At 37.2% G+C, this 66978-nt stretch overlaps 11 protein-coding genes, 1 non-coding gene and 4 pseudogenes across 21 annotated transcripts in view; 7 read left to right on the forward strand and 9 right to left on the reverse strand.

Moving 5' to 3' along the window:
- The first annotated feature begins 589 nt into the window (after nt 1–589).
- On the forward strand, nt 590–4063 carry LOC125203568 (nifU-like protein 2, chloroplastic). The gene is made up of 4 exons (XM_048101949.2): nt 590–816; nt 918–1026; nt 1440–1750; nt 3650–4063. The coding sequence occupies exons 1-4, from the start codon at nt 664–666 to the stop codon at nt 3839–3841; spliced, it is 765 nt and encodes a 254-aa protein (XP_047957906.1). The 5' UTR covers nt 590–663; the 3' UTR covers nt 3842–4063.
- A 2156-nt stretch (nt 4064–6219) lies between these two features.
- LOC125207277 (putative magnesium transporter NIPA4) lies at nt 6220–12061 on the forward strand. Its single transcript, XM_048106550.2, has 9 exons — nt 6220–6791; nt 7841–7897; nt 10141–10231; nt 10308–10468; nt 10560–10687; nt 10828–10965; nt 11100–11192; nt 11601–11706; nt 11815–12061. Exons 1-9 carry the CDS (start codon nt 6620–6622, stop codon nt 11910–11912), a joined length of 1044 nt encoding a protein of 347 aa, XP_047962507.1. The 5' UTR covers nt 6220–6619; the 3' UTR covers nt 11913–12061.
- A 4593-nt stretch (nt 12062–16654) lies between these two features.
- Nucleotides 16655–18717, forward strand: LOC125205805 (small ribosomal subunit protein eS12-like). 3 transcript variants are annotated; one of them, XM_048104941.2, is made up of 5 exons: nt 16655–16756; nt 17015–17059; nt 17279–17576; nt 18203–18268; nt 18384–18717. In XM_048104941.2, the coding sequence occupies exons 2-5, from the start codon at nt 17052–17054 to the stop codon at nt 18441–18443; spliced, it is 432 nt and encodes a 143-aa protein (XP_047960898.1). In that variant the 5' UTR covers nt 16655–16756; nt 17015–17051; the 3' UTR covers nt 18444–18717. The 3 variants fall into 3 exon arrangements, with proteins under 3 accessions (XP_047960898.1, XP_047960899.1, XP_047960897.1); XM_048104942.2 differs by having other exon boundaries at nt 16661–16753; XM_048104940.2 differs by having other exon boundaries at nt 16732–16756; nt 17018–17059.
- LOC125208688 (small nucleolar RNA Z161/Z228) lies at nt 17894–17988 on the forward strand. The gene has a single exon (XR_007174171.1). It is a non-coding gene; the product is annotated as a small nucleolar RNA Z161/Z228 (small nucleolar RNA).
- Nucleotides 18718–18850: 133 nt separating the features above from the next.
- LOC125205804 (zinc finger transcription factor YY1-like) lies at nt 18851–22082 on the reverse strand. Of its 4 annotated transcripts, none has more exons than XM_089061212.1 (7): nt 21900–22082; nt 21711–21761; nt 21513–21571; nt 21106–21325; nt 20111–20200; nt 19758–19904; nt 18851–19517 (listed from the first exon to the last, which is right to left on the reverse strand). In XM_089061212.1, the coding sequence occupies exons 4-7, from the start codon at nt 21295–21297 to the stop codon at nt 18984–18986; spliced, it is 963 nt and encodes a 320-aa protein (XP_088917338.1). In that variant the 5' UTR covers nt 21298–21325; nt 21513–21571; nt 21711–21761; nt 21900–22082; the 3' UTR covers nt 18851–18983. The 4 variants fall into 4 exon arrangements, with proteins under 4 accessions (XP_088917338.1, XP_047960896.1, XP_088917337.1 ...); XM_048104939.2 differs by having other exon boundaries at nt 21106–21305; nt 21711–21836; XM_089061211.1 differs by having other exon boundaries at nt 21106–21305; nt 21900–22081.
- A 727-nt stretch (nt 22083–22809) lies between these two features.
- LOC125207596 (uncharacterized protein At4g06598-like) lies at nt 22810–29040 on the reverse strand (annotated as a pseudogene). The gene is made up of 5 exons (XR_016132669.1): nt 28501–29040; nt 25745–26478; nt 24386–24464; nt 24173–24305; nt 22810–23611 (listed from the first exon to the last, which is right to left on the reverse strand). The product of XR_016132669.1 is annotated as an uncharacterized protein At4g06598-like (transcript).
- A 1358-nt stretch (nt 29041–30398) lies between these two features.
- Nucleotides 30399–34488, reverse strand: LOC125207672 (magnesium transporter MRS2-4-like). The gene is made up of 4 exons (XM_089060763.1): nt 33993–34488; nt 33243–33658; nt 31833–32105; nt 30399–31163 (listed from the first exon to the last, which is right to left on the reverse strand). Exons 1-4 carry the CDS (start codon nt 34258–34260, stop codon nt 30885–30887), a joined length of 1236 nt encoding a protein of 411 aa, XP_088916889.1. The 5' UTR covers nt 34261–34488; the 3' UTR covers nt 30399–30884.
- Nucleotides 34489–37787: 3299 nt separating this feature from the next.
- Nucleotides 37788–40567, reverse strand: LOC125203150 (uncharacterized). Of its 3 annotated transcripts, none has more exons than XM_048101447.2 (3): nt 40227–40567; nt 38372–39522; nt 37788–38243 (listed from the first exon to the last, which is right to left on the reverse strand). In XM_048101447.2, the coding sequence occupies exon 2, from the start codon at nt 39518–39520 to the stop codon at nt 38393–38395; it is 1128 nt and encodes a 375-aa protein (XP_047957404.1). In that variant the 5' UTR covers nt 39521–39522; nt 40227–40567; the 3' UTR covers nt 37788–38243; nt 38372–38392. The 3 variants fall into 3 exon arrangements, with proteins under 3 accessions (XP_047957404.1, XP_047957405.1, XP_047957403.1); XM_048101448.2 differs by having other exon boundaries at nt 38376–39522; nt 40209–40567; XM_048101446.2 differs by having other exon boundaries at nt 40209–40566.
- Nucleotides 40568–41057: 490 nt separating this feature from the next.
- Nucleotides 41058–44057, forward strand: LOC125207877 (MLO-like protein 4). The gene is made up of 14 exons (XM_048107379.2): nt 41058–41300; nt 41380–41437; nt 41519–41724; nt 41795–41911; nt 41997–42057; nt 42135–42223; nt 42300–42374; nt 42449–42534; nt 42610–42700; nt 42773–42934; nt 43005–43040; nt 43133–43200; nt 43306–43366; nt 43452–44057. Exons 1-14 carry the CDS (start codon nt 41172–41174, stop codon nt 43839–43841), a joined length of 1629 nt encoding a protein of 542 aa, XP_047963336.1. The 5' UTR covers nt 41058–41171; the 3' UTR covers nt 43842–44057.
- Nucleotides 44058–44252: 195 nt separating this feature from the next.
- LOC125207880 (ferredoxin-A pseudogene) lies at nt 44253–44828 on the forward strand (annotated as a pseudogene).
- Nucleotides 44829–45364: 536 nt separating this feature from the next.
- On the forward strand, nt 45365–45980 carry LOC125207879 (ferredoxin-A pseudogene; annotated as a pseudogene).
- A 404-nt stretch (nt 45981–46384) lies between these two features.
- Nucleotides 46385–49044, reverse strand: LOC125207878 (uncharacterized protein At2g38710-like). The gene is made up of 5 exons (XM_048107380.2): nt 48773–49044; nt 47920–48039; nt 47321–47435; nt 46919–47012; nt 46385–46802 (listed from the first exon to the last, which is right to left on the reverse strand). Exons 1-5 carry the CDS (start codon nt 48874–48876, stop codon nt 46606–46608), a joined length of 630 nt encoding a protein of 209 aa, XP_047963337.1. The 5' UTR covers nt 48877–49044; the 3' UTR covers nt 46385–46605.
- A 1582-nt stretch (nt 49045–50626) lies between these two features.
- LOC125204457 (Cytochrome c oxidase biogenesis protein Cmc1-like protein) lies at nt 50627–52672 on the reverse strand. Of its 2 annotated transcripts, none has more exons than XM_048103120.2 (4): nt 52464–52672; nt 51867–51955; nt 51277–51381; nt 50627–51203 (listed from the first exon to the last, which is right to left on the reverse strand). In XM_048103120.2, the coding sequence occupies exons 2-4, from the start codon at nt 51909–51911 to the stop codon at nt 51108–51110; spliced, it is 246 nt and encodes an 81-aa protein (XP_047959077.1). In that variant the 5' UTR covers nt 51912–51955; nt 52464–52672; the 3' UTR covers nt 50627–51107. The 2 variants fall into 2 exon arrangements, with proteins under 2 accessions (XP_047959077.1, XP_047959076.1); XM_048103119.2 differs by having other exon boundaries at nt 52498–52671.
- A 496-nt stretch (nt 52673–53168) lies between these two features.
- LOC125206245 (uncharacterized) lies at nt 53169–54349 on the reverse strand. The gene is made up of 2 exons (XM_048105528.2): nt 53633–54349; nt 53169–53267 (listed from the first exon to the last, which is right to left on the reverse strand). Exons 1-2 carry the CDS (start codon nt 54347–54349, stop codon nt 53169–53171), a joined length of 816 nt encoding a protein of 271 aa, XP_047961485.2.
- Nucleotides 54350–56267: 1918 nt separating this feature from the next.
- Nucleotides 56268–57665, reverse strand: LOC125206246 (uncharacterized; annotated as a pseudogene).
- Nucleotides 57666–65298: 7633 nt separating this feature from the next.
- Nucleotides 65299–66978, reverse strand: part of LOC125207874 (leukocyte immunoglobulin-like receptor family A protein) — a 2985-nt gene continuing 1305 nt past the window's right edge. Inside the window, exons 2-4 of the mRNA XM_048107375.2 lie at nt 66849–66938; nt 66128–66395; nt 65299–65847 (exon numbers count right to left, since the gene is read on the reverse strand). Coding sequence (XP_047963332.1) covers nt 65562–65847; nt 66128–66395; nt 66849–66938 — 644 coding nt within the window. The 3' untranslated portion in view covers nt 65299–65561. The remainder of the gene's footprint in view (nt 65848–66127; nt 66396–66848; nt 66939–66978) is intronic.

A 66978-nucleotide genomic window follows, 5' to 3' on the forward strand; every position in this document is an offset into this window, starting at 1 on the left:
CAAGGATGGGTAATTAAAAGAGGTATATCATTACCTCTTCAAAAAGTGAAATATACCCTTCCAAAAAAAAAACATACTCTAAAGAAAAAAGGTATATAGAAATTTTGTAAACATAAAATAATCTTACAAGATACATTAAAAACATAAAGTGTGATACCTTTTCAAATACGTTTTCTCTTTTTTTCATGAAAATAAGACAAATATAATAGTTATAAAATTTTACCTCTCCATTGATGGAGAGGTAAAGATACCTCTTCAAAATGGAAAAAAAGAATAATACCTCTCCATTTACCTCTTTCTTTGGAGAATGAATTTTCATGAAAGAAAGTTAAATATGATAGTTATATAACTTTACATTTTCTTCTTGGAGATGCTCTTAGAGGAAAAGTAGATAAAGTACGAGAGAGTTTTTTTATTTATAAAAATATGGTTACTTTTTGATGAGACTATTTTTTCATGGAGTGAGTATTATAAATTGATCATATAGAATTGTTTAATGCACCCTATCCCTTATATAGTCAAATTAAATAATCAAACTAAATTTTTACTCTGCAGTCAGTCAATAAAAGGACAAACGCAAGTGGAGAAAAGGAAATAAAAGTAACCAGAAATTATTCTGTTGGCTTTACCAACTCTCAGAAGTCAGAAGTTCAATTAATTCCGATGCATGCGGCCATGGCGGTTACATCTCCCTCCGCTCCCTATGCTTACAACTGTAGGCTCCACCAAACCCTAGAGGCCTCCTGCTCTTCTTCCGCCTCCGCCTCCGCCTCCGCCCCCACCCTCTCCCTCTCCCGATGCACTCTTTCACCTAAGGTTCAGTTATTCTTTCGATCCCTAGACTGTATTTATTATTGCGTTGCATATTTTGATTTTTTTGGGGGGGGGATTGTGGTTTTATCGTGGCTTTTCTGCAGGTCTCGAGCTTCTTCGGCGCTCGGATTTCGGTTTCCGGTGGACTCGATCAGGCGCTTCCATCCTCATCACATCAGCTGCGGCGTAGCTCGCACTCAAATCCTCGGCCAGGTGAGCCTAGGGTTCGTATTTGTTGTCTAATTTGTATGGAAGCGTTTGGTAAATTATTGTGAATTTGTACAATAGGATGAACTGATTGAGGCATTGAGCTGGTGTCCTCTAGTGCATTGCAGGATGTGTTAAAATGAAACTAATCGAGTCCTAAATAGTTACTCCTACTATTTATTTAATTATCAAGATGATAAAATTACTAATGATTGGCTTCAATTTGGCCTTTATCGTGAACATATATGTATTGGCAAATAAGTTTTGTTAACTATTATTGCATCATAATGTAGATAAAATTTTGCTTGGTAGATTGTTGGCCATGTTTGAATAAAACTCTTCATTTCCAAACTGCATACTTATTAGATTAACATAACGTTGCTGGTACTCGTGTCTAAATCTGGGCAATGTCTATGAAGGAATAAAGGCTGTTGCAACTCCTGATTCAGCTGTGGAATTGCCGCTCACAGCAGAAAATGTTGAGAGCGTGTTGGATGAGATCCGACCCTATCTTATTGCTGATGGGGGCAATGTTGCATTGCATGAAATTGATGGAAATGTCGTCAAACTAAAATTACAAGGAGCATGTGGATCGTGTCCTAGTTCCGTAGTGACAATGAAAATGGGCATTGAGCGTCGTCTTATGGAAAAGATCCCTGAAGTTATTGCAGTGGAATCAATACCAGATGAAGAAACAGGGCTAGAGCTGAATGAAGAGAACATAGAGAAGGTAAATATTGTTTTTAACGTTTATTATACTTATATCTTTTTATATTGCTAAATTATTATAAACTCTGTTTTAGTTCATTGAAAGTGATTATATTTATGGCTTATGTAAGGAAGAGTTAGTACAAGCTAATATTTATATTTTGAAATATGTATCAAGTCTCCCTAGCCTTATTTTTCATTTTCTAACTTTATATTGTAGTGACTCTTGTAGCCTATAAGTACACATGCAGTGATTGATCCTTCATTAAGATCATGTCATTTTAGTATTCCCTTGTATGATTAGAAGTTAAAACTTCAGAGGAATTCATATTGAATTTGAATTCCCTATTAGTCAGGGGAGTGGCTCCTTGACTTGTCATCTGTCCATAGCCAGATTTTTACACTTCATGTTTCCATATCCCCAATGGCCAGTTGCTTAATATATAGTACAACGCAACCTTATTAACCATATGTTACTTTTTAAAAGGAACTAAGCAATGTATTTACAACTTACATTATTTTTTAGAAAGCTCCTTCCCCAGTGCCTCTATTATTCTATTTCTATAAATTATCAGAATGAGTTTACTGCCTCCAACCTTAAATTTGTACTCAATATCCGATGGTTGTTCATCATTAGGAAAATGCTAGGTAAATTTCTGCTCAATCCCTCACTCTTACTGCATTTAATTCATCCTGCTTTATCTGCCACATAGTCTTGAGCAGTAAGATTTTTTATCTATTCATTCTCATTTTTGCGTTTCATGAAAAATACCAATTGAAGGGGAGAGTTTCTTCAAACAACAAGGGCTGAATGTGTGCGTTACGTGAAATTACATTTATAGTTCCTACTTAACTATTCCACCCCTGCTACCTCTATACTACTAAGAATGCTTCCTCTTTGTTCTCAACCAATAACTTTCACTCATCGAATTAGCATCTGGACTAACGTGAGCTTCAAATTATTTAGATTGACCATATCAAGTGAAGTTGCAAAATTGGCCTAAAATCAATCACCCTTTTTCATATACTGTATGAAAGAACCCTTATTTTTCCACCTACGCATCACTTTCCCTGCGAGAAAGGTTTGTCTGGGTTGGACATTAAACCAAGGGAAAATATAATGCTGGAGAGCTTGAGCCTTCTGTCAGAGAAGAGAAAAACACTTTGAAAGACCAATATATATCATTAAACAATGAAAAGGATGGGGAAGATGCAGGATATATTGGTCTTGATGTTTCATGGACTATGTCGAGGATCTCAACGAACAATATATCACTTGATAACAATGCCTCGTTAAGGGTTCTGCCTGAAAAGGTCCAACACAATCCCCAGCTACAAACGTAAGATGCAAGGTTTCAGCTGAAAACCATTTAAATATTGTGTCAGTTGGTTTCGGCCTGTAAGCCCTGTACTATCCAGGTCAACTAACTCAGGTCTCACATAGGTGAACATTTCAAATAATTATATTGGTGCTTAATGAAATTAAGAAGTCATTCTATATATTGCAATCTGATCTCTGAAGATGTTCTAGTCTTTGTTGGGCTTAACTGGTGATTTATATATTTTTCTGCAGCATAGGTAGATTGTTCGATTGTTATGTGCTAGAATTTTGGAAGGTAGATGCCATCCTGTATCCCTGGCGGTGGAATACCAATTTATAAAATTTTGAAATATGGATGATTTTCTCTAGGATTTGCTGTAGTGCTTGTTCCAATGAGTTAAGGAAGGGTGTTATTCTTTGACTACAAGATTCATTACTTGGTTTACTTTTAATAGCATTAAAATATGAAGCATATCAATGTTCTGCTGGCTTCGCACCAAGAGTTTTGGATTTATGTAATCAAGGATAGCATGACTGTACATTTGATGTATTTTAAACTTTGTTATTCAAAATGACTAATTTAGGTAACTTCTCCTTTAGGTGCTTGAAGAAATAAGACCTTATCTCATTGGAGCTGCTGGTGGGGATTTGGAACTAGTAGAAATTGAGGAGCCAATAGTTAAGGTGCGAATATCGGGTCCTGCAGCTGGTGTAATGACTGTTCGAGTTGCTGTGACCCAGAAACTTAGAGAAAAGATTCCATCCATTGCAGCGGTTCAGCTTCTGTCATAGATGCATCTCAAATATCAATCTTGCAATGAGTGATACTTAATTATGCAAAATGATTCTAGGGCAGATTACGAAGCTGCAGGAGGTGCGTGTGTCAACAGATATGCTGATTACATGTACATTGTAGCATTAAGAAACATGTGCTCTATTATATTATGCGCGGCAATCTTATCACTTGTTCCTCTAACACAGTATGTTATAAATAAAATAGAATTCTTTTTGTCATCGACTTCCTCCATATGGAGTGTATGTATATTGAAACGACCCTGACTCAATATTCTTGTAGTTGGAAAAGAGCTCTAGTGTTTTACAAAGGTCAAATACAAGTCATAACAAATTATGGAAGTAACAAAGACAATGTCAGTAGAATCTAAATCACCTCTGTTCTCAGTATAGATATACCAAGCAATCATTAAGATTTTACAAGTCATAAATAAGAATGGGCTGTTGATGGCGATCTCAGCCAGATTAAAGACTGTAGAGTTATCGACAGGAACCAACAGCAAAGCCAACAACTACCAAATGCATGAGTATAAGATAGTGTAGATTGTTGCTCACCATCCTCAGCTGCTGAACGGATTTGTAAAGGGCCTTCTTTGGCACGCAAATAACTATAGCAAAATAGTAGGTCCCTGCATAGAGAAGAGACATGAAACCAAGTAAGAAGCTTCCATATGGATAAAAAAGTGTGCTATAGCATTAAGTGCACAGGACAAGCAAGTCGGACCTCCAACCCAGATAACGATGGTTGGCTTAAAACTCGCTCCTCAGCACTGCTTCCACGCATGATGGTTGTTACCTGTAATGGTACCAGTTAATAACAAGAATATCATGCAACAAGTATGTGAACATCAAGAAATAAATGGCTTGTACTGTGAACTGACCAACAGCCTTTAAATGTGCTTCCAGTCTTTCCAGCATTTCGCGAGTAATATCTACAATGACTTTCTGCTGGCGACAAGGACGGCCTGAAATGATAAACCTATGTCAAGGGCATTACTGGTCCCAAAATAGTGCATATAGAGTTTTGCAGGCCTTACAGATTATCACAAACAATATAAAGCAGTTACCTGACTTTCCAAGATGACAATTTCTTTGGGGCGTTGAAACCAAACTTGTAAATTTGAAATCTGTCATACTATGAAATAGACAAACTTAGTTACATTATAAAATAATGATCAATCATGGATTACACAACACTAGTATTTATGCCTTGAGAAGGTCGAGAGTGTGAGTAGCCATTCGGCAGTCCGAGGCGCACTTACTTCACTTCTGAGTGAGCAGCATGAGACGGAGAATTTCATTGGTGCAAGAGGATGAATTTCCAGCAAATATTCAAGCTATAATAAAAACTGTCACAAATGTGGATTTAATATCAGTATAGTAGCTATTTAGTAGTCTCTCCTTTCCTTTTTAAATTTTCCCACTCACATTTTTATTATTAGAAAAATTTATATCTTAGTATGTGTAAGTTGGCCAAGCGGTATGGTTAATGCATGAAAGTCTCGGATTAGAGACTTCCAAGGCACGATCTTTAAAATTTATGTCCATTTACCCCCCCAAAAAAAAGATAAATTTCTATCTCAAAATTATTCTCCTTTTCTCATTCCAAATTAGTATAGCATCTTTTTATGAACAAAGAAGGAGTACAAAATTAGAGAGATATAGATGACGAAATGTCTGCATAAAGAATGAAATATTGTAAACAAAAAAGAGAATTAAATTTTTTATATGGATCTTTTCTGCACTTTTAACATTTAGTTTTTGTGTATGTGTGAAATTGAAGATAGAGATGAAATTTTTAGTCATTGTGTACGTTGAAATTGCTTAAATTGAATATAGAGATGAACTATGCAAAATGGGAATGCAATTTTACCAACTTTACATTCCAAAACTAGCGGCATTACGAAAAAATCCCAAAATCTAAAAAAGTACTACCACATTCAATGATTTAAGCATCCACCACCACCTCTTCCAAATAAATAAATTGGCCTATGCTACATGTACACTCATACAAGCATTATTAAAATAAACTAATCTATATGTCCTTAGCCATAGACATATGAACACACTCTACAAACATTACAACTTGTGCAATTCATCCTCGAAGAACGCATTATTGAAGCTAGCAAAACACAATTTCTCCAAATTAAGGGTAACTTACAAAATATTGGAAGGCAAAAAATATGGTTATCATCTTTGGTGATAGTCGAAAATGTGGCTAAGATCTAATTGCCTAATAAATGGAGTACATTAGTATGTAATTATAAACTTATAGTAGTAATAATTATGGTGATATGCTACTCTATTTCTAATAAACAGAAGGTTATAGTTATCGCATTGTTGAGATGGAGTACTATTTATATATGGAGTACTATTTTGATTTCCTCAAAAATCCCCAAACACAGATACTGCTCTGTTTTCCCTTTTCTGTTTCACTGTTGTTTTCCTTTCTATTTTTGCTTCATTTTAAAAATCATCACATCAAAACCTCAGTCGAGGAGAAGTCTTAACACCGATCTGAAATATCCCACAAATATTCCCTATTTATCATCACTCCCGTCGAAGCTTCACCAATCATTAGCTACCGCCGGCAATTGCAGATCGGAACCCTACAAAATTCCATTTCATTCACTTTAATAAGAAAACATTATGGGCAGCTTGAAGCTGAAATTGATTGCGCGGATTTAGGGCGAAATTAGGAAACCCCTCCCACCTGGGCTACCTTTTTGTCGGTGTTGTTTGATATAAGGTAGTTGGGATTTCTGGGGTTTGGATAGGATGGCGTCCGAGCAGGCGGCTACGGATGCCATGTCGGATTCGTACCGGGGGATGTCGTCCGACAACATAAAGGGCTTGGTTTTAGCACTCTCTTCGAGTTTCTTCATCGGCGCCAGCTTCATTGTCAAGAAGAAGGGGCTCAAGAAAGCCGGGGCATCTGGCGTCAGAGCTGGTAATTTAATTAACGCTTCATTTCAATTTTCTTCTTCATAATTTGTGATTCTGTAGCTGCTTAACGTATTTTATCTTCCATACGATTTCTAATGAATGAGCTTCTTGCTCGAAGCTCAAATTGCTATATTTGTTAGTAATTACTAAGATCTTCAGTTTTTGGCTAAAGTACATCTAGCCTCAATGAGGAATACTGAAGCTGATCTGCACACAAGCTACGAATCTGCATTTGATGCCAAATTAAGAATTGTGGGCCTGGGGAAATTATCTGGTCAATTTATGGGTGGTTTCCTGGATCAAAAATGTACTGAAACATAATGTCCCATCACTTGTACACATGATAATCCTGCACTCAACTTTGGAGCTGATTCTGCTACTCTAATTCAAAGTACAATTAAATTATTGGAGTCCTCTATTCTTGGAGATAATTAAGTTGTTGTCAGAACCCCCTTGTGTTTGCATTTCCAATTTCACACTGTCTTTGGATCCATACTCTACGAATCAAATTGTTACACGAGAACAATCTAGCGGGAATGTATTTTTAACTGCTTCCTAATTCGTCGTGGATGGTGATTTCTTTTTCAAAAACTTGTGTGGTGAGAATTGCTGTCATGAAAATCTTTTACTTATAAAAATTGGTAATACAGATTTTTTCTTTCTTCAAGAGATGATGATAGGTCATTTTTTCTACAAATGAGACATAATAGCTTCTGCTATTCAATGCTTGCAATGTTTTTAGCTGATTTTATTAAATTTGATATTCAACAATGGCTGCTGCTTTGGTTGATAGAAGGGGCACAGTAAGAACATACTCCCCTTGAAGGCTTGCAGTATAACTGAAAATTGAATACATGATTATAATGCCAGGCCATTAAATACATTTAAATTATTTGCTTGTACTTTGCCATTGACGAGATGGTTTCTGTCACTGTACATTTGTTTTTTTATTGTGGTTTCTATCACTCTGCTAATTATAGTTGCATGTTGTTTCCATAACATGTCAGATTTATCCTTATATCCGTGGTTTTCTCTTTCTAAATTTGTCTATAGGTGTTGGAGGATATTCATATTTATATGAGCCGTTATGGTGGACTGGCATGATAACGAGTAAGTTCTATGCATATTTATATTTTTAATAAAGAACTTATGTATTTTGAGTTATACAGATATCTGTGCCACAATTTAGGAGAATACGAATGTAACTTGTTTTCTAATATATCCGGTCCGCTTCAAGTGACTTAGTATTAAATAACTCCTTGAGTGCATGGTGGTCATTACTTGTTATTCCTAATTAAAATATGAATATGCAGAGTTTGTTGATCTGTGCACCAGCTCTCTGGGTTATGAATATTCTTGCACATATGCCATGCTGAAATATTTTAAAAAGCAATAAAAGTACCACTAGCTTGCGTATCAACATTTGAAGTTGGTTAGGATATCTTGTTAATATAATGGATCATTATGAGTTTGCCAATCTAAAACTATTGACTTTATGGAAGCCGTGTAACAAAGGTTACTCTCAAAGATGAGAAGTCGAACATAAATTGTGTTCACTATATAATATGGGGATAAGTAGCAAAGTACACCCTAACCTTACTGCAGAAACACAATGGCTCCTGATTGCTCTCACCAATGTTCGCAAAAATAGGGAAAATTGCCCCCTCTCACCAAAGAAACTTAAACTCTGTTAACAAAAAATCAGTTTCTTTTCTTTTTTTTAATGGGGGGGGGGATCTAATCTCAATGGCTGCTGGCTGCTGTCGTTGTCGATGTTTTGAGTTGAGTGGTGAGGTGGAAGTTTTGTGGAGGAGCTGCGACTTCTGCGTCTAGGCTGGAGGAAGGAGAGTCGATGATGATGAATCTTTGCTATTGCTGTCCTGGTGAATTGGGAAGACGGGTGGAGTGGTTGTGTTGGGCCACATAAGATGGTGGGAGGAAAAACGGTAGAGACGGTCTCGACGGTGGTGACCTGTGGTGTTTTCGCAAGGAGGGAAGAAGTCAGGAAAGGGAAAAGGGAGAGAAGGTTGGGGCGTGAAAGGGAAATCTGGCGAAGCTAGAGGCTGAGGCATGAAACAGGGGGAGAGGGTCAAGGGAAATCAGGCTAGGCGAGATTGTCAGATGGTGCTGGAGGAGATGACGGCGCTGCTTCTGTCACAACGGCTGCGTTGGCCAGAAATTGTGAGGAATGAGAGAGGAGAGATGGATCGATATTTGGAAAGAAGAGGAGGTGGGGTGTTTCTAGCGTGAGGCGGCATGCTCGACTGCGAGAGGGAGAGAGGTGATCAGAGAGAGAAGGAGGTTGGAGTCGGTTCACGGTGAAGGAGTGACGGTGTTATAGCAGTGACAGTGGTATCTCGAACCACATCTGGCCTGAAAAAGATAGATGTTTTTATAACAGAGTTATAGGGCCTGCTAGTTTGAGGAGGCGATCTTCCCTATTTTTGGGAATTGAACAATGATAGGGAGTTTTGGTTTTAGCTGCAAATTTTTGGGGTGTATTTGCTACTTAACCCCATATATTACCTTTGACTTGCATATTTCCTCATTAGAACAACTGTTTTCCTATGCTACCAAGTTAATTCCAGGTTCTTCAAGCATGATATGAATACATTTAAACCGTTATTGGTTCAGTTAATGGCTACAAAAAAAACATGGACTATTATGAGAAAGACGCACACCGAAAGGATGTATAGTTCATACTTCTTAGTGAAGTTAATATATGAAATGCAATTGTCCAACATATATATAGGTATTTTTCCCATAACGTTTTTGAAATAATGTAGTAGAGAAACTTCTTTTGCAGTTGACAAGTGCATTGACTGAAGGTTGATCCTGATCATATCATTTTTTTGGTTATTGAGAAATTATGTTTGCATAATTAATGTTAGGAGTCCATGTTTGGTGTTTCAAATGTATTGTGTTTTACATTGTGTCTTCAAAAATCTCGTTGTAGGTGCAAACTGCGGGGACAAAATTATACTAACCAAATTTTTTCTAATTTCTATGCTGTCTATGCTATTATGCCTATTCTGCCTGGAATGTTGAAGGCCAGGATTGTTAGTTGGTGTCATATGATTTTGATATTTCCAGTATATTGTTGTCTGTTTCTTGTTGTTCTCCTCAAGAACCTTCATTAAAAAGTATTTTCGACCTACATTATTTTCATTGATTATCTTAAGCAGCAGTCAGAATACATCTAAGAGTTGACGGTTTCAGCTAGTTACTACTTTAATTTTGTCAAAATTTGGAATCATATCGTAGAGGTTACATTTCTGTTGTTACTTAGACTCTGAGATGTTACACGTCCCCAAACTGAGTATTCTCTATTGGTTTGTTTGCTGTTTCTACAGTGATTGTTGGAGAAATTGCAAATTTCGCAGCTTATGCATTTGCACCAGCCATTCTGGTTACCCCCCTTGGTGCACTCAGCATTATTATCAGGCATGACATTATCAGCCGCCTAGAGTCAGCAATTGGCACCTTATTCTGACTGCTGATTATTGCCTGTTTACTGCAGCGCTGTACTTGCACATGTTATTTTGAGGGAGAGACTACACATTTTTGGTATTCTTGGTTGCGCTTTATGTGTTGTGGGCTCCATCACAATTGTCCTACATGCTCCACAAGAACGAGAGATTGAATCTGTGAAAGAAGTGTGGGACCTTGCTACTGAGCCAGGTCACTTTAAGTGCAACTTCCTTACTGATTGGTTTGTTTTCTGCAGAATTGTTGTATAGACTGAGCTAAAGACCATGCATCTTTCCTGCAGCTTTTGTCTTCTATGCAGCTCTGGTGATAGCAGTTGTCGTCGTTCTAATATACCATTATGTACCTCAATATGGCCAAACACATATATGGTTCTATATTGGTGTTTGTTCATTAGTTGGTTCATTGTCGGTAGGTGATGCTTTTCTTATATAGTTCTCCTCTGTCAAGTGTCAACTTCTCTTAGATCCTACTTACATGAGACAGTAGAAAGGAGATTGTTTTTCTGTGCTAAATGAATGTTGAAAAACTATGTAAAATTGCCTTGGCAGGTAATGAGTGTCAAAGCACTGGGAATCGCTTTGAAGTTGACCTTATCAGGAACAAATCAGCTCATATATCCACAGACATGGGTTTTTGTGATGATCGTCCTATCCTGTGTTCTCACTCAGATGAATTACCTAAATAAGGTATTTTCCTCTATTAGTTTTGGTGATATATTTACATTCGATGGCATTAATCTTACTATTGGATGATATTATTTTATTTGGCCTTGTCTATTATGTTTCTCTGTTTACATATATCCCGGCAATCTTGAATGCAGGCTCTGGACACATTCAATACTGCTGTTGTTTCGCCAATTTACTATGTCATGTTCACATCCTTAACTATCGTGGCCAGCGTGATCATGTTCAAGGTAACCATACTGCTGCTAAAATAACTAACATGTTATTTGTAGCAGAATGCCCCTCCCTGACAATTTTGGATAAATGGATAAAGTCAATTGATGAATCTAGTTGTAGTAAGACCACCTAATAAAATAATGGAATTAAGATTCAGAATATAGGCTATTTTGTGATTTTTATGATTTGCCTCGATTTTTTGCTGTATGCTGGTTTTGTTACTTGTGATTCTTTCCTTGTTCCACCTGATCTTCACTCCACTTTACCTTTAAGCTTCGGGAATGTGTATATGTACGGATAAAATGAATGCACCATTATGTTTACCCTCCAAAATTTCATTAGTCTTGCCATTTTCATATTTACTTACGTAGCTCCTAGCCCAATGAAGGAAGAAAGTAATAAAGGGTTTTTATGTGGAGCAGGATTGGGACAGACAGAATCTGACTCAGATTGTCACGGAATTGTGTGGGTTCGTGACTATTCTCTCCGGTACCTTTCTTCTCCACAAGACAAAAGACATGGCTGATGGTATGTGAGCTTTTTACTGGCTTTGTATTACTAGTTGATATCAGATGATTTTGTTAAGCTTGCTCTTCCATTACCTGCATACATACTAAGTAACTGTTCTGTATTTAGGTTGTTCGGTGTCAAGACTTCCAAAGCACGACAATGAGGATAGTTTTGGCGAAGAAGGTATCCCTCTAAAGCGGCAGGATACATTGAGAGCAACATGATGTATGCTCTCTCTTTTTTCCTCATCTTTTTTATTCGATTTTGTAACTGCCTGTCAAGAGCGGAGAAGATATGATCTTGTATTTTTATAGTAGACACTGGATGGACCTGTCTCATTGATCTCAATATGCATGCATTGTTCTTCAACCCATCCCAGATTGCACTTTTAACTTAGATTTTCTCATTTTGTGGCGATAACAATTTTGTGTGAATAACAGGGGAAGTGGATGAGATTCATTAGTTGTTTAGTATACTACTGTGTGATTTCTTTGTTATTTGCCTAATGAGAGCTAATCTTTAAACCGGAACCATAAAATTGCCTTGGAACCGTAAATCATTGGCCCGAACCGGTAGCTCCTGTGTAAAATTATGTAAAATTGCCTTGGAACTGGAACTGGAATCGGCTATTCTTGAACCGGCGGCATCGGTAGCTTACTCATGTAAGACCTTATTCGCGTCATATATTTCCAAGTATGTTTGATCCTAATTTTGTAAACTGCCATTTACTCAAATATGCAACAAACTTATTATTACTCTAAATATAGTACATAGTAATACGTAATTAAAATATTTCTTAGTTGATGCATATGTATGTGCACGTATTTGTAAAGGAAAACACATCCATAGGTTCTTAAACAAATTTTTTATTTTAATTGGTCATTGTACTTCTAAATTTTATATCAATAGATTATTCTTAACAGATTTTATTCAATCTGTAAATACTTTACTGTTAAATATTTCCACTTCATCAATTATTATTAAAATAAACTCCACGTCATATCTTATTTAATGAAATTTGCATTTCATATTTTTCGCCATACATATTAAGAAAAGATTTGATAATTAAACATTCTAGTATCACGCCTATGCTATGCACAGGTTAATATGTTTTTAAAACATTAATTTTCAATTTTAAATTAATTAAACAAATTAGAATCAATATTAACAGTGAACAATATGAGTAACAATTATAAATTTGAAACAAATTACATAATGTAATATTTAAACATTAAATCATGTAGTAAAAAGATAAAAATCTATCACAATAAAGAATTAAATATAATGGATAATTTCTCATCATTTTTAAAACTTCTTTATACACTACATTAACTTTAAAATTAAAATCAATCCCATCATTATAAACTAAAACCTTCAATTCTTCACAATTCGTCACTCTTCAACAGAACTCGTAGGTAAAGTCGTTTGCCTCACCTAAAACCACAATAAAATAAAGAACAAAATCAATTTGCAATGCACAAAATCAATAATCAATATGTATGCAAAGCATAAGATGTATGAGACCCATGAAAGTACACAATTGAACAATGAACACCACATGATTTTGTGGAGGCTTCCTTAGCCATCCAAATCAAGAAGATATATCCAAAAATCAACCTGTTAATTTCACCAAAATCAAATATAAATATAGTAGTAATTGTATACTATCAAATTAAAGAAAAAAAATATTAATTAGAAAGAGAAATAGAAGTAAATACCGCATAGCCAAACTTGAGAAAAGAGTGTAGGAAGAAGAATAGCCACGATAATGTTGACTCAGTTGGCTCATAATCCTTAAATGAAAGATGAAAATGTTGTAATAATCTGATTCACACTGCTAAAAAGGACGGTTCATAAGATGCAAAATAATGCATACCATATATTTTTGTTTGAAAGTGTTAATGGTATGTTGTTTAATACAGGCTGCCTGCTTAGAATGATCATCTATTCTGAATGAGCTCTAGCAGTTGCAGAAATTTCAGAAATGGATGCTCTTTCTTGTTCCGACAACCCTGAGAATATAAATGATCTAAAATTTTCTTCCACATAAATCTCATTGTGCGAGTAAAAAGTTTTACTCTATACAACAGTGACCTTAACAAATCATAAACAGCAATGTATGTCTGTGTGTCTTGGTCTAGCAGTGAAGTGGTTAATGTCCAACGACATAGCTCTTTATACTCCCTCCGTCCCAATAAATATGAAACATTTGGTTTCCGGCACAGGATTTTATGCAAGTGTTGTTTTGTAAGTTAATGAAGAAAGAGTAAAGTAAGAGAGAGGGAAAAGTAGAGAGAGTGATGTTTCCATTTTAGGAAACGTTTTATTTTTAGTGGGACAACCCAAAAAGGAAAACGTTGCATTTCTAATGGGACAGTGGGAGTATTTAACATTACAATTAACAAATAAAACAATAGTAAGTGTAGAATAACTGACAGTCAAAGGAATAATATCTTTGCAACTCTCTTCAGCATAACTCTCACAGATTCTATCTCAACATCGCGTAGTTCATTACTCTCACTGAAACTCCTGAAGAGAAGGTTCCAAAAAAATTGTCATGCGGTATTAAGTTTTCACTAAAAGCATGGCTTCCACTGATGTGCATTTAAGAATCTTAGATTTTGAGCAAATCCATACAACTGCGTGTCAAACATATGCATGAAAAACATCCACTGTTGGAAATCTCAATAAAACTGAAAGTGCACATACAACAAAAGACGAAGACCAAAAGAAGCCGACCATCTCTTTATGTCTACGCATGCAGTCAGAAACTAAGGTGGTCACATCAGCAATAAGCTTCTGCGCATCTGTCCTGGACTGTTCCTGCTTATACAAATCTTAATAAACTCGAAGAAATACAGTCAATTTCATTCTGACAATTAACCATTTATTCATCAAACCTCATAAGCTTTGGAAAAGTCAGTAATGCACTTTGTCTGAACTTCATCAACTTTAGTTGCATGACTCCCAAGCCTTTTTGATTCTTCAGAAAGCTTTTCGATAAATCCATGAAGAGATTATGAGGTATTCATCATGTGCGCATTTTAATATAGGACGGCCATTGTGATAAAAAGATGCAAACCTTCTTATTTTGCCAATAATATAATTCTTAGTATAATTAACTTCCCACTCACTCACGTATGAAACATGGGACTCTAAGTGGATTATATATTTATTAGAATTAATTTCTGAATTTTATATTAATTGCATTTACATCCCTCAACATAAAATGATTATTCAAAACCTCCCAAAATTCTCCTTTTATATTGTATAGATTACACCTACCCTACACTTGAACCTCTTAAAATAAATTCTTAATAGCTGTCATAGTTCTTGTTCCCAATATTGAATGAAAGTTCTTGTTCCTGCTTGTTTTCAATACGCAGAGAGAAGAGAAAATTTTTTGTTTGATTACAAGGGCTGAAACTTAATGAAGAAGATTGATTTAAGCGCACGTTAATTGAAGTTTGAATATTACTAATTGTTTGGTTCTGTTTAGAGAAAAAGATTGATATAAGCGCAGGTTAATTGAAGTTTTAATATTACTAATTGTTTGGTTTCAAGCGTAGGTTTCAGTAATATAAATTTGACAAAAATACTATTTGGATCTCTTTATAAAATTTCATGTTTTTATCTTTATGTTTTTTCCAACTAAGATATTATATGGAATATATTTAAATAATTAATATATGATGTGTTATTTCAAAACAAAATAGTTAATGGTTCCGTTAAATAAGGATTGTAAGAGCATCCACAGTAGGGGCGGCGCACCAGCCGGCCCGGAATCGCCTTAGCCGCGGCGAACTATAGTGGAGGAAGCTTCCGGCACGGCGTGGACATCTGGGATGGGGCGGAAGGCCCTCCGCCACTTACTCGCCGAGGACGCGCCGAGAGTCGGCTAGCCGCGGCGGTGCCCGCGGCAACCTATTGTGCGGTGGGTGAGCCGCGGTGGCGCCGATTTTGAATTTTGATTTTTTTTTCGTTTTCAAAAGGAAGAGAGAAAGAGGAGAAGAATGAGGAAGAAGATGAAAAGCAGGGATTTGAATGGATTAATTTTGGGCTTTTTAAAATGAGGAAGAATATAGGTTATTTTTGGGCTTTTTTAAATGGGTTTTGATTATTTCGGGCAAATGAGTCCAATCAAAATGATTTGGTTTTTGGCCATTAGTTTTATTTTTTTTATTAAATTATATATTTTTTCTAATTATTTTTTGGCCAATAATTTTAATATTCATTGAAAAAATAAGCAAAAAATAAAATAAAGTGAAATGTGGCCAAAAAAAGAGTCAATTATTGCGGTGGAAACTTTTTTTTGTAGCTGTGGACAAATCAGAAGTGCCTGAGGACAAAAAAAAAGTGGCTTGTCCGGGAAGTGTCCTTCCTACTGTGGATGCTCTAATATATCAAATACTATAAAAAAACAGAGATTTGCTAAACACGCTACTACTACGATATTAAATGTTAAAATATGTTAATTGTAGTTATTAATTATAATATGGTCTGTAATTTTTATGAAATCAAATTATTTCAATAACGAGTCTTTTAATTTTGTATCGAGCACACTTAAATATTTTCCAGCGAAAATGTTCAACAGAAGTTGGGCTATTGTGGACTAGAACAAACACTATAAGTCAAAGGATCATTGTGAAAACGAAAATTACAAAAAATTTCAAAATTATTAGCCATTTTGAAAATGATTAAGTTTTATATAGGTTCACAATATGATTAATAACTTGGCAAACACCAACTTAATATAATACTACTCCATAAGAAATGCTTAACACATGAAACAATGTATACATTCAAATTTAGTTATTTCATCCTATATATAGACATAGATCCGCATGCAATATGTTATCCAATAAAATAAAGTTGCATTTAAAAATCAGGCAATAAATTACTACGGATTATAATAATTGGCTAAACTGACAAAAACCCAAGGGGCATTTAAGTAAATTGAAAAACTTCACCCAGGTTAGGGTTTAAGCTGTATAAATCATCTCTTATTTCATAATCTTACCACTTCAGCCGATTTCGTACGCAGCGCCGCTCACTCCGCCACCAGGTAGTTGTACATTTAGATGCTGTATTTGCAGATTTTGATGTGCTTATTACTGATTTTGTGTTTAAACAACTGGATTTTATTGCTTTATTCAGTAGTTGCGAAGTTTGGAATTTGTAGGATACTGATCATGCCTAGTTGAAGTTTACGGTTTTACCAATCTGTGCTGGAGTGATTTAAGTTGGCAGATCATTTTAGCTTATTTCAGTTAAAATGGCGAATTCATGAGGAATTTTATTAACTTCGTTCCTTTACAATTGACAGCAGGTTAGAGGCTTCGGAAGTCGGATCTGGGAGAAAAATGTCGGGGTAATTGGATAGTTTATATTCGTAAATTACATCGAATGTTGTTGTGCGTATCTGGATTATACAGTTACATGCGTTACTAATGTACCTTGTGAAAGCGAGATGCTAAAATACAATTTCTATCCAAACCTAGTTTATATGTATTATGAATGTGTGTATGGTTTCGTTAGTTAGCTGCAAGACTGTTTCAGTACTTAGCATGTCTAATTTGTTAATTCACAGTGAGGATGCTGTTGTTGCTGATGCTCCAGCTCCAGTTCCAGCTCCAGCTCTTGGGGAGCCCATGGATATCATGACTGCTTTGCAGCTGGTTCTGAGGAAGTCCAGGGCCCACAGTGGCCTTTCTCGGGGGCTCCATGAAGCTGCCAAGGTCATTGAGAAGCATGCTGCTCAGCTTTGTGTCTTGGCAGAGGACTGTGACCAGGCAGATTATGTCAAATTGGTGAAAGCACTCTGTGCTGATCACAATGTTAGCTTGATAACTGTGCCTAGTGCTAAAACTCTTGGCGAGTGGGCCGGGGTAAGTGATGCCATTTCGTCTATATAATCATTTTTGGGTCAAGTTGGGTATGTATTTGTGGATTGGGTACATGGGGCTGAAGTTTGACTCTTTGGCACTTCCACTGCCTTGGAGATGAATGCAGCACCCAATATCAACTTGTTCCTTCAGTTTAATTCAGATAGACATTCTCCTATGTATCTTGAACATCTGAGGGAGCAACATCAGTTTTTAGCTTTTCTTATCTAAATGCTTAACCATAATCTAGTATTTATGATAGAATTATGAGAATTGAGAGGCTGGGATAGAAAATACATACAGAGAATTGTGTTTGTGTGAGGCCAAAGGATGATTGTGGATTTAAATTTCTCATGACGGTCTTCTGATACACTTTGTGTGAATATTGATGCAATAATCCATTTTTCTCATGGCACGCCTTTATACATTTGCCCAGTATGTAGTTAAAGGTAAGACTGTGTTTTTGTATTGTTTAACTATCATGCATAAATAATGATTGATAAAAGTGTTGTGTGGGATGATTTCATGGCACAGATTGGAAATCCCAAGCCTCTAAAATCTCTATCTTGTCTTCTAATGTTTTCATCTTTTATTGTTGATTTTCACACCTTTTTATTTATTTTTTTCAGCTATGCAAGATTGACTCTGAAGGAAAAGCAAGGAAGGTGGTGGGCTGTGCATGCGTTGTTGTGAAGGTTTGAGCTTTGACTTTAGTCCTTGTGGAGTTACCCCCAATGCTTTTGCCTCTTTAAATACCAGGAAAATCAAATAAATTTCAACTCATGATCACGATGATATTGTTTTTTGCAGGATTACGGGGAAGAAAGCGAGGGTCTGCATATCGTCCAGGAATATGTGAAATCTCATTAAAACAGTTATCAGGATTTGTTTAACCCTTGGGCATGAAGAGCATTCCTGATTGTGATTCTAGTGCCCCTAGTCTCATTTTTCATCACTTTGTGCATCATAGTCTAGAGAGATTGAACCATGGCTTTACATGTATTGAGAGATTGAACCATCACTTTGTTTATCTGTTGATGTTGGTGTAAGTTTTATCCCTTTGGTGCTTCATACTCTAGTGAGATTTGTACCATGGCTTTACATGTACTGATTTTTATGGAAGTTATCTAGAATCTTTTTCCTATTTTTTACTGTTTATGTTTGTTCAAGTTTCTGCTAATTTTATTAATGAATCTTCATAAAGAAGAGGTAAAATTTCTCTTGGTTAGAAGATTTCCTTGAGAATAAATAGCTGAAAATTTTGATTGCTCTTGAAATTCTTAATGGTAATGAATCACTAAAGTCGTATCTAATGCTGATCTGGCTATAAAGAATTAGTATCTTTTAGTCTACAGCTGTTATTTGAAGATCTGAAAAAATGCACTCTTATGTTCACAGCAAAATTTTAACTTAATCTTCATATTCTGTCTCTTCATCGTCATCCTCTTTATTGTCACCATACCTCCACCCATCTGCAATATTCTCTCGTTCCTCTTCCGTCTCTTCACTATCTTCTTCGTATATTTTTTCCTTGAGAGGCCGATGTTTCTTTGCCAAATTCAAATTGACAGGGGAAATAGTAGTAGTCTTACGATGAGAAACCTTCGAAGGTGGCAACTTCAGGTTTGGCTTTGGCCTGCTTCGTTTTTGGGCCTTACCGTTGCTACGTTTGCCAGCAAATGCATCTTGATCACTGCCTTCATCTATCTCTTGTTCAGTTTTTGGTTTGTTGGCTTTCGCATTCTCATCTGGAAAATGACCAGGATGCTCTCGCCTCAGATGAAGATTCAGCTTGTATTCATGAATGTATGCCTTCTCACACCCTTCATATGGACAGCCATATGGTCGGTCTGATGATGCAGGGCCCGTTGCTCCTGTAGTAGACTTAGGAGTTTTCATGGGCTTTTCTGGAGGCATAACGTATTTGGGTGTTTCCATCACATTCTGCATGAATTGCTAACCATTAGGTATAGTTCAAGATTTAGCATTAATCAAAAAACAATAATGACCAATCTCATGCTTAACGCTCTTGACATTCCCACACCATATGAAAGGGCGCAGTTTAATAACTAAAGGTTCGACGAGTGCAATGACAAAGAAGCACTAGTCTTAGCAAGAACATAACAAATGAGAAACACATGCCATGAAAGATATTAAGCAGAAGACAGTGAAGGTATAACTGACCGCCTTCCCGTGATGAGATGCAACATGATTCTTTAGCTTGTATTCATGGGCGTATCGTTTTCCACAATCAGGATACAGACAAATATGATAGTTCTCCTGTGCATGCGTTTTCATATGTGACCTAAGATTGAAGTCCAAAGAGAACGCCTGCATAACAGAAAATTATAAGATGTGTGAAACAAGTAGCAATTTGGGGTTTCTCAGAATCAGGAGCGAAGAATTAGCACCCACTGGCACTCACGCTTGTTACACATAAGACCAAACAGAAAGACTGATGATGGCTCATAGAGAAGATGCTTAGTTGGATTTTCTTTTTGGGATGGCAGTGACAATAAATAAGCTAGTGTACTAACCTTACCACAGCCTTCATGTGGACACACAAAGTCTCTCTCCCCAGTATGTATTAAAAAATGCCTCTTTAGCTTTGAACTGTCCAAAAATTTCTGCAAATACACAGCAACAGAATTCAGATGACAGAGACGGTATAAAGAGATTAACAGCATCATATGATAGGAGAGGCACATAACTCTCTTTGAATATCCAACTTTCTTAAGAATAATATGCCTTCCAATTTCAAAAGCCCCTTCCAGTCACACTTTAGTTAGGATGCTAAGTACTATACTTGTTTATTAGAAACATATGCAAGATAAAATTTTCATGATACCTATGAAAAATACAGAGATTCAGATTTCCTTGTTTCGATTAGTAGCAACTCAACATACTAACAATATAACATCTCATTCACTACCACTTCACAAGGGTAGCTAGTTGTCCCAAAAACTTCTAGTACTAAAAAAGAACAGTAAAGTAACCAGCAGAAACAACATAGTTCTATCTCAAACCGAAATTTGGCTTAAGTTAAAAGTTAAAACAAAATGAATCATAGGAAGATAGTTTAGAGGTAAACTGAAAGTGCAGGAATTTCCTTCCAATTGCTCAGTTTAGTTTCCTTCACTTTCAATGAGGTATTGACTACAGTTAACTAAATTCCACAAGTTCTTTCTTAAGTAAACCATTCATATAATATACTCGTATCATGCAATCATTTCCCTTCTTTTTATTACAATGATCTAATGTCTGTTTAGGTGGAGACTGTTCAGTTAATTCATGGCATTCACTTAGATAATGAAATAGTTCTGATTCCCTTCCAGCCTCCACACAAAGCGAACAATTAGGATAACATCTAGCAACCACTTTTGGTCTAAATAGTGTTCCTCATACTTTTTGGTTTAGGTTTATACAGCTGTAGCATATTTTACTCGGACTAAATAATATTAGTTCTAGGTGTTTTCATCCTCTAATAAAGACAGTTATGCTAATTATGTTAGAATTCACTAAAGCAATATACCTTCCCACAATTCTCATAATGGCAAACATATTGTCTCTCCCCATGAATATGAGAGTGCTTCCTCAATGTTCCAGCATCTATAAATGTCTTTCCACAGCCTTCATAACTGCACAAGAAGAGAACTTCTGTTGTGGGTTCAGGCTCGGAATCCACCGCCTCTGGCTCTTTAGACTTCTCCTTCATGGCCCTCATCGTCACCTCTGAAATCGAATACAAGCAGCTTCGCAGGTCAAATATATTTGGCATTGTCTGCCAATCAAGTATCACACAAATGCAAAAAGAAATTACAACTTGTTGTATGCTTTTTTAGGCCAATCTTCTACAACAATCACATACACGTGAAAAACCAACACACAATTACACTGATCAATAATATGACAGAAAAATTAAAAACCATTGATACTCACCATTAACCCATTTCAAGACAAGGCATTTCCCACCATTTGAAACAGTATCTTGCGGCACCCTGAAAATGATTTCAAGAAATTAGTAACTTCTAGAATTACACAAATTAAAATCAATTGAAAAAATTGGGGGGAAACACGAACTCATCATCTAACTAAAATTCAATTTGCGCAGAAAGAATTAAAGTTGTCTTCTTTTACCATTCCTTGAACCATTTAACAGCAGGAGCTCTGGAGCGGGATATGGGACGTCTGTCAAACAGAGTGTGAGTCTCCATGGCCAGAAGGAAGGTCAATTTGTCGAATCAATTGAAGAAGCTTGAGCAACTAAAATTAGGGTTAGGGTTAGGGTAAGGGTAGGAAGAGGTGTGCCAGAAAGTAGAGATTTACCAGAATATTAAAGAGCGAGAGCTGTAATTTGGAAGTTTTAAGAGAGAGAGAGTTTCAATCCGCCATTGTTCCATTCCTCCAACACCGGTTCGGGTTTGCATGCAGATACACCGGTCCGACCATTTCTATTTTCTAATTTATCTCACACAACGTCTTCCCTTTCGCAAAATTAGTAATCTAGTTATCATATTCATGGGATTAATTAATGGGCCTAAATTTTGATCGAAATTTGTTACAGTTATTTTATATACTAGTATGTAGTATACTGCCAAACTTTTCCATGGGTTCGTATTATGTTGGACAGCAACGATCTGAAACATTACTTGAGTACAATTTTCTCCCAATTTTTGCTGAAATTCCACAATCTGGAATATTCACTACATTTATGTTCATGACTTTTGCAATAGAGTTTTAAGATCGTAAAAATACCAAATTTTATAATTTTAGGGACCAATAACCTTATTTCAAAATAATAAATTCTATATTATTGTAATCAAGTTAATAACCATCTAAGTCATAAAAATTGAAATCAAAATATTATATCACGAAGTTTCAATATTTTTAATTACTTCACCTATATACAAAATATTATCTTTTGATCATGTCAAAACGACATGTTTTAATGAAATAATGTCATTTTTAACATCATCAAAATATATCGTTGTATATGAATAAAATAATTGAGAAAAAATTAAAATTTCTTAATTTAATGTATTAATTTCAAATTTCACGAGATTGGCCTAAATTAGACCAAATTTGTGATTTAAATGGCAATTAACTCAACGAACTAATAGGGCAGGGTCGGTCTGAGTTTTTCTATATGCCATCACTACTAGTAACATAGTCTCCCAAATCCATTATCATAGTGTTGCTACAAGTTCTTATGCAAAATTAGTAAAGTAAAAAAAGATAAAAAAGAAAAAAGTAATTTTATTAAGTGAAAATGTGATCCTATCTCATCAGAAAGTGGCAACTTTAACATTGACCAATCACATAACAATATGAACTACAAATGTGAAAAAGTATCTCCATAGCATAATCAGCAGCAGGAATGATACTAAACTCCATACATACAAGGTAACTGCATAAATGAAGAATTGATTGTGACATGTCACATACCAAATTGCTAGCAAGTACTAACAACCAACTTGCAGGAGGCAGTAAAAATGTTAAGACAGATTAATCACTTAGGGTACAATAAACCTAGCATTTTCGGGTGATAACCACCTCGGGTGAGTCGTCCGCCAGAACTCCTAATTTCGAGCGAGGACTACCAGGCGCACATGCCACTAACCTTAGGAGAGACAATGGTCACTTACATTTGAAAACAAGGAATATAAGGAAAAACAGAAACACAAGCAACACAAACAGGTGCATTGTCGCATAGCACTTGCATGACCAGTCTGACTTTCTTCCCATGTAAGGGGAGTGATTTTGTTCATCAGCATGCATCGTCAGTTGGTTAGCACTTGGAAACACAATAATAAGTCGAGAAATTGTACTCTACATATGAAGTTGGCCAGAGAGAGAATCCTGACCAGAACTTGTTTCCTTGAGTTTCAGGGAAAGATTAGCTAACTGTTGATCGAGGTCTCTACTCTTGGCACGTCGATGGCTAGAAGATATCTGCTGCTGTGGTTGTGGCGGTTTCTGCTGCTGCTGATATAGGCCTCGCAGTCTTCCTGCTTCTCTCTCCAATACCTCATGTTCGACTGCACATGCATCCCCAAAATGAGGTCTAGAAATATATGGATAAACTTCCATGACTTTAAACAAATTGTCAGTAAGATTTCCAGGAAGATACTATCCACCGCCCAAAAAGAAGATGATCGTCATTCAATCAGATGAGTCAAGATCTTCCTATGAATTTTAAAACTTTTTTAACTTCTAAGCCATGGAATGGCCTATTGCCCTAAGAAACATGGTACCTTTAAACAGTAGACACAACACTAACACTTAACCAAGCATTTTTTTACATAACCTTACCAAACATTAAGTTGAGACCATTTCGTAACACGACAATCTCAGAGTGAAATACAATAACAATGGACCCGTTTACCTAATAAACCTCCTATTACACATGGTTCTTTGTTTTGTTTATAGGAGTATAACTGAATCGGCACCCACCAACCAACAATATATATATGCATGGAACTTGCACTGTAAACTAGAAGTTCCAGAACAAAATTTTCTATAGCTCTTTTGAATACAAGTAGGAAGAGTTGATGAAGAAGCACAACCATCCATATTAATTATGGTAGGCGAAAACTCACAATATTTGATTAGCTGCTCCTGAGATAAACTGTCCATACGTTGCTTCATGGATTTATTTTCCATGCTGAGAATAAGGTTTTACTGGTTGAGAAATTCAAGCTCAGCATAAATTTCAGAGCCTTCTGCCTGCAACTATGAAAGTATAGTTATATCCCAAACCTGAACCATAAGCAGATTATACACCATTTTAAGACTTGTAAGCATCGTAGTACTTGCCGTAGAGCTTGAACGTATCTTTCGAGTTCAACTATGTATTGAAGCTTTCGGACGCGTGAACGTTGAGCAAATTGCCTGCATTGGCCATTAAAAATCAATTGGACACTTGGAAATTATATTGAACATAACAGAAAATTGTCTAAGAAGATATGTCAGCTTCAGAAAATGCACCAAATTCTCTAGTGAAGAGGCTCTACAATTGTCAATCATGTGATTAAATATGCACTTGGAACTCAAAAGACAAAATAAAACAACATAGAAAATTGAATAGTATGTATGCCTTAGATTCATCTTGTTAACAAATCCACTGAAGCTCAATATGTTTACCTAGCAAAACACAGGATCAAAGCAGTAGATTGCATTCAGATCCATAAGCAACAGCACTGTCACTCCGGATTCATAAGTTAGGCCACATATGTCTAACAGACAACTATTGTATACACTTAAAAGGACTGGAGGCCGATGTAACCACTTAAACACCATATAAAGCTCATCAACATCCATTCAAACAATGACACTAAACAACCAACATAATATAGTTGCACAACTGATTAGATAAAACTGCGATGCATTTTAGATAATACTGAAAAGAAATTTCAAGGAATGGTTATGAATAAGACAAACATCAAGAATATAAAATTTGACATTTTATTTTAAACCTCGGAGACATCAGTTATTACATCAAGAAGAAAGTGATCAAATGTTTCTTAAAAGAAGAAAATGATATTATTTAAAAAGAGAACTCATTCTTATATTGTAGGGGCTTGGATCAGAACTTAGCTACCCTATGTCAGTGCAGCTAAGTATAAAATTAGAGAGAAACTAGTACCCTATGTGGTAAAGACAGGTATTCCATACTAATATAATATAAGCATGATCCACATGATCATCTATCACTGCAGTCTGAAGAGGGTATTTGAGGAATTTCAAGACAGATATTTCAACAATTTGTTGCTCAGCAAGTCACTTAACTTTCAGTTTGAATCATGTGACTCTATCTATAGGAGAGACGGAATAACTTCTATAAAAAGCATCAGACAGAGTTAATTCAGTAACTGACTAGACCTCATAATTGGACAGATTGAGTCCCATAATAAACATAGGCATAAGACATGCACAAGTTGGAAAAATCCAATAACATGTTCTCGAATTGACGTCCTTAACCTAAATATAAGTACTATATAAGAATTCAATCATGTATTTCAAAGTATAACCATAATTGCAAAGTAAAACTCATTAGAGAAAACACAATTTAAAAAGGCCAGGGAACACAAAAGTGAACATGAAGTTCAAACTTTGTTTAACTTGAAAAACAGGTAATTTATATGAAATGAAATGAAGAGGGGTGCACTTACTGCTTGGCTCGTTTTGTATCTGTATCCGATGCCAGATTCTTCACGTGAGTGTCTTTTTTCTCAAAGGAGCCTTTTGGATCTTGAGAAAAAGATTCAACATCTGACTTTTGAGCAGAAGAAGTTGGAATTCTATCAACATCCAGTGAGGAGTTCACTGATCCAACATTCTGGATGGTGGCAACATCCCTTGAAGGAAGGCCACGAGGAGGTGCAATCGAATTTACAGGTGCATCCCATGGCTTGTTCTTTGTTCTGCCAGAAAGGGTTGGATCCAAATAAAAAGAACTTTTCCGCATATCCCTATGAAAATCAAAGTCTTGAGATCACCATGAAGGCAATAGAATCATATTCTTGAACTTGATATCATCTTGAGCTCCATAGTTCATGCTTCCAGCATTAGCTGTATCAATATATGCAAAAGAATCACTCGATGAGCGACGATGACCTCCTTTACGCACAGGCGTTTCGGGTTCATCGAGGAGTTCATCTAGCCAAGACGGCTGTTTCTCTATCAAAAAACTTTCAGAAGAAGTACGCTAATGATGTGGATTTCCGTCTCTGGGTTTTGGAAGAGCTTTTGAACCAATCACTGAAGTAGGAACATATTCTGAATATGATGGTGATATGCTAGGAAATGGACTTTTAGGAGGTAATAACGGATTCTTCCCATTGTACATCATGTTTCTAACAGTAGATGATCCCTTGGAGTTTGCCATAGCTGGGGAGGCTAGTACCTGTAACAAACATTTAACATATAATATGCGGGATATACGTACCAAAGTGAAAAATAACAAAACCATAGAGATTCTCCACCCACTGTCACATGACGTGTCTACACATGTATCCTTCATCTCACATACAAAATTTACAAAATTAAAAGCTAAAGTACAGCAATTGCGTAGCAACCAATGAACACACATTTTTAACCAGCTGAAAAGCCAACAGGCAAAAACGACTTTTACATTTCTTCATCATTTGGACATAAAGAAATTTCATGGGGAAGTGGCTTTGGAAAATATATTGGGAGTAAACGTGAAAAGTTTATTAAGGAAAAAATTAATGCAATTTACGTGAAACATAAATTCAACTTTTACAAGCAAGAATGAAAATTATCCAATAATAATACTCCTTCCGTCCGCAATTAGGAGTCCCGGTTGAGTTCGTCACGAGTATTATGAAGTACTCATAAAGGAAAATGGATAGAAAATGGCGAGTCTCATTTTTTATACTCCCTCCGTTCTTTCATCGCCAAGCACTTCTTTTTGGAATGGTGAGTCTCATTTTTTATACTCCCTCCGTTTCTTTCATAGCTAAGAAATGGATGTTTAGTGTGTTAAGTGGGTACATAATAAACTAGGTAAAGTAAGATAGAGAAAAAAAGTAGAGAGAATAAAGTAAAAAAGTGAATGAAGTAGAGAGAAAAAGTAAGAGGGAACGAAGTAGGAAAGAAAAAATGAGTTGATTATTACAACCATTATGGAAATTATTCCCAAAATGAAAAAACAACTCAGCTATGAAGGAATGGAGGGAGTATTAGTTTTACAATAAAGCGTGAGCGAATGAGTTAATGGAATGTGAGACTTATTTCCAAAAGTGAACCGTGACCCCTAATCGCGGACTAACCAAAATGGCAAATCAGGACTCCTAACCACGGACAGAGGGAATAGTATCAACGAAAACAGTAAATATTCCAAATATGAAACCATACAATCAATCATAGATATTCATCCAAATGGAAAATGATCAAATGGAAGTCACTTAGCATGCCAACAAAGAAGCTTAGAGGGTGGGGCATTCATCACTTTGAATCACAAAGGTCAGGAAAAAACTATGGTCAACCTAAATCTTGGAGACCCTTCTCTATACCATGTTACCAAAAGAAGTTAGAAACATCATAAGTCACGAGAAGCTAATTATAATTACCTATCTTTATTTTTACTGCTCATCAATAACTCTATAAAAATGAATAATTTAACCGTAATCATGTTTTAGTATAGTTTCCCAAGTTGTCTCCATCTTCAACGCTCTAAACCAAAACACAGTTGAAACAAATTGTCCATGACATAAATTTATTATTAGTGCGACTAATATATAGCAAATGATCAATCCCACTACAGCAGTTAGAACTTAGAAGTTCTAATATTAACATAACACCATTTTCAGATAGACAAAGATAAGTACCGATACCAAAGCAAAGCATACATCTAAGTTTAAAAGTTTTAGCCTCCTTTTTCTCCTCCCAAAACTAACTCGAGGATGTGATTCAAAACTACTCAACTACCAATTCGCAAAACTTGCCAAACCACATAAACATTTCTAACTTAGAAAACATTATCGACCACATTTTTCTGCTAATAATTGCTCCAAGTAGCTGGGAAGCTAAAAGAGTTGTAAAAGAATATCAACACGATTTCCAGTACAAGCAATGCTACAATTATGTCAATTCGACAATACCTAACTAAATGAAGAGCCTCTGTTTTTGAAGTATCCAGTAACATCATTTTACAGGAACAGAAATAAAAAACTTTACTAACTTGATTAAGCCCCTACGCTAATCCTTTTATAATCAGTCCCAATAATTCCAGTAGAAGACACAGAATTAGTTTTCAAATTTTCTTAAGCCACATTGTTTAGAAGCCTCGCGAGATGAAATCAGCATTAGACCAGACACAGAAAACAAAACCCCATAAAATCAAACTCGAAGCGTGATATAAATCACTAATTAATTGATAGACTGGGGTTGAATGGATTCTTACCATGGATAATTACGAAGTAAGATCTTGATAATGTAAGATACAATCAAGGAAAATTGATAGTAATAATCGACAAAGAAAATTAACTAATCCTAGGGTTTGTTGTTCGCCGGAAGACCTCTCTGAGATGGTTTTTGGCTTCTTGCTGTAAATTTCTCTCTCTACACTGCTTGCAGAGGGTTGACGCCTTGGTGGAAATGGAATACGGGAATATTTTGTTTCGCCCCTTATACTTTCATGAAAATTTCCCAAGACCCCAAATTCAAGCATCAGCCATTTTTGCAATTATAAGGAGTATTAATTAATTTCAGTAGTGTGTAAATTTTTAATTTGTTGCAATTCGATATACAAATAAAAAAAAAGTACTGGACTTAATCCTGAATTCTAACAGAGTATTTATTTGAATTAAGTGAATATGTGAGTTTAGAATTTAGAGAGTGATACGAACATTTGGACCCTTTTATCGTTTTGATATAAACATTTTTAGATTTCTTTATTTGACTATTAGATGAGTAAAAGTTAATTTTGGTCCTAAACATATGACCAAAATACGAATTTGGTCCAAAACATTCACTTTTTAAAAAACAGGTCCATAACAAATGAAATTCTTGTCAAATGATCATTTTTTGGCGATTCTATCAAAAAACTACCGGTCATGCCACTGTGCAATTAGCGCTGACTGTCAGTTTTTTAACAGAATCGTAAAAAAAGGACTACTTCGTAGATATTTTCATTTGTGATGGACTTGTTTCTCATAAAATGAATGTTTATGACCAAATTTATATTTTTGTCAGGTGTTTAGGACCAAAATTAACATTTACTAATTATTCTTATTAGACGCATATATGCACAATGTGTCTAGAGGTCCCCAAACCGAACCGACCCGAAACCGTCACCGGCGGTTCCGACGGGCCGGTTCAGGTCTTCAAAACATGATGAACCGTAGCCGCCGGTTCGAAACCGGCGGTTTGCCAGTTTCGGTAGGGTATAGGGTAGGGCCTAGGGTTGAAAGAACCGGTCAGAAACCGGCAGTTTTCGCCGGAAACTGCCGGTTCCGGCGGTAAATGAATAAATTAAAAAAAAAATATCAGAATAGTGAACCGGCCCCGAAACCGCCAAACCGGCTGGAAACCGCCGGTCTTGAACCGTGCGTTGAACCAGGTTGCCCGCTTTAAGAACCGGAACCGACGGTTCCGAACCGAGAACCGACGGTTCTTGAACCGTGGTGACCTCTAAATGTGTCAATGCCCCCGGTTTGTATCACTTATCACCAGACGTGATTACATAGATCAAACTGATACTCCCTTCATCACCTAAAAATAATACTTTTGAAAACTTTAAGAATCTTAATGCAAAATTAGTAAGGTGAGAAAGAAGAAGAGACAAAATAGATAAAGTAATATAGATATAATGAGAAAAAATAGTTGATTTAGTATTAAGGGATTGTGGGGTTCATTTTTAAAATGAAAAGTTTCTATTTTTAAAATACGGACCAATAAGGATGAGTTTTTATTTTTTTAAAACGGACTGAGTATTATGTACTTACGATTTTATAAAACATATGTTCAAATACACACAATATAAACAAAAATCGATTGCATATTACATAATGTTAGTATTCTAAGATGGTCATGTATGATTTCCATAGGGAATGCATGTACGAATAAGGATGTTTGGTTAAATTAGTGGCGGATCCAAGATCTTAAAACGGAATGGGAAAAATAAAATTTATCAAAAGCTAGCATCCACGATAGCCTAGTAAAAAATTCCTCCTGTCTCATGCCCTTCCCACAGTCCAGCCACTGCCCTAGCCAAGTAACAACCTAACAATAGCCTAGCCAAGTAACAGCCTAACAATAGGCTAGCAATAGCCTAGCCAATGCCCTAGCCCAACAAATATATTGGCAAATACGATTTAATTCATTTTATTGGTATCTATCAAATATTAAAAAAATGAAGTGCAATGAGTTATACATATAGAGTATAAATAAAAAAATAAAAAAAAAATTCAGCAAGCCGATTAGTCCACGCACGACCTTTGGTCCGCTCTGCACTCGTCCTTACAGTTAGCCGATTGCAATAGTGGACTAGCCACCCGCCCTAGCCACTAGCCTGTGGTTAGGGCGGGAGCTAGTCAACTATTATAGATGCTCTAATATAGAGGGGAGGGGCGACAATGGTTATCACGTCCGCCGGTGGAAAATTCACATATGGTTCCATGGTAGCGGGTCGCCCCATCCTCTGCAAGCACTTGTTAATTGTTACTATGATATTACTCATATTATTAGTTTATTACTACTATAAATAAACATAATTTTTATATTTCATGCCATTAGTATTTACTCTTCCAGTTATTGTGGATGGGTTGTATAATTATACTCTTCCAGTTATGATCCAATGAGTTTCTTCCATCGGGCGTATCCCAGAACAAGGAAAAATAGGAGCACACACACAGCTGTCATAAGCCCAACGACTTCACCGAATATCCCCTCGGTGTTGTACAGCGTGCATGGAATATTCATTCCAAACACCCCAGCTAGACCAGTTTCCACTGCAATGGCGAATGTACCACTCGCCAATACCAACTGCAGCTGAATCAGTTCGTTTCTTTGATTGTCAAGTTGTAAATTCACATAAGATTCTGTGTCATCGATATATTCTCGTACCTGCAGGTTTATAACATACACGGTATAAGAGACTATCAATACTATCCCAGCAATACAGTTGCTCAATAAAACAATAAGAGCAGATAATTTGCAATTGGGATGTTTCAAAATATTTGCTTGAACAAAACAGCACCAGAGGGAACAATGGTAAACACGTTGCCATATCAAAGTAGAGCTATACTAAAAGATAGGGGTGTACAATTGGATTTAAGGTGTTATGAGATACTAGCAAATATGGGTTTTGTGTTCGGGTTAGGTAGGAAAGATTTTACAATTTTTCAGTTATCGAGGAAGTGCCAAGTGGTAACATCGTTTTCTGCTCAATGAAACGCCGGATGAGATTTGGTCCCAATTTAGACTTTATGTTTATGTTTCCTAACTCCTAAATATAATTCCTTACATCATGTTTGTGTTAGACTACAATATTTCCTCATTTTGAACAAGATTAGGTCACTGACCGACTGTGAAGATGTCTGCATTATTTGTTCAATACTTGCTTGGGTATGTAGGGTACCCGATTGATCAGGACCGACCGCATCGGGTACCCGGAATAGGTTTCAGGTTAGGTGTCGGGTATATAGTTGAGCCAAATTTCAGGATCGGGTACCCGGTTTTTCGGGTAGGGTATCAAAAAATATACAGTATGCCCGAAAGAAGAAAACTACTCACAGATAGAATTTTATTACGGGTGCCATCCAATTGCATGAAGTAGGCTTCTAGCAACATTTCTAGGTCCTCTACATCTTCGTCATTCAAATAATTGCTCACAAGACTACCACTTCTGGCAGAGTTGAGCCGACGGAGATGAGGAGCACCAGGAACAATGCTGTTGGATGCAGGATCAAAGGATTCAGCTTGGTGATTCTGTATCCACTTCCGAGTTAGGTATAGTTGAGCCATATCTTCATTGTCGTCTAAAAGATGTTCGATTTCATCTCTCACCTACCACCATGCCATGTGTTGAATAAAATATGAGAGGAAATAAATGTCTCTTATTTAGGACAAAAACTATCAATATTAACATTTTAAGACATAATAGTAAGTGAAGTGTGACTAATCAGCTTGTACTCCAGTCATGAATAGCCACACATTAGTAATCCGGCTTCTTGGAGTTTTACATGCTTTAGAGTCTACCTTTACACTATTAAACTCAAACCTTACACAATCTTAAAAGTACATTTAGTTGTTATTACTGACGTAAAATAACTAAAATCCAACCAACTACTGCAAACAAAGCATATTCAACACGCAGAACAAGCACTTTTTAAAACTAATTTAAGTATGCATAATGAGATATTTCAAAAATAAGATAGTGAAGTATAAAAGAATCTTTACTTCCAACATTATTTAAAAGAAGGGAGGAATGGATGGAACTAGATCCAGAATGCGGTTCCAGCTGAAGGATGAGGTCGGTGGCAACTAACTAATTCAAACTTACGGTACTATACGTCACAGAACTAGGGAATAGTTAGGTTATCATATGGATTTCAAAGATTCCAGAACAATGAGTCATGCTAGTGATATGGAAAGTGAAAGGTCAGGCTACACAGTCTCTACAAAAAGGGAGCCACTTGGTTAGTTTCAGAGGTCCTATTAGTAGGTCTGTCTAACAAATTCTAACACTTCTTAACAACCAATAGCCGTACTTGCATGTCATGCACTTCCAAGTCCAATATGAAACAAGAAAGAGAACCTTGATGATCCTTTACCCTCCTTTTGATGTCTGAAAGGCGTGACAGAACAGAAACACAACACCTAACACCACGTATTAGAGTTGAGATAGAAAGTGAAAGGTCAGGCTACACAGTCTCTACCTAAAATTTGCCCAACACTGGAATCAGATGATGGTTAAAACACAGCACACAATAACACTTTTTTTGGGAGGGGGCGGGTTGAGATAGACAAGGGATGGCATTTTGGACTATTAGCGACAGAATATTTGCAACAAGATCCATTTGCATAAGCTGCATCATCTTGATTTACAACATCGAGAAGGTTTATATGTCTAACCAAAACTAAGTACATTCGTATGTGTACATATATATGTAATTTCTTGCCAAACAAATAAAGAATTTTTACCTTTTGTACCCGTGCAAGCAAACGCGTGAGATTACTTTTCAAACTCCGTACACGCTCCAGGTTCTTAGTGCTAACACTTAAGGCCAGTTCATCTAAAGCAGGGTAAGCATCCCTCTCAAGTTCAGCAACACTGGAGTCTAAATATGTGCATACAACCTCTAATGCTATTTCGAGGACCTGGAACTCAAAAGGAAGTTCCTCTTGCAAGCCATCACCAGTCTCTGGAGCAGTTAACCATTCTCCAGCAGTGGCAGATTGCATTTCCTTATCTTGAGAGACTTTCTGAGGCAACTTCTGTCTCAGCTGATCCACGAAGGGCAGAACCTTTTGTTGAAGAGGATCAAGTAACAACACTTCTTCCGCTGTGATTATTGCTCTTATAAATTCCAAATTGACAATCATGGCTTTTTCCCTAGCTGAAAAATACACAAGAAGTTAACATACAAAATTCCACATTAAAGGCTCCAAATAACAAGAAGTTACTGAGAATGTAACTTAGCAGTACAGAATAAATACAAAGCCAAAATAAGGCCACTACTGCTACTTCAGTTGGTCTTTCCCAGTCCAATAATGCAAATATTACGCATTATAGAATCTTCTAGCAGAAATCACTACCCATAACCAGCAGATATAGATCAGTTGAATACACCGGCATAAACAACAAAATGTACAGACATACGGAGAGAGAACCGCAGCAGCATGAAACAAACTGAAAAGGTCAAAATTGAGGGGAAAAAATAGTGTATATACCAAGAATGGTGGAGGAATGAGAGAAAATAGGGCCGAGAATCCTGAAATCCCTAGCGGGAAGGGAGACGCGCTTGATGATGAGGGTCTTATCGCAGTCGATGAGTTCGGAGTGGGCAAGGCGATCCATCCGCATCCAGAGGCGAGAGCCAACCGGCTTCTTCTTCGCGGACGCTTTGCTTGTAGAGGCAGCCGCGTCGATCGGCGGAGGAGGAGGGGGCAGCGTGGGAGGTAAGGACTTCTTCTTCCGGCGGAACGTAAGCTTGGGCATCTCCTGACACTCTCAGTGTGTCGCTGAATATAATATATCTATCTTCTACCTCTTCGATCCGAAGAAATTGAATTCGGAGCCTGTGGGTATGGAATTGGGGGAAATTGCTCTTCCGGAATTCGATTTCTTCCATAAAATATGTGAATTAGGTCTACGAATTCTTCCTATTGCTCTTCAAACTCAATAGAATTTTTGTCTCTCTTCTATCAAGGAAAGGTTGATGAGTTACGTGCGCAGACTATTTATCCTCATTTGCCCTTCCAATTAATTAACCCAAACTTCCAACAATAAACCGTTTTAATTTAAATAATACTCCGTAGTATTCTCCCGTTCCACATAGACATTTCATTTGGTACATTTATTTTAAAAAAATAATTATAAAAGAATATTATATTTATAAATAAGACTCTTTTCTATGTTATTTTCTATATTCTCCCTACTTTAACTATTTAATATCATTTTTAATTTTTATATGATTGTATCGGTGTCAAATGACTCAAATGTCAACAGTTTAATTGCAGCTTAGTAATACCAATTTTCAACAAAACAAAGTTTTATGAACTGTAAATAATACATCAACGTACCACACTAAATTACCTTATTTTTCTACTTCATGTGTTTTTTTTATTAATAAGCAAATTACATATATAAACATTCGTTGATAACAACGGTCAGGTGGACCGATAGGAATTAATCGGAGATATTATTTGAGAAAAGATTGAAGAAAGGGAAAATAGCATGAATTTTGAGAGAACAGGCGGTTTCTCCCAAGAGGGAGAACTGATGGAGAGAATGATAATATTACTATCTCGTCTCTGAAAATTTGTCTAATTTTTTCATTTTCATTTGTTCCCATAAAATTTGTCTCATTTCATTTTTATTATTTTTGGTAGTGGACTCCATATTTCACTAACTTATTCCTACTTACATTTTAGTATAAAAATAATATATAAAAGTAGGATCCACAATCCACTAACTTATACAACTCACTTTTCATTATATTTCTTAAAACTCGTGCTGGGTCAAAATGAGACAAATTTTGGGGAACGGAAGTAGTAATTTAATTCATTATGTTTGATAATAATAATAAAAGACTCCACACATATTATTAATATGTGTAGACAATGTGGTACAAAGAGATCTCCTATAACATAGGAAAGCAAATCAAATCCTAACCACTATGGAAAGCTATTAAAATCATAACAACTAAATAATACTAAAACATAAATAAACTAAATAAATTTACAGAGACAATATTAGCTTCTTCTTGAATAAAATAGAATATCATATCCCTATCATGGACTTGGGCGGGGCCATGTGGATGGGCGTCGGGTTAAGAGCATGCACAACCGTGCTTTTCACGGAGAGTATGCTCTATGTTATTTATGGATCCCCATTTTTATTTACATTTTATTCACTAATCTTAGCTAAGCCATAATACCCACAACCAAGAGAATACTCTTTACTATTAATGTATCTCACTATTCTATAATTCTATTATTCAATTGAAAACTACAATTACAGAAAATATTTCATTAAAAATAAAACTTTATTTAAAATATCCAAAAATAGCATTACAAATTCCTAAAAAATTAAAACTTAAAAAATGGATGATGAATGAGAATATTTATAGATGATTTGAATGAATTTGGGATAAAAAAATTTTGGAAAAAATGGTCATAAATGGTTCTATATTGGGAAGTGGAAATTTTTTTTAGAAATAATTTTGATTTTTTAAAGATTTTTTTAAAAAATAAAAACATGCGTTAAATCGACAAGTGAGCATCACGCCCACGGCCCAGTCACGTCGCGCCACATGGGCTAAGCGTGTGGTCCTTCACAGAGAGCGCGCGCTCACTTGCAACTTGCAAGTGCACGTCCGTGCCGTCAGCACGAGTACAACGGCTAGCAGGTGCTCTGCCGTGCCAACGATACGGACGTTGCTTTCCGCACGGTGGCGCTGTGGAATGCTCTAAAGCCCTTAATAAAAAAAAATTAAAACTTTTTTTAGTTTATAATTTTTTTAAATTTATCTATATTTAATGTAAATTATTGTGTAGAAATTCTTGTAGATAATTTAAAAAATCCAAAATATACTTTTACATAAAATTAGAAATCATAGCCCCTATTGATATTTTTTTTGCGCCCGCTCCTGCAGGTGGATAGGGGTGCTTAACCGGTTCTTTGATTCTCGGTTTACTTTGAAATGGATCGAAACTGACCGGTTAATTTGGGAGCCGAGAGTCGGAGGATCGGTTTTCGATCTGGTACCGGTAATGAGAATATTTTTAATATATTTTTTATTTTAGCCAAAACTGACCGATTCTTACCCTGGAACTAGATTAAATCTCAATTTAATATTTATAATTTATCACTCCTCTCGTCCATGATTAAGTGTCCTAATTTGATCTGATACAAATTTTAAGAATGTAATGAGAAATGGATAGAAAAACTTAGTGGAATGTGAGTCATACTTTTATACACTATACTACTTAGTATTAAAATAAAATATAAGTGGGATGAGTTAATGAAATGTGGAGTCTATTACCAAAAGTAGTTTTAAAAAAATGAGACAATTAATTGTGGACGAACGAAAAAGGAACTTGAGATACTTAATCGTGGACGGAGGATGTACTAATTTTATTGTTAATATACTACTCCTATAGTACTAAAATTCAAATTTCTATGGAGTATTTTATAACTGTAAGTTGTGTTCGTGTTCACATGACGTCAAATAAGAAAACTAAGATCCTTTATTTCATACTCCCTCCGGCCATAAAAAAATAATCTCATTTTGTTATTTTGAGATGTCCATAAAAAATAGTTTTATTTCTAAAATTAAAAAATTTATATCTCATACTTTATCTACTTTTTTTCCCTATCTCTCATACTTTATCCACATTTTTTACTCTCTATTTCTTATTTTACCTACTTTTTCATCCACTATTTTAGTTTACCAACTTTTATTAAAACTCGTGTCATCCACAAATGAGATTATTTTTTGTGAACAGATGGAGTATTACAACATATTCTTAGTAAATGAAAATTAATAGAAAACTGGTTAATGTATTTTGTTGTGTGTTGATTTCAATTTTTCATTAGATACATAAATGGTTATATTTTTGGGTATTGGATTGTTAATTTTTGATATTGAATTATTTAAATTTTTATCAGCATAAATTTGATGAAAAACCAATTCCAGTTCCTGAATTTATAAAATTCGCAAGCGATTAACTAACCTTCGAATCCGGTGAGAACCAGAAACCGGCCAAATAAGTAGGCATACAGGTGGGCCATTATCCATTATCCAAAAATCAAGGGTAATTTGAATCATAAATTCGGTAATCTTTCTATAGCTTTTTTAAAAATATTTTACAAGGTTTTCATCTCTATTCAAAATGAGGGGTATCAACATAAACAGGTTTTAGTTCATGTAAATATGGTTCATATATTCTGTAACAAACAAATAAAACTAAAACCTATTCTACTTGAGTTATTGTTGAATAGACCTTCATCATCAGGTAGAGTTTGGTGCAAGTAAATCACTGCATTCAGACAAAGTAAAGGACCTAACATACAAGAAGACCAATTTCAATTTAATAATGTAGATAATATGTTTGTACTACTTGATTGGATTAACACTAGGTATCACACTCTAATGCATTTCATCAGAGGAAAAGGATATATATCACCGGAGAGATCCTTCTCTTGCCACAACTTTTCCGATGGTATCAGCTGAGGCAGTCTCAATCCGAAGAGAGAATGGCACAAGAAAATGCTCAACTTCAAAGAACAAACACCACATAACTGAGAATCTTCCGTATGTACATAGCAACAATGATCTTAATCGCTCTCTTCAATTGAAGATATTTGGCTGTCAGCCATCAGTGTGCTTGCTCACTCTATCCACAAACAATTTAAATGAATTGTAACCAAGTTGAAACTTCTTGTCCCAGTAAAACTACCACCTTGATCATATCAACCTGAATCAATGTTTGTAACTCATGTCAGTACAACTGTACAACCACAGAAAAATCGGGAACAAAGGCATTCCTCGTGACTGATTTGATAAATGAATAGAAATTATAAAAGAGAGGAGAATCATCCTTACCTACATCTAAAAGAAACGACCCTATAGCTCGGGAACTGAGAATACCAAGAAACCGTTGTCCCATCGTACTCTGATCTCCCTCCCTACTTGCAGTCTTTTCTCTCTTATGAGTTTACCCCATTTACCAATCAGGTTGTAATAACTTCCACGCCACTTCAACTTCATCACATACACATCACCTGTATCATAATCTCGAGCATTGATGCCAACTTGATGTTCATTCCTTAATTGCTCCCGAGATTGGTGTGTCCAGTAGAAGAGGATGTGATCTTCTACTGCTTTGCCTGGCAAAGTAAGGAAAGGATGATTTGTATCCACATCGGACAATGTGAGAGCTTTCTTAATAGGCCAATTATCCGGACCCGGTGTTGCAGTGACATAACACTCCTCTGGAACAGAGAAGTATAAGCAATTATTAACCCAGCGTAATCTGATTTCTTGCCCAACACCAAGTCCTTTATGTCTAATAACATTAGCCCACTTTGCAACTAGGTTATAGTAATTTCCACGCCACCTTAATTTCAACCCATAAATTTCACCTGTATCATAGTCTCGAACATTAATAGGCACCTGCTCTTCTTTCCTCAATTTTTCCCTTTCTTGTGGCGTCCACTGTGCAAGAATATGCTCTTCAACTAACTTACGAGGCAATGGAAGGAAAGGATGAGTGGTATCAACATCTGACGATGTCAAGATCTTTCTAATAGGCCAATGGTCCTGCACCATAGGTGGTGCTGCAACCAAGCGGACTGGCGGTGGAACTGGAACAATCTGCTGTTGTGGCACCGAGAAATGTAAGCAGCCATTAAACCACCGTAGTCTAATTTCCTGCCCAACATCAAGTCCCTTTCCACGGACAACTTTTCCCCATTTCCCAATGAGATTATAATAGCTCCCACGCCACTTCAATCTCATCGCATACATATCGCCATTATCATCATCTTGAGCATTAAAACCCACTTGTCCTTCAGCTCTTAAGATTTCCTGATCTTGAGGTGTCATGTACACAACGATGTTAGTTTCAACTTGTTGCCGAGACAGCGTTAGGAAAGGATGGGTGATATCAATATCAGAGAGGGTGAGTGCTTTTTTGATTGGCCACTGATCTGGCACCTGAGGAACTGCATTATAGTATGACGACCTCTTCATTCCTAAAATCAGCAAAATAGTAAACATGAGATTTTTTATCCTTAACCTGTCAATATTGACCGTCTTAAAGAACATGTTATGAAAACTATCCTAGTGGAACAAAATTTTAGGAATTGCTTCCTTAGTTGCTTAAAAAACAGGATCATATTACTTATGGGCTTACGGGATCTATTCTACCCTCACCATTCCAACTTCCAAGTAACTACAGTGCTAAATTTAGCTTGACACAGCTGAAAACTTAATCAATAACTAGCAAGCGTATTACTTTGGGAATTAGCAATAGCTATAAACTCCTCATGATTTGAGAGATCTACTTATAAATGAATGAGCTCCACAACATCTTATTTATTTTTAGGAAACAACCCCATTCACTTGACATGGAAAGAATATCAAACGAGAATAAAAACCCTGCAGAAACAGAACAGTTCAATTTAACCCTGACATAAAAGAAAACATATTCCAATTCTCACTCGATAAAATGCTATCAAATGGGAATTAAAATCTAATTGATACAAATTGTATCAACAGAATCAATAGTCAAAATATAACATCAATACTATCGCACCACATGGAAAAACAATAGAGATATAAAAAAGAGAATTCATTATATGGACTATGTAGACACATAAAAAATCTCATCTTTCAACCCTAATCCTAATACAACGTCAAAACCGAAGAAAGCTCTTACTGTGATATGAATTTATACACTTGATAAAAGAGGGAAATAGCCGTAGATCCTTGCAAGATGAGAGTAAAAGTAAGTAACCGAATCCGATCGGAAAAAAAGAGGAGATTATCGGATAGGATTCCTATTTGAGGAGGTTGAAATGGTGATGCGGCTGCGTTAGCAAGAAAGAGAATAAGAAAATTGAATAGAGAAAAAATACGAGCTGCGGCGGCGGAGGTGGGGGGAAGAGGGTGTTGAGTAGGTGAAAGGGTGGTGGAAGCCCCGTTTGATTTTGCACGACAAATGTGAGATGGGGAAGGAGAAGAAGAAGTTGGTGTGAAATGTGAATTGAGGTTGTGGACATTTCTCATCTTGTGCCTAAGATTTTGACTCTTTTCTTAGGTGGCATTATTGCGATGATTTAATTTAAAATGTTATACACATTTTCACTTCACAATTAGGCAACTTTGGACACGAGTAGTAATAACGAGCTGACCATCTAATTATACCTAAACAGAGCATTTCAGTCGTTGTTATGAATTTAGATTAGGTATAGACTTTAAATTTTTTTATACGCATTTATGCGTTATATATGGAGTCTTAAATACAAACAAACAAACAAAGAATTAAATAAATAATGAATGATTAGATTGCATGCATGGTGGAGATTGATGATGCCAAAAAAATCATAAATTTGGGTTTTGGTCTAATATAGTTGAGTGTTATGCATGTGATAGGTTGGAGGCAAGAAACAAATTTAGATCTTCCCAATACACATAGCACATGCTGCTTATGCTTCTTTTCATTATTTAATTCTAGTATAGTAGTATTAATTAATAATGGATACACATATACACATGCAAGATTTATTAAGAATTGAGAGAGCAGATTCATCATCATCACTCCCTGATTGCAAATGCTTCTATTTCACGTGATGACATGAACTGAGATTCTAATAGAGTGTGCAGTGGCAGTGAGTGAGAGATGGTGGAGGGAATAATAAGGGAAGGGAGATCTCTGGAGGTAACTCCGACGTGGTCGGTCGCAACGGTCACCACCGTCATGGTTTTCGTTTGTTTGTTTGCAGAGAGATCCATTTACAGATTTGGAAAGGTCAGTTAGTATCCAAACTAATTTGCTCCGAGCTTTTTTATTTTATTTTATTTTTAATTTTAATATTGGATGGCTGCAGTGGTTAAAGAAGACCAAGAGGAAAGCCCTCTCTGCTTCCCTGGACAAAATCAAGGAAGGTGCAGTTTTCCATACTTGCTTTCACATTATTCATTTCTGGAATCGCAATTTAACGAAATCAAGTGTGAAATGAAAAACAGAGCTTATGCTGCTTGGACTGATCTCGCTATTGCTGGGGCAATGGGCGAGGTGGATTTCCCAAATCTGCGTCAACTCATCTCTCTTCAACAGCAAGTTCTTCACCTGCTCCGAGAGAGACTACAGCGACGAGAAGATGAGAATGCTAGCAGCGGAGGATATTCCTCCAGAAGGAGTCGGTTACATCCCCTCTCACGTCTGCGGCTTGGTATTCCTCAATATTCTAATCCAATTTATTAATTAGAGGTGAAAAATGTGTGCTGATTTGGTAATCTCAGGGGCGCGAGCCGTTCGTCTCTGCGGAGGGGCTGGAGCAGCTTCACCGATTTCTGTTTGTTTTGGGCATCGCTCATGTCCTCTACAGTTGCATCGCCGTCGGCCTAGCCATGAGCAAGGTGCATTTTCTCATATCCACCTGCACTTTAATTTCACTTGTGAAATTGATTCATTCATTGATCTCCATCATTACTCATTCTGCAGATATACAGCTGGAGGAAATGGGAATTTCACGCCGGAGTGGTGGCGGAGGCGCAGGCCAGAGGTGATTAATTATTCAATCAATCTATGAAACCCTAGCTTTTTGTATAGTTAAAATTGTTTAATTTGTTGGTGGTGCAGCCAAGAGCAAAACTATGAGACGGCTATCCACTTTCGCGTTTCACCACGCCTCCCATCCGTGGAGCAGGAATCCCATCCTCATATGGATGGTAAATAATGCAGCTTCTACCAAGATCAATATGCTATATATACTTTACCTAACTTCTCACTCTTCTTCTTTTGCAGCTTTGCTTTCTGAAACAGTTTAGAAGTTCAGTGCGCAAGTCCGATTACATGGCCTTGAGATTGGGTTTCATCACCGTGGGTATTCACTTATACACAATTTGTCTCCATATCCCAAAACTCGATATAAACAGGTTGCCTGAATTCTGCAGAATCACAAGCTGCCGCCGTCCTACAATTTCCACAAATATATGGTGCGAACCATGGAAGACGAATTCTCTGGCATTGTCGGTATCAGGTATAACAGCACCAACCATTTTTTACACTACTAGTTGTGAATGGGATGAGATTGTTTAAATTCATATATGTGCAGTTGGCCACTGTGGGGTTACGCAATCCTATGCATCTTCATTAATATCCATGGTCTCAACATTTACTTCTGGCTTTCGTTCATACCTGCGATTGTAAGTCTCTCCTTTTAGTACTACAATTTACAACTGCGATCGAGTGACTGATATATATAGTATGCTTTGAAGCTTGTGATGGTGGTGGGCACAAAACTGCAGCACGTCGTCTCCCTGCTAGCTCTTGAAGTGGCAGGGCCGTCTGTGGGAAGTGAAGTGAAGCCACGCGATGCGCTGTTTTGGTTTGGGAAGCCCGAGATCTTGTCGCGCTTGATACAGTTCATATCGTTCCAGGTGATATGCTCAAATTTCAATACCTTTCTGGTTTGATTATCGTCCCTCATTTGCCTTGTTGTTATTGCAGAATGCTTTCGAGATGGCAACTTTTATCTGGTCCTTGGTAAGAAACAAATCCGTTTCCTCTGGACATGAATCAATAGATAATTTTTGAGGTGATGAATCAATTATATGAATGAACTAATATTGGTGCAGTGGGGATTCAATAAGCGTTCTTGTTTCATGAAAAATCACGCTATGATCATCATTCGACTCGTTTCAGGGTACGTACATACATTCGTCACATCATATCGCCTCAATTTTATCTGAATTATGAAGACATTTAGTAACTCGATTGTTTAATTAAGAACTACTGCTCAAAAATGCAGGGTGGTTGTCCAGTTCTGGTGCAGCTACAGCACAGTCCCGTTGAACGTGTTGGTTTCAACGGTGCGTGGTTACCATATGATCATATCATAACACATCCATATATTGTTTTTCACTTTGTATTCATATTTTGGTTTTAATTTGACAGATGGGATCTCGTTGCAAGAAAGCCATCATTGCAGAGAGTGTGAGAGAGTCGTTGCATAGCTGGTGTAAGAGAGTGAAGGCGAGGTCCAAGGCGACCAACTCCATCACCACAAGATCCACGTGTTCGCTCGAATCAATCATAGATGAGGGCGATGAGATCATCACAGTTGGATCTGCCACGCTGTCTCCCTCTTCCTCCTTTGGCCATATGGATGACCTCAATCACCACCAAGATTGTGACCTTGAGAGCTCCTCCATTACCATTAGTGGTCACCTCGACCCCCACGAGTTCTCGTTCCGCCAAACACCACACGACTATGTCGTTGATCAGGACGAGGTGGTCGAAGCCAGGGCTGAAACTACTCTTCTTGATCTACTCAACAACACGTGAATATCTCAACGGACTGGCATGAGAGCTTGTGTGAAATCATCTCAAATAATCAAAATTCATCATGTGGCATTTAATAATTTAGTTGGATACGTGTAATTCGTTTTATATAGAGTTGGATTTTGAATACTACTATTTTCTATGGATCTTGATAGATGAGATGGTCTCACACAAGGCTAAATACGTAGTGGATATGTGTGTAAATGAGGTTGCATTGCACATCCTTGTGTTGAAATAGTTTACTTGTATTTTGCGCAAATCATGCAATATTACAAATATTCTTATATTAAATAAATATTGGGAAAAAAAGATGATAGGAATAGTGAAAGGACCAATGAAAGAAGAGAAAATGAGACACGTGGCGGATGAGGCTGTGCAAACCACACGACATCACTATGTCCCTCTCATCTCATCTCTTTTCATCCCATTCTCACAACTCACAACTCTCTCTGTCAGCCACAACCAGCAATGGCGAGTCTACCGAGCACCATGTTCAGCTCCGTGCACCTCCATAGGGCAGCGGTGGTGGGCTCCACCACCAGGCTCCGCTCCCTCCCAAAATTGAAAGTAAAAGTCGGGCGAGGGGGCGGAGCAACGTGCATGGCGACGTACAAGGTGAAGCTCATAACACCGGACGGAGAGGCAGAGTTCGAGTGCGGGGACGACGTTTACATCGTGGACAGGGCGGAGGAGAAGGGCATTGAGCTGCCCTACTCTTGCCGCGCAGGAGCTTGCTCCTCCTGCGCCGGGAAGGTGGTCAGCGGGGCAGTGGACCAGTCGGACGGAAGCTTCCTCGACGACGACCAGATGAAGGAGGGATGGGTGCTCACGTGCGTCGCTTATCCCACCTCCGACCTCGTCATTCAAACCCACAAGGAGGCTGAACTCACCTTTTAATTCACTTGTATTCTCAATATTGGAGTATTTAAATTACTTCATTAATCTCATTTAACTACGGAGTAAGATATACGTCCAACTACTTTAGTTTTATTTTTGGGTACGGATAAATGAGTCTCATGTCACTCGACCGCACCTCTCAGATTTACTTTAACAATGCATATAGTAAAACATACCCCATATAAATGATACTAGTAAACTCGTAAGTAAGCCTTACAAAATGGCCAACCGATTGAAGAAAAATAAAATGATAGACTCCCCTCCACAAGCAAAATAAATTGTTACTACCACCATCCAATTGAAGAAAAACCGACTTGGCATAATTGGAACTGAAGGTCTTAATTTACATAATTTGAAAGAGCTCATAAGTCATAAGTAAGCATATTTTCCGAACCATGTAATAAGTTGTGTTTTCATTAAATTTACATGTAAAAATGTGAAAAAGAGGAATACAGTAGTATTATTTGGCGTAAATTTATTTTGGAGATAAAAATTGGTTGGATAATACTGGTATATTAATGAAAGAGAAGAGATAACGAAAATGATAAGGAACCACAAAAAGTAGGGCACGTGGCAGATGGAGCGGCGAGCACACTAGTATTTGTAAATAGAAAATGTAAAGACATCCATTTCATAGTTCATTTCTCACCCACACACTGAGCAATAAGGCAATAATAATGGCTAGCCTTGCAAGCACAATGTTCAGCTCCGCCGTGGTTCCCCGGAGGCCGGCAGTCGGAAGCAGCAGCCTTCGGTCGGTCCCGAAGGCGGCGGGTGTAATCGGTGTGAAGAGTGAGAGCAGCAGGAGAGGAGTGAGGTGCATGGCGAAGCACAAGGTGAAGCTGATAACCCCGGACGGAGAGGTGGAGTTCGACTGCGATGATGACGTGTACATCGTGGACCAGGCGGAGGAGCAGGGAATTGATCTGCCCTACTCGTGCCGCGCTGGCTCCTGCTCCTCCTGCGCCGGCAAGGTCGTCAGCGGCAGCGTCGACCAGTCCGACGGCAGCTTCCTCGACGACGACCAGTTGGATGAAGGATGGGTGCTCACCTGCGTCGCCAAACCCACCTCCGACGTCGTCATCGAGACTCACAAGGAGGAGGAGATCGTTACCTAATCTCTCATTTCATAATTACATTTTCTTATTTACATTACACCTGTTTGCTACTCCAATTGCTGTCCCTTCAACTTCCAATTTTAAGTTTAATTAACCTATATAAATGCTACTCCCTATTATTGTTGTTGATCATTTTGCACATGAATATAGTTGTGCTTCCAAAGCCATATCCCCACCTATTTATACATTTATTGGAAATTATAGACAACCAATGAAATTGAGCTTTGATTTTTATATATTTCGTGGATGTAAAAATTGCAATGGAGTATTAGAGTCAAACTAATTATATCAATCCAAGTTTACATTACATAAGTCATTTTAAATCCAACAAATTTAATTATCACTCACATATTTTAGTTATATTCAAACTAGTATCCAGTATTAGAATTCTGTTGTTTGAAGATCACATTTTGCAAATATACCACACATCCCACACGACAAATTTGAAGATATTATGTTTTTTCCAGAAATGGGGATGGACCACGGGACAAGAGTAATGCAAATTTTAAGAAACCACAGAAAACTCAAGCAAGACAAGGAAAAACAAGTTACTTTAAGTGGGAGGAGGGAGTATTACAGAAGCAAATTTTACAACACTGCAGAATGCATATTATAGTATATTACAGAAACCCTTCTTCAAGTTGGCAAGAAATATAGAAAGATAGGAAGGATAAATATCATTGGCCATTTTGTTAAATAAATTACCTTCTTCCTATCGGTACAATAGTTTGAATGGAAGTTAATAAAACCTATCATGGTTTTGCCCCATTAATAGTCGGAGCAATGCCTCTAGTTGTCTTCACATAGGCAGCATATTCGCTGTACGGCATGGTAAACAGTGTACTTTGGTAACGCGTGAGTTGGATGCTCTTTCGCAGTTGTCCGGTGATGGTGCCACTATAGCCTGCCTTTCTTATCAATGAATCAATTGCTTCAACAGTTGTCCACCCTTGCATCATAAAGGGAATGAAATATCACAAACTGAAATCAGGCAACTTGGGGATTCATAAAAATCACCAAATCGTTGTGTCAAACAAGTAAAAGAATATTAGGAATACAATTTACCTTCATGAGCAGCAACCTCAGGCAAGTAGGTGGCGCTTCGCCTTGTATTGTAGTCAGGATCAGTAAATTCAATTATTATCCCATGCTTCCCAACCTGGATAAACACAAAATGAATGCAAATAAACATCAGGCCAAAATCAAGCAACTAGTATATGTTAGCATTCAAAATTGCGCGAGAAATTCACTGATCACATTAACAAGGAGTTTTATAAGCAATGAAGTACATAACCACTAAAAATATACAGATCCATCATGATGAGCAAGGATTAATTGCAGCAAGAGGAGAGTTAAAATGATCAGTCATAGGGTGCGGTTGCAAGCAAACAGATGATGATACAAGGGAAGTGAGCCAAGCCAACACATATAATTTCGTAACAGTTGAATAGTAGTTATAGCACTGACCTCCCAGTCGAGGTAGTCACGAGCAGTTTCATAATTAGTCAGAATGGAAACTGTACATTCTAAGGAAGGCAGTTCTTTAGCTTGTATTGGGGGGAATCGCCGATCCCTGAGGGCACTGAAATATAGAGAACATGAGATCAGTAAACAACCCTATCCAAGAGATTTAGTAATACAGTCAGATGTTGAAAAGTACAATTTCAGCATAAAAGAAAGAAACTAGATATAGATCAGATAAATCCTGAGATGTTGATGTGACATACCAAAAATTGAATTGTAGAAAACATGAGATGCTAATTTCCATTCAGATAAGGTTTGGGTTTAGAAGTTGATTAGTTTATGGAATGTAATACCTCTAAAGAGGTACAAAAGAAAGAGTCCAGGAAAAATCAAAACCTAAAATCAGAAAGGAATAAATAATCCCATACAAAGTGTATGATAATAAAATCATCAAACTCAAGTATTGTTCATACAAGACTCAAACAGTGGAGAGTAGGAAAACATTATAAATGTGTGATGTAAGCTGCTCAACTGATGCCTGACTAATAAAGAGCACATGCCATGCGCTTGGTACTTAAAGTCATGAACGTTGTTTTAAGTACCTTGTTAAAGCATAGTCCCTGAAACCATTAACTATGCAACGAGCTTCCAAAGTGCCTATGCATCCACGTAAACGAGGTTCCCCACCATTGATCACTTTCTTCCAGGTCACAAACAGTGGACTGAAAACAAAGTTTAACGTACACAAAGCATAGCCAATTAAACCATATATTGAAAATTTCTTTTTCTACCATGCATCTTGTTTTATTCAAGACTCAAAGCCAGCCAGTTCAAAGCACTAAACATTCTTTTATCGACCAAGAAAGAAAATTGAAGGACCACTTTATGGGTTCAATAGAAAAAATAAACTAGCAATGCCCAAAAAGCATACTTTTTGAGAGCATTAGTTAGTAGTAGTAGTAGTAGTAGTATATTTTTAAAGATCATTCACCCCAAGCAATCATAGGGTGAAATATTAGCTAAAAACACAAGGAAGAAGGATAAGTGAACGAAAATAGTTAAAATCATAGCCCATTTTTCAGTCCCAAAGTATTGAACACGCAGAAGAGCGGTTTAACAATAAGATATTGCCCCTGCAGCAGTACTCAAGGAAAGTTTCAATCTTTTGCAACTGCCAATAATCCAAAATTAACAAGTTTATCAATCGAAACTTTGTAATTCCAAAACATAAATTGGTTGAATAAGTAGTATCATATAAAGCAGTGATAAAGTAAAGACCCAATAATTTCTGGAGTCAAACTCAAACATCAGACCATAATAACACATGCGCAAAGAGCCAATAAACCCAAATGGGTAATGAAATAGTATATGCTAAAATTAAGCAAAACGAATTGAAGAGTAGTACGCATATAATTAATTCCCACACACAAAATTGCGAAATTAAGGAATTCATACTGTTGGCCCTCATCGAAGGCGGGAGGAGGAGCCTCCTCGTTGTTGTAATGCGCCATCAGAGTGTCGAAGCAGTACACCACCATCTCCCTATTTGCCGACACCATTTTTCTATTAAATTTGATAAAAGAAAAATAGAGATAGAACTTGATCGGAAACCGAATTGGGGGTCCGAGAAGAATCGAAAGAGTGAAAATTTAGGGTGTCGAAATTGGAGAAGGATGTATCGAGGAGCACTCTATCTTCCTTTTGCTGCTTTTCCGGGAATAATTGAAGCTTTTTCTAATGGGAAAAGAATATATATGTGGAAGTATGGAACTGGTGGAAACGAGTTGGAGCTCCGAGTCCGACTAAATAGGTATGGGCCTACATAAATGTGACTTACAAGCCTAGGCCCAATTCATATTTTATTTATTTTTATATCATATCAGGATTTGCTTTAATCCCCTTATTCTTCCATTCTTAGGAGTTGTTCAAATCTTATTAAAATCTAAGTTCATTGGATTTATCATTAGATCTTCACTCATTTTTCATTCAAAATATCTAACTCGACTCCACCCTCTATTTTTAGCCAGAGAACCACCACCTAAGTTTTGTTATGCATTATATTTTCCACAATAAATGAGCTCAGTTTGGTACTTTGGTGGATGGACCAAATAGAAAAATGAGACTATTTTATCTGAGTGATATTTTTTTTTATCTTTTACGATATTTCATTTAGCACGTGCGGCATGTTATAAACTTATACTTATGCAATGGAGTAGTATTATTTACAGCAAAGAATTTGTTTTCGGTAGATATAGACGAAGACAGCTTTGCTGTTTTCTAAAGTTAAAAGATTTTAAAGTAATAAACCGTCTGTTCATTTGTTGAGAAGGCAGATAATAACATTAGGTGAGATTCAACAATTCATGGCTTCTGCTTCCGTAAAACTTGTTGTGGTGTTTTAAATGGTTTTTAAAAGAAAAATTAGAGACTATTTTCATGTTTTATTACGTACTTTGTGAATTAAAATTTACTATAGCAAGTCGGCAACCGAGGATGTTGCCCATGATCTTGTCAACAATTTAAGAATAATTTAAATGAATAATAAAGGTCCAACTTCTCTTCCTCAAGTTAGAGATTAGTCTTGTTGTTTAATGTTCATTTCAATGCCAGTGAAGACACTGGAATGTGCCCCATACAACGATTTTCTGCGTGTTTGGTTTGTGTGTTTCGATTTCTCTTGGGTCCAGGAAAACTGGAGTGAATTTTTTTTATTGTAATTTTATTTTGCGGCTAACTCTATCGTTCAATGATCATGCGATTGCGATTAACTGGCGACTCATCGTCATTCTCATATTTCCCCTTTCCATTTCCGGTGCCAAATATATTTTATTCCTCGGTTACCCCCCTATTCGCGAGTAGGAGACTCACCTACATCAAATTCGCATAGACGAGGAAAAAAATGGTTAGGGCAAATATTCCTATGCATACCCACTCATGCAATGTATGGTTAGTCGAACCCCTTCCTCCTCCAAGGCCTGAACGAAATCATTCTTTATCGTTTTTGTGTACTCTTGTTATGCCTTCAAGCTCCAATGGATTTAGGGTTGTTCGAAGCTACACATGCAAGCCAGAGATTGCCGGGCATAAAATAAAAGGATCAATTCAGAGATGTTCTTGTGAAACGGGGAAATGTTTGGCAGGAGGAAATTGCATATTAGCAGCACCTTAGGGTTTAAATGGGATATGTGGTAATTTAACAAATTTAATGGGGCTGTGACTAATCCCATTTGTAGTAGAGCTTCGAACAATTTAGGCCTTCTTTATCAACAAAGTAAACACAATTTCAGGAAAACTATCCCATCACAATCATATGGAAAAAGCCCTTCATCAAATGAGCCCTAAATATTAGAAAACCAAGATATTGCCATAGTGAAATAACAGGAAGACAACTTGCTGCACTAGAAGGAAAGCAGACGCTCCATCTCAACATATACTACCACAAGTTAGATAGTATTAGTTTCATGATATGTTGACAACTAAATGAATACTACTTTATTTCTATTTTCTCAGCAAACAGAATCACTACATAAATGCTACTAGATGCCAAATAAAGTATTTTCCACAGTCGAAAATATAGAAATATGTTTTTTCTCATGCTGTGTCTCACCACTCTCTACTCAGTGGCAAAATACGATATTGAGCACATACCAGGCTGTATACAAGGAATGACCCCATCTTGCAGATGACTGATGCAGCATTCAACCTGTGCATGAGGCCCTTATATGAAGAATTAGCAACTTTTCTAGTAGCCACAACTAGTTTTAAGTTAAGAGTTTATGTAAAGCTCTTCTTAATCCATTGTTTCTGAATTTTGAATCCTGTATTCTCTCAATCTCTCTTTTAGTTTTTTACTTTCCTCAAAATTTGCCTTCCTCTTCAGGGCTTTCTGCGTAAAGGAGAGAGGAGTTAGATAACAGTATATCATTAGATAATCAGGCTTGAACCAATCTTTAACACACCTCTTGCCGAAAACATTTATCAAGCTTAATTTTTAAATCTGTGCATTCACCAAAAAACTTCCCAAGAGGATGATCTGTATGGCACTTCTGGAAAAGCTCAATGATCTGCAACAATCAAGGCACATTTGTTAGTTCTAATCTGCAAAACCCAACCTCTGATTCTCAACCCAAACATTTTTTATTATCTAGAAATGGAAGGAGAAACTTTAAACAGTTTGGGAAAGCCAATTACAAGTCAAGATCACAAATATATGACTTCTCTACCCCTAAAATCATCAATCAACATTCATTAACTTGACAATTCACCATCAATCAACATTCATTAAATTGACAATTCACCATCAATAAAGAATTCTTAAGACTAGTAGCACTGCACCAGCAGGAAGAAGATTTGTGCAAGTTAATATGAATAATGGTAGTGTAGAAGGATATTTCTTCTTTCTAAATGATTCACCATTCAAAATATGACCAAATGTAACATGTAAATGTATCACCAAATTAGATGTATGAAGACAGCTTGAATCATAGAAGAAATAAGTTAAGCCTAGTGAAATTTTTTGGTGAAACAAAAGTCACTTCCCATAACTTACCTCAGCACACATTGGATGCCTGTGAATTGTCAGAGGAGGATGCATTTTGCACCTTTTGACTATTTGTGTATCTCGAAAGACCAAACTAACTGCACAGCATATGTGAATCAGTCAATTAGATAAATATTTTCCAAGTGAAATCATTCTTACTACTCCACAATATTAGTAAAATGTGTTGCTTGCATAGAATCATTTTTCTTGTGTGTACAAGAATTTGTAAAACAGAAGAATTTTGATGGTTTTGCTCAACTAACACTCCTCATACTTAACAACAGCTCTGATGTTTTCTAAAGTACTCCTTAATTGGCATCAGGTGATTATAATAAAATATGACATATTTTTTGAGCTGCTACATTGTAATCCATTTCACAAGTTTTGTTCGCAGACCCTCTCCAATTTGATCTACATCCCAGCATAAATTCACCCCTATTCCATGTATCCAATAATAAAATTGAATGAAAACAACAATTCTAGCAAATCCCAAAAACAAATAAAAATTCTCAGTCCAGTTCTTCTATCTATTTTTCCTACCAATTCAGGAAGAGTCGAATTGTTAATCACCCAGACTTGAACATAGGAATTGGAATTGATTCATACCTATAACTCCAGAGAAAACAGGCCGAATGTTTACCTTGCTGAACGGCAATGTTATAACGGCGGCTGCTCGGTTCTAGCGCAACGGAGGAGAGATGCTATATACCATATACGTAGTGAGGCCACAGTCGCGGCTGAGAGAGGGCCAACAATGGATGTCTTTCACCTTTAGACCTTTTCCTCACTTTCCGTTTTCTTTTCTTCCAAAACAATTGGGCCGAGAGTAGTTGGGCTCCATTATTATAGTATAGTAAATAGGGCATATTTTGGGATAACTATGGGCATCGCAATGGTGGTCCTCTTGGGCATGCCCAAGCCTCCATTTCTTAGGCATGTCCAACAAAGTTGGCCCTACACATGAAAATTTGGTCATTACAAAGATAGACCGGGAGGTTACCAATTAAAATTATTTTCTAACATTTTTTATTATATTTTAATTTTAGCTAGAATGAAAATTATTTGCCTATAATAATTAAAACACATAGTGCATAATTAAAATAAAAAAAATTATAACAAAATTTTTGTTGTATTGTTATAAAAGGAAAAACTATACAACAAAAAATTTGATATCACACGATCAACACCGAGAACCCATATCACGCTGCGCCCCCTCCTCTACGGTTCCAGACCTCTTCAACCAAATCAGTCTGCAGTGTTGAATGTGATATTTCCCTCAGCATATCGGTGAAGCGCTAAATCAAGTATGCATTACTGCGTGGTACACCCATCTGCAGGGGGTTGCAATACCGTGACTTGTGCTAGCACCATCTTCCGGTGCCCAACGCTCTGCAGCAAAGCCTTCATCATCTATTATCATATTGTGCAATATGATACTCACAGTCATGATGTCTGCAACACCATTTTTGTGCCATTATCGAACCGGACATCGGATAATGGCCCATCGCGCTTGCAGGACTCCAAAAGCCCACTTAACATCCTTCCTAGCACCTTCTTGTTTTTTTTGCAAAATAGGTCTGCTTCGGCCCAACTGGTTGCCGGATCGTCTTGACAAACACGGGCCAACGAGGGTATATCCCATCGGTCAAATAGTATGCCCTGTTGTAGTGCATGCCATTAGCCACGAATCTGACTTGCGGACCCTCACCCCGGGACTCATCATTGAAGAGATGCGACAATTGTAGAACGTTGATGTCGTTGTTCGACCCAGCAACACCAAAATACGCATGCCTGATTCGCAAGCGGTAGTCAGCAACGGCTTCAAGAATCATCGTGGGATGTCGCCCTTTGAAACCAGAAGTGAACTTCCCCTTCCAAGCCACCGGGCAGGTCCTCCACTCCCAAAGCATGCAATCGATGCTGCCTAACATCCCCGGAAAATGATGCGCAGTCCCGTGCATATTTATCAGTCTCTGGCATTCATCGGCCGTTGGTTTACGTAGGTACTCCCCTTTGAAGATATCTTTGATACCCTTACAAAACTGTCTCAGTATCTTAAGAGCAGTCGTTTCGCCCATCTGTAGATATTCTTCGAACATGTCAGCAGGCCCGGCATAGGCAAGCTGCCTAATTGCCACGGTGCACTTCTGATATGTCGACAATCCGAGTCGACCGGTGGCATCATGTCGCAAGGTGAAGCACCTGTACCGCTGAGATAAACACGTCGCAATATGGATGAAGAGTCGTTGCGACATTCTGAATCGCCGATGAAAAATCTCCGGCGGATAACGGGGGTTATCGCCAAAGTAGTCTTCCATGAACCGCTGGTCGGCCCCGGCATGGTCACAATTGATATACCGCCGATGATAGATCGGCCGAAGGACTGCCGCCACCGCCGCCTCCTCCTCGTCGGCTTCAGCTTGCACCGCTGTAACTAGTTCATCAAACTCCTGATCGATCGCTTGTTGAAAACTTTCATCGTCGGAATCCATGTTTTGAAAGTAAATTGAAATCAATTGGAAAGAGTGGAGTTTGGTTTGGGGTAAAAAAATAGAGGAAAAATGATGAATATATAAAAAAATTTGAAAAAAAATAAATAAATTCGGAGGCCCAAGGGCCCGGCTCTCAGCCCGTGCAGTGGCGAGCCGCGCCTCGCGCCCATGGGCCTCGGCCGGGCCGAGAGCTCGCCTATCTCACGTCCACCCCCCTGAGCCGACTCCCCTTCACGCCTCGGTAGTGGGGGGCCGCACATGGGCCGACTCCAGGCCAAGGGCTGTGGCCCTCCCAATGTGGATACTTTAATTAGGGCATCCACAATGGGGTGGACTATAGCCCGCCCTATGCACCGCCACATCAGCATTTTATCCTCCGCCTCTTCCACCTGCAATGGGGCGGACTATAGCCCGCCCTAAGCATTTTATTTATTTTTTGAATATTTAAACACTACAATAATTGGAGAAAACAACTTCATTCCATTGAAAGTTCAAATTTTACATTACGAAATAAAAATACTACAAATCCTCAATGGTCGAAACTATTTGTTAGATATTTTTAACTGCGTGCGCAATAAGGAATATCAAGCTTCCTGGGTCCAGAGAATCCACTAGATCACAAGGTCTAGGAACTCGCAGAACGCTGAAAGATCTCGGTCGTTGGACACACAGAATATCACTTCAAAACTCTCATCCCGCGTATACTAGAATTAGTATAGGGAAGTAGGGATCGATCCCACGAGAACAGATGCGAAATCATGCATTTAAAGGGCTTTTGGGTGGTATGGCTGCTGCCACGCAAATTTGGGTTGAGGAACTTATACTAGGCAAAGGAAAAGAAATTTAACTATATCTAGATCTAAGAACAGGAAACAACCACGTAACACATATTAGCATTATATCATCACTATCTCAAACAAACTTCCTAGATCTAGTAATATTCAACCTAATCTAGCTAGACAGACTCGATGCATGCAGTGGAGACCATTTTTCCTAAAATAGAAGTGTACTACCAAAAAGCTGCAAAATAACCAACTTTAAGCCTAACTACCTTCAAAACGCAAAGCATCATCGGAATTTAACTGAAACATGATGAAAACAGAACAATGATAGTAACTCAACGACGACCAACAAATCGGACGTCAGAAAAACGCCGAGAAACCCAACAAAAACTCAGATCTCTATCTCCTAGATGAAGTAAAGCAAAAACGAAAACAGAAATTCAAAATCCATGCACAATTCAGTTCTCCTGCTCAGATCCACACTTCAGATGCTAAATCCACTCCGGATCCAAGCATCCGAGACAAACTCCGATCAAAATCATCTCCATAACTACAGATTCGCCGATTCTCCACAGATCAACAACAATAACCACAGATCAACTCAGATTTCTCAGATCAAGTACATAAAACATCCAACACAGAGAATAACAATCAACCTCCGAAACAAACTCCTCAAAACATAAAATCAACATAAATCAACACAGAATCAACACCATCATGACGTAAAATAAAATTCATAGATAAACAGCAAGTAGCAAACAGATATTCGACTTCGAAACGACAAAACATAAACGCTGAAAAGTAAATGATTGTATCTTCGTCCTCCTTGAGGACGGTGTTGCACAAATTTCCCGAAGATGAGACCACTATTCTACTCCAAAATTCCCATTTCCCAAGTGTGTGTGTGTGTGTGTGAGCTGAGAGCTATATCGTATATCTCATGTGTGTTGCATTCTCCTCCTTATATAGACGTGGAAGTGGGTCTAGCAGGGGCTCTTTTGTGTGAATAGTCTTCTTTGCCCTCAGCTTCGGACTCCCCTCGTCTAGCCATTTTCTTCCTTGATTCTGCTCACTTTTCGACTCCTTCCTTCGCTGGTCCACTGCCTCCAATTCTTCCTAGACCTGGCGAATTTCCTTCACACACCTGGCTTAAACAATGTGTTAGACCCAGTAATTAGTGATTTTTCGTCACATAACCGATGCATGAAATTAGCCTTATCACTCTTCCAAACTTCTTCAATCATGTAGTTCATGAGCGCCGCATGGTCTTATTGGCTGCGCATTGAGGTCTGTCTCTCTAGAACCTCATCGAAGCCCATCGGTAATCCTCGAGCGACAGGCGGGGTCGCCGTGCTGGAGCTAGATACGACTTCATCATCGACCCAATCGGTGACATATCCAACTTCTTATTCGACTATCATGTTATGCATGATGATGCACGCATACATGACATCGGCGATGACTTCCTTGAACCAGAAACGCGCCAGACCTTTCACTATTGCCCACCGCGATTGGAGCACACCAAATGCCTGCTCCACATCCTTTCGCGCAGACTCCTGCTTTGCCGCAAACAAGATTCTCCTATCACCCATTGGGCAGCTGATCGTCTTCACAAAAACAGGCCACCTTAGGTATATGTCATCGGCCAAGTAGTACCCCATATGATATCTGTGGTCGTTAACAGTGAACCCGGTGGTCGGGCCGTGACCCCTGCATTGATCGGCGAAGAGGGTGGACGAGTTGAGTACGTTGATGTCGTTGTTCGACCAGACTACACCGAAGTATGCATGCCAGATATAGAGGCGATGGTCAGCGACTGCTTCGAGGATCATCGTCGGGTGGCTGCCCTTATAGCCACTAGTAAATTGGCCTCTCCACGCCGTCGGACAATTCTTCCACTGCCAGTGCATACAATCGATGCTTCCTAGCATTCCAGGGAAGTCGTGCACCGTCTCGTGCATCCTCATCAGGCTCTGGCAATCATCAGCAGTCGGGCGTCGCAAATATGTGTCGCCAAAAGCCTCCACAACTCCCCTACAAAAATTCTTCAGACAATCGCGTCCAGTTGTCTCCCCGACGTGAAGGTACTCGTCGGACATATCGGTTGTGGTGCCATACGCCAACTGCTGGATCGCAACCATGCACTTCTACAACGGGGTAAATCCGGGTCTGCCGATGCCGTCTTCCCTATACTGGAAGTATTCATCACGTCCTTCCAACGTCCGGACAATGGGGAGAAAAAGATCTCGCCGCATTCTAAAACGGCGGTGAAAAACCGTTGGGCCCCACCGTGGTTGCTTGGCAAAATAGTCTGCGACCAGACGTTGGTGAGCTACGTTGTGCTCGCGGGAGACATACGTCCGACGTCGAATCGGCCGAGGGACCCGGGCCGCCTCCGCCTCCGCCGCTGCACGCTCGCGCTTCATTTTTGCCAAGCATTCCGCCACAGCATCATTAACGCAATCGAACAAGGCCCGAGTCAAGCCCCGTCTACTGCCAATTGATATACTCCAATCGTCGCCGTCGGGATTCATTTTTGTAGTGAGAAAACTGGAAAGGGATGAGAGAGATGAGAGAGAAAAAATAGGAGATGTGAAATTGGAAGATGGAAAATGGTAGAGAATCGGGGTGTTTAAATAGAAAAAAAAATTGGAAAAAAAAAATGAAAACACGTGTTATCGTCCGTCGCATTGTCCACGTCGCCCACAGTGGCGAACGATGCATCATCTGTCGCATCGTCCGCCTCATTGTGGATGGCCTTAGAGTATAAAGGAAACAGTGCATATTCATTATACTAATGAGATTAATGGCTCTAGTTTGGGATAACTCAATTCATATTTGGAAGAAAAAGGGTTTTAGGGAAAACCCATACCATTAACTAAAGACGTGGTTGAACTTTAAAGAACTAACAAAAGATGATCAACTACGTCAACTATGCAGTCCATATCAATTAATTATTTAAGATTTTATAAATTCTCTCTATATTTCCCTTAAAATAATTTATTGCTATATTTTATTTGAAATGGTAGATTTAAAATATTGATTATTACTCACTCTGTCCGCGAATATGAGTTCCTTTTTTCCATTATGGCCAATCTGTGAATAGGAGTCCCGGTTCATAATTACCATAAATAATAAAGATGTCTCACATTCTACTAACTCATTACACTCATGTTTCATTTAAAACTAATATATACTTCCATTAACTTTTTTCCACCCACTTTTCTTAACATTTTTTAAAATTCGTGCTGAAAAAATATGAGACTCCTATTAGTGGATGAAGGGAGTAGTTTTTAGTTAAACTTATTATTGACATTCTAAATAAGGCGATTAGCTTTTTGGTAAGTTAATTCTGTTTAAGGGATTAATTATACGGTTCTTTATTATTTCCATCTCGCTCTTTAATGCTTTTATTAAATTTAGACCAATGTTTAAAATTAGCCCTCTACATTTTCCCTAGTCACACTATGACGTGTCTTCGCTAGTGCTTTGAACTCTTTAAATTTACAAAGGTTTTTGACTTGTGATGCATCAAATAGACTTGGACTAACCTCGAATAATCATCAATAAAAGTGATGAAGTATTGATAGTCACCCCTAGCTAGTGTTTGAAATGGACCACACACGTCTAAGTGAATGAGATCTAGTAACTTCTTGGCTCTATTACCTTTAATATTAACACTACAAAAAAACTCGCGCTTTAGTGACGGAATTTCTGTCACTAATCAGCGAAATTTAGGTAAATAACAGATTTAGTGACAGATTAAGTACTGACAGATCCGTCAATTATAAGCTTATTAGTAAAAAACAATTAGTGGCGGAAATTCGTCACAAAATTTACAATGACGGAAATCAAAGGCGGCAGCCATGGTAAATTCGGATTATTGACGGACTATTCTGTCACGAATTAGTGACTGACATTTTTCAGTTGCTTATCCGTCACTAAACCCTGAAATTTCCGCTGCCGTAACTAATCCTGTCACTAATCAGCGTTTTTTTTTAGTGTAAAAGATCTTTTGGCCATCTCGTTTTCCAAGCAAGATTCGCAAGTTGGAAAAGATTCTAAATTAAGTCCCTCAAATGAGCCAAGGCTCGCCAACTTTTTGATCCTTCTCAAATTGTCATGTCCAAGTCTTAGATGCCACAACATATCTTTCTCTTGCGCGAAACTGATATGTTATTCGACTCAACAAGATGATGTATCGAGTGTATGGTATATAAGTTATTTTCCATGGTACCATGACAGATAAAATGATTGCCTCTCTTTATAATGCAAGCATCATCAAAAGAAACAGAATATCCATAAAAAACAAGTTTAGAAATCAAAACCAGGTTCCTTCTAATTCGAAGGTATCAATAAAATATTGTTCAATATTAAAACTCTATTACTAGAAAAGTGAATATAAACAACTCCAACTGCAATCGCTCCCACTCTAGTAGCATCCCCCAGATGGACAGTGATCTCGCCCCCACTTAGTTTTCTTGATCCCTGCAAAAGAGCAAGATAAAAACACATATGATCAACGCCTCCCATATCTACTACCCATTGATGGGTAGAAACAATTGCTAAGTGAGTTTCAAGAACATGAACTTGGTGTATGCCTGAATCACTTTGACCTTTTCTCTTTTTGGGGCAATCAGGTTTCCAGTGTCTCTTTTCACCACACTTGAAACATTTTCTAGTTTTCCTTGCTCTAACCTTCTTTGCCTTTAATCCCTTAACGGCCTGTTCCGCTTCGCTATCCCTTCTTGGTTTAGTGACCTTGAAAGTGGAGGCGTGGTCAACTAACATGGCGTGCTTAGCTTGGACATAAATGCCTTCAGAATTTTGAAGCTCAGTTAGAAGCTCAGCCAAGGTGAATTTTTGCTAAGTCATTTCATAGTTGACTTTGAACTGCTGAAAACTTACATGAACTCTAGAGTTTTGTGTCCATTTGAGATTCTAGATCAATTGATCCTCCCAAGACCTCAATTTGATTGAGGTGGCGCATCATTTCCAGGGCATAGTCCCTTACACCTTCTTCAATAGTCTTATTCACAAGGCTTCTGATTGCTAGAGATCTAGCAGATCGACTCTGAGTCCCAATGAGGGATTAAAGGTTCTCCATGATATTATGAGTGAATTCATAGGAATGATGCTGATGTTGAAGTACAATTGTCATAGACGCCAAAATGTAGCACTTCGTCATCTCATTTCCTTTTATCCACTTTCTATACATGGCCTTAACTTTTTCAAAAGCATCATCAGCAAGTTTTCCGGACAATCAGTTTCAAGCACAAACTTATAATCATCGGTTATGAGAACAATGTCCTAATTACGTTTCTAGTCTACATAATTCGGCCCTCGAGTTTATTTACTTTCAAGATTACAGATCATGGATTGAGCGGCATAATTGATATTGACTGAGAATAATAAAAAGTATCCATCACACAACTATATATGATAAAAGAACATAAAAATCATAAAACATTCAAGAATCGCATATACTATTAAAACGCTAAATAAACAAGTACCAAATGATGTCATGAATTATTTAGATTTAAAATAAAATCTTGGTCACAATACCAACAGAGAGTCTAGAGACCATAAGAATGACATGATTGACTAATATTTCCTAAGTTAGTACCATAATTCTAGTCCTCAAGAATTTTATCTTACTTTAAATACTCCTCTAAAGAAAGGTCGTACGCCACTCAATAAAATTCTAAGACCATAGTTAAGTTTCAATATTCGAGGAGCCAAATTATGTAAACTAGACACGTAATCAGGACATTGTTCTCATAACCGATGATTATAAGTTTGTGCTTGAAACTGATTGTCCGGAAAACTTGTTGATGATGCTTCTGAAGAAGTTAAGGCCATGTATAGAAAGTGGATAAAAGGAAATGAGATGGCGAAGTACTACATTTTGGCGTCTATGACAATTGTACTTCAACATTAGCATCATTCATATGAATTCACTCATAATATCACGGAGAACCTTTAATCCCTCATTGGGACTCAGAGCCGATCTGCTAGATCTCTAGCGATCAGAAGCCTCGTGAATAAGACTATTGAAGGAAGGCACACCCGTAAGGGACCATGTTCTGGAAATGATGCGCCACCTCAATCAAATTGAGGTCTTGGGAGGATAAATTGATCTTGAATCTCAAGTGGATATAATACTCCAGAGTCTTCATGCAAGCTTTCAGCTGTTCAAAGTCAACTATGAAATGACTAAGCAAAAATTCACCTTGGTTGAGCTTCTAACTAAGCTTCCAAATGCTGAAGGCATTTACGTCCAAGCTAATCAAGCCATGTTAGTTGACAACGCCTCGACTTTCAAGGTCACTAGAAACCAAGAAGGAACGGCAAAGCGGAGCAGGCCACAAAGGGATTAAAGACAAAGAATGGCAAGAAGAAGGTTAGAGTAAGGAAAACTGACGAATGTTTCAAGTGTGGTGAAAATGAACACCAGAAGCCTGACTACCCCAAAAAGGGAAAACGTCCAAGTGATTCAGGCATATACCAAGTTCACGTTCTTTAAGCTCACTTAGCAACTATTTCTACCCATCAATGGGTAGTGGATATAGGAGTAACTTATCATGTGTGTTTTTATCCTACTCTTTTTTTAAATCAAGAAAACTAAGTGAAGGCGAGATCACTGTCCATCTGGGGGATGCTACTAAAGTGGGAGCGATTGCAGTGAGAGCTGTTTATATTAGCTTTTCTAGTAGTAGAGTTTTAGTATTGAATAATATTTTATTGATACCTTCGTTTAGAAGGAACCTGGTTTCGGTTTCTAAACTTATTTTTCATGGATATTCTGTTTCTTTCGATGATGCATTATAAAGAGAGACAGACATTTTATCTTTCGTGGTACCATGGAAAACAACTTATATATATACACTCTACACATCATCTTGTTGAGTCGAATGACATATTAGTTTCTCGCAAGAGAAAAACTTCTTCACATGATGTGAATGATGTACTTGTGGCATCTAAAACTTGGACATGCCAATCTGAGAAAGATCCAAAAGTTGGCGAGCCTTGGCTCAATTGAGGGACTTAATTTAGAATCTTTTCTACCTTGCGAATCCTGCTTGGAAGACATGAGCAAAAGATCTTTTAAGATCAAAGGTAATAGAGCCAAGAAGGTAATAGATTTCATTACTCAGACGTGTGTGGTCCATTTCAAACTCAAGCAAGAGATATATATCAATACTTCATCACCTTTATTGATGATTATTCGAGGTTAGCCATAGTCTATTTGATGCATCGCAAGTCAAAATCCTTTGAGAAATTCAAAGAGCTCAAAGTAGTAGTGGAGATGCATCGCAAGTCAAAGTCTATTTGATTATTATTCGAGGTTAGCCAAAGTCTATTTGATGCATCGCAAGTCAAAATCCTTTAAGAAATTCAAAGAGTTCAAAGCAGTAGTGGAGATGTGTCATAGTGAGATTATAAAATTCTTACGATCTGATCGTGGAGGCGAATACCTTAGTGATGAATTTTGGGGCTACTTGGCAGAAGTTGGGATTGAATCCCAAATAACTGCATCTGGCAGACCTTAACAAAATGGGGTTGCAGAAAGAAGAAATCGGACATTTTTTTGAAAATGGTTCGATCTATTATGTGTTATGCCCAGTTGCCTAAGTCTCTTTGGGCAATTTTCGTTGTGCAATATAAACATGCTATTGCGCATCAATTCAATTTCATGCTTCAACACGTATAAACATGCTATTGCAAAAATAATTACATAATTTAGTAATTTAATATTAAATTATGATATTGAATCTTACAAGTGTGATTCTCCAAAGAATCAAAGTGGCATGTTACTTCTCCATGTGTAGATCTTGAAGCTTTATTGCAAAACCAAGGATCTTCTAACCTATGACCCAACTCTGAACTCTAGATCTAACTTCCTTGTGGGAGAAATCTATTAGAAATTATAAGGATCTTGAAGGAGAAAACAAGAGAAACCAATTGTACACACTTGCAATTTTCAAAAACTCCTATTAGTGAGGAGATCGAAAATTTGCTAGTTTGGAGGCTAGGTTTAGGGTTTTGTGTAGTGTAGAATGTCATACCTCTTTCATCCCTATTTATAGAGTTTGTGATGTCTAGTTTAGGTATCTATGGGGCTTGGATTGGGCCTCCCCTATTGGACCTTCTTTACTAATTAAATTATAATTCATAATTTAATATAAGGCCAATGAAATATTTCTTGTGTCACTATAGAAGAAATACTGACCGCCCATTCAATCCGTGATTACAAGCAATCCGAATTAACCTTTTTAATATACTAGTTCCCGTGTTTGAGACTTTCGATATCCATCAATTAATTTATAGTCTGCTATGGACTTTAAATTAATTAATTTTTTTCCCAAAGTTTGTCTAGTATGAGATGTATATTAAATAATACACTTTGCTTTACTATTATTCTTGGATTAAATCCAAACAGACCCGGTTTCCGAATAATAGAACTTTTCTCGAACACCTATTGGGAATATAGTCAAATCGCGAAAGCACACGATTCAATGTAATAATAAAACTGACATCGTATTAGTTATTAATTACTACTACTACCCAAGATATCAGGAATATTTGGGTTGCGAAAAACCCGCACTTACGAATAAGTCAAAGCAACATATGATTAATAACGCATGTCCAATATTATTACAATTGTTAAGAAATATTAAATCTCCAAGACATCGTCTTTCAGTAGATAATAGTAAAGACGTGTCTATTCTTTAGATCCTTTCAATGTTACACCACACTAGTGTCACTAGTCATTCTCAAGGTAAATATGACTTTTGGATTGACACTCCAACCTTTTGCGATAGGTAGTCAAAGTCTATCTAGATTGTGAAAATATTTTACTTCTATAAGGTTTTGACTGAGTCACCTACTGATGATCTGTTCCACGATCCAGCTTTCATAGTAGAAGGCTTACTAATTTTAAAATTCTATTGAGTTCATGTGTTGCCTATTATTAGCACACGGTTTGAAGTTTTAATTACATGAAAAGCATCGGTTAATAACGTGTCTCAATTCATGTAAAAATTCAATAGGTTTACTCCAATAAATAAATGCAAACTAATTCCTAAAAATATGTGTGGCAGAAGGTTTCAAAAAGTTGTGAAAAGGACGATTGATTTAGTATAACATCTTGCACAGGAAACTGATATAAAATTGAGATTTTACTTTTTTATAATGGAAATTGAATATAAAATTGAGATTTACCTTATGCATTAGGAGTTAGGACATGCACGGCGCCTCTAATCTTTCCCGATGTTATTCCTTCTAATAGATTATGTTGGAACTTAATTTTTTGGAGAAAATTGTGGTGGTACCCAGAAAGAGAAATGTGAGGAGGCGGTTAAGATTCTGGCTAGGGTTTATAGACGCATTTATAGAAAAATGAAATTCAAATTTAATCCCAAAATTGCATTTTTGCACTTTTTAGGCATCTAAACTCAAAATTTCATTAATCCAAAAATGCATATTGGACTTTTAGGCATCTAAACTCAAAATAATACACAGTAAGTATTTGAAAAATATTTTAGGTCAGTTTTTCAATTTTTTACTCGCAATTGTCAATTTTTTTTATCTTTTGTCTCCTCTCTGTCCTTTTATTTTTCTCTATCACCGCTCATCTCTATTCTTTCTTTTCCATTTTCATGTCACTATTTGTTGATTTGAGATATGCTAAATATGTTACTCTCATAGAAATATTAATTGTATCAATATTTTATAGTACAAAATGAGTTTGATGTATGGTTAGAGAGCCTCAGCGTGAATTTTCATCAATTCTTTGAGCTTTCTTGCATGGTAAAACTCAATTCTCAGCTGGATTTAATGATTTCATTTATGCAAAACCATCACTGTACGAGTCAATTTTATAGGAGATTAGTATATTTGAGTTCAACGCTAGTTATTATAAATTTAATTGGTAATAACTTTTTAACTTTCACATCATAATTCATTAATTAAAATAATTTTAATTAATATTTTTCTAAAACTCCTTTTTTATATGTTAGTGTTTGAGAGAATATCTATCTATCTATACATATATAAAAATATATATATAAAAGGGGAGTTTAGGAGAAAATAACAAGAATGTCATTATAAATATTTTAATGAAGCTTAGTTTAACAAGAATGTCATTATAAATAAAAAATGAAGTTATAAAATAACAAAAATGTCATTATAAATGTTTTTTGTCCCACATTTTACTGACTGGTCAACAATTATACAGATAACTCACTGAAAAGGCGAAAACCATTAAGCACCCCTAGCTAAAACATCAGACTTCCATACCTGATAAGATTTCATTTAACAGTTCAACAAACAAGCTCTTCGGAAACATTGTTTAGTCCTAAATCACTTGCATAAACGACATGGGCGTTGAAGGCAAATGTAGCACCAAGCACCTGCTTATCGTTGAGTCAATCTGAATCGTATCTTTTCTTTTCTTTGTGCTTCTTACTCTTCCTCTTGTCATCTGAATCACGTGAATGTCTCTTCTCCCGCCTTTCATGTTTATCGCGTTTCTTCTCCTCATGCTTCCTTCTCTTTCTGCTGGATTCGTCTTCCAACTGTGTGTCTTCATTCCTTGAAGATGTGGTTCGAACAGGGATGTTTGCCTTTTCAACTGGTTCAGACTTCTTTTCAACCGGTACAGACTTCAAACTGGATGGCAAGCTTGATTCTTCCGAAGGACCTGATGTTCCCCTGCAGATGGGTTCCATTAAAAATGAGTTATGGTCCTACAAATTTTATCCATCAAATACACATCCATTCATAATCTGCTTTTGCCTAAGTTTTTACCATATTCTAGGTGGGTTTCAATAAAAACCTGCTAAGACCACAGAACAAATAAAGGGTATTACGATACCATAATCAGAAAGCAAAATGGATATATAGTGTAGTAAAATACAAAAGGCTAATATTGACATTTCGGTTTTAATTAGTATCCTCAGTGGAAATTTGATATCAAGTTTTCAGATCATACCTTGCAAAACCAAGACCTTGAACTTGAGCTGCTTCTGCATGTCCAGCGCCCAAGTCTTCTGCTGTAGAACCACGCTTCACGAGTTCAGCAAATTCATGTTTATCTAGCCGATTACCTTGGGATTTCCCAGAACGTTTTGGGGCTAATCCCAGAGCTTCCCTCATGGCTTGCTCTTCTTCCTCCTTTATTCTTCGAATCTCTTCTTTCATTGCCTCCGCATTAGCACCATCAGATTTCTTATCACGAGTGTACCAGTGGAGGTCTTTCCCTGCAAGGATATTAATAGAAACAGTTTTTATAGTCACAAGGTCCAACTAGAGTATTACTTAACCCAACAGTAAAAAGTTGATGACAAAATAATGACATAGATAGTCTCTCAAATGACACTGAAGTGCCGTGTACAGCATTAATCTTAATGTTAAGGAGGGTTCAACGAATATGATCAGCTACAAATTCCATATTTGATTAAAACCACAATTGACAGCTTCCTAATCCACAAATCAGCAACATTAACAATTGGCTATGGTATTAATTTTTTTAGGGCGGCTATAATGCTATAATGAATATGCAAGCTCAACAAATTAGGTAAATAAAGCTACTTTTTTCATGTATATAAATGCATTGTATTTTCAGCGTCATTAATCCAACTTTATCATAGTAAATGTGATTCCATTAGTTGCTGCTGATGAATGGAGCAATAGGGGAAGGGGAAGAGTGTTACCTTTCTGCCATCTACCAACAGGAGCCTTGAGACTATGACCAATATAATTTTCTCTATGTTTATCAACTTTCACCTCATCCCAAGTAAATTCTGCATGTATCAACAAGAACGATATCACATACCATTATCA

This window comes from Salvia hispanica, chromosome 6, assembly GCF_029641045.1.
Source record: "Salvia hispanica isolate PSC_SH4W2 chromosome 6, Shi_PSC_v1, whole genome shotgun sequence".
NCBI lineage: Eukaryota > Viridiplantae > Streptophyta > Magnoliopsida > Lamiales > Lamiaceae > Salvia > Salvia hispanica.

Excerpts from the sequence above, each read along its gene's own strand:
- LOC125207277 (XM_048106550.2), top strand. The coding sequence starts at position 6,620 with ATGGCGTCCGAGCAGGCGGCTACGGATGCCATGTCGGATTCGTACCGG. Across the intron at positions 6,792-7,840 it reads GGCATCTGGCGTCAGAGCTG|GTGTTGGAGGATATTCATAT; the intron begins GTAATTTAATTA and ends ATTTGTCTATAG. Across the intron at positions 11,193-11,600 it reads CCAGCGTGATCATGTTCAAG|GATTGGGACAGACAGAATCT; the intron begins GTAACCATACTG and ends TATGTGGAGCAG.
- LOC125207878 (XM_048107380.2), bottom strand. The coding sequence starts at position 48,876 with ATGGTGTCGGCAAATAGGGAGATGGTGGTGTACTGCTTCGACACTCTG. Across the intron at positions 47,436-47,919 it reads AGGGACTATGCTTTAACAAG|TGCCCTCAGGGATCGGCGAT; the intron begins GTACTTAAAACA and ends TCTATATTTCAG. Across the intron at positions 47,013-47,320 it reads GTGACTACCTCGACTGGGAG|GTTGGGAAGCATGGGATAAT; the intron begins GTCAGTGCTATA and ends GTGTTTATCCAG.
- LOC125203568 (XM_048101949.2), top strand. The coding sequence starts at position 664 with ATGCATGCGGCCATGGCGGTTACATCTCCCTCCGCTCCCTATGCTTAC. Across the intron at positions 1,027-1,439 it reads GCACTCAAATCCTCGGCCAG|GAATAAAGGCTGTTGCAACT; the intron begins GTGAGCCTAGGG and ends ATGTCTATGAAG. Across the intron at positions 1,751-3,649 it reads ATGAAGAGAACATAGAGAAG|GTGCTTGAAGAAATAAGACC; the intron begins GTAAATATTGTT and ends CTTCTCCTTTAG.
- LOC125205805 (XM_048104941.2), top strand. Across the intron at positions 17,577-18,202 it reads CTCTTGGCGAGTGGGCCGGG|CTATGCAAGATTGACTCTGA; the intron begins GTAAGTGATGCC and ends TATTTTTTTCAG. Across the intron at positions 18,269-18,383 it reads GTGCATGCGTTGTTGTGAAG|GATTACGGGGAAGAAAGCGA; the intron begins GTTTGAGCTTTG and ends TGTTTTTTGCAG.
- LOC125206245 (XM_048105528.2), bottom strand. The coding sequence starts at position 54,349 with ATGGATTCCGACGATGAAAGTTTTCAACAAGCGATCGATCAGGAGTTT. Across the intron at positions 53,268-53,632 it reads TCAGGCATGCGTATTTTGGT|ATGATGAAGGCTTTGCTGCA; the intron begins GTTGCTGGGTCG and ends ATATGATAATAG.
- LOC125205804 (XM_048104939.2), bottom strand. The coding sequence starts at position 21,787 with ATGGAGACTCACACTCTGTTTGACAGACGTCCCATATCCCGCTCCAGA. Across the intron at positions 21,572-21,710 it reads GTTAAATGGTTCAAGGAATG|GGTGCCGCAAGATACTGTTT; the intron begins GTAAAAGAAGAC and ends AATCATTTTCAG. Across the intron at positions 20,201-21,105 it reads ATTATGAGAATTGTGGGAAG|AAATTTTTGGACAGTTCAAA; the intron begins GTATATTGCTTT and ends GTGTATTTGCAG.
- LOC125207877 (XM_048107379.2), top strand. The coding sequence starts at position 41,172 with ATGGTGGAGGGAATAATAAGGGAAGGGAGATCTCTGGAGGTAACTCCG. Across the intron at positions 42,935-43,004 it reads TACAGTTCATATCGTTCCAG|AATGCTTTCGAGATGGCAAC; the intron begins GTGATATGCTCA and ends TTGTTATTGCAG. Across the intron at positions 43,041-43,132 it reads CAACTTTTATCTGGTCCTTG|TGGGGATTCAATAAGCGTTC; the intron begins GTAAGAAACAAA and ends ATATTGGTGCAG.
- LOC125203150 (XM_048101447.2), bottom strand. The coding sequence starts at position 39,520 with ATGAAGAGGTCGTCATACTATAATGCAGTTCCTCAGGTGCCAGATCAG.
- LOC125207672 (XM_089060763.1), bottom strand. The coding sequence starts at position 34,260 with ATGCCCAAGCTTACGTTCCGCCGGAAGAAGAAGTCCTTACCTCCCACG. Across the intron at positions 32,106-33,242 it reads TGCTTGCACGGGTACAAAAG|GTGAGAGATGAAATCGAACA; the intron begins GTAAAAATTCTT and ends GCATGGTGGTAG. Across the intron at positions 31,164-31,832 it reads CCCGTAATAAAATTCTATCT|GTACGAGAATATATCGATGA; the intron begins GTGAGTAGTTTT and ends ATAAACCTGCAG.
- LOC125204457 (XM_048103120.2), bottom strand. The coding sequence starts at position 51,911 with ATGCATCCTCCTCTGACAATTCACAGGCATCCAATGTGTGCTGAG. Across the intron at positions 51,382-51,866 it reads GGCATCCAATGTGTGCTGAG|ATCATTGAGCTTTTCCAGAA; the intron begins GTAAGTTATGGG and ends TGATTGTTGCAG. Across the intron at positions 51,204-51,276 it reads ATAAATGTTTTCGGCAAGAG|AAAGCCCTGAAGAGGAAGGC; the intron begins GTGTGTTAAAGA and ends TCCTTTACGCAG.